Source organism: Pseudophryne corroboree, chromosome 3, assembly GCF_028390025.1.
Source record: "Pseudophryne corroboree isolate aPseCor3 chromosome 3, aPseCor3.hap2, whole genome shotgun sequence".
In the NCBI taxonomy this organism is placed as follows: domain Eukaryota; kingdom Metazoa; phylum Chordata; class Amphibia; order Anura; family Myobatrachidae; genus Pseudophryne; species Pseudophryne corroboree.
In genome coordinates, this window is record NC_086446.1 from 151957120 (window position 1) to 152029208 (window position 72089).

The window sequence follows — 72089 nt, forward strand, 5'->3', positions numbered from 1 at the left end:
TTCCTACTAAATTTACAAGACATAAGCATTCAATATTTGAGTAAACAAAGAGAAAATAAAGCTATCTATTGGGTTTCACTAAAAAGTCCAATGGGAGACTTGACTATTGTTGTTAAAAGACATAGGCATTCATATTATAGAGCCACAAACCACACTAGTAAAATAAAAACATAAGCATTCAATATTTGAGTAAACAAAGAGAAAATAAAGCTATCTATTGGGTTTCACTAAAAAGTCCATTGGGAGACTTGACTATTGTTGTTAAAAGACATAGGCATTCATATTATAGAGCCACAAACCACAATAGTAAAATAAAAACATGATAACATGGGATTCGAACCAATGACAGTCTTAATTTGATAGTGCAAACCCAACACCTTACTAACTGTGCTAACCAGACTGTTCATACCAGACACACAATTTATCAGAGATTTAAGTGAATAAGCTGCAGTGTCCAAGATACTAAACATAATATAATCTATGGGGTGTCATAAGCAAGTCATTAGAATACTTTCCTACTAAATTTACAAGACATAAGCATTCAATATTTGAGTAAACAAAGAGAAAATAAAGCTATCTATTGGGTTTCACTAAAAAGTCCAATGGGAGACTTGACTGTTGTTGTTAAAAGACATAGGCATTCATATTATAGAGCCACAAACCACACTAGTAAAATAAAAACATTAGCATTCAATATTTGAGTAAACAAAGATAAAATAAAGCTATCTATTGGGTTTCACTAAAAAGTCCATTGGGAGACTTGACTATTGTTGTTAAAATACATAGGCATTCATATTATAGAGCCACAAACCACACTAGTAAAATAAAAACATGATAACATGGGATTCGAACCAATGACAGTCTTAATTTGATAGCGCAAGCACAACACCTTACGAACTGTGCTAACCAGACTGTGCATACCAGACACACAATTTATCAGAGATTTAAGTGAATAAGCTACAGTGTCCAAGGTACTAAACATAATATAATCTATGGGGTGTCATAAGCAAGTCATTAGAATACTTTCCTACTAAATTTACAAGACATAAGCATTCAATATTTGAGTAAACAAAGAGAAAATAAAGCTATCTATTGGGTTTCACTAAAAAGTCCAATGTGAGACTTGACTATTGTTGTTAAAAGACATAGGCATTCATATTATAGAGCCACAAACCACACTAGTAAAATAAAAACATAAGCATTCAATATTTGAGTAAACAAAGAGAAAATAAAGCTATCTATTGGGTTTCACTAAAAAGTCCATTGGGAGACTTGACTATTGTTGTTAAAAGACATAGGCATTCATATTATAGAGCCACAAACCACACTAGTAAAATAAAAACATGATAACATGGGATTCGAACCAATGACAGTCTTAATTTGATAGTGCAAACCCAACACCTTACTAACTGTGCTAACCAGACCGTGCATACCAGACACACAATTTATCAGAGATTTAAGTGAATAAGCTACAGTGTCCAAGGTTCTTAACGTAATATAATCTATGGGGTGTCATAAGCACGTCATTAGAATACTTTTCTACAAAATTTACAAGACATAAGCATTCAATATTTGAGTAAACAAAGAGAAAATAAAGCTATCTATTGGGTTTCACTAAAAAGTCCATTGGGAGACTTGATTATTGTTGTTAAAATACATAGGCATTCATATTATAGAGCCACAAACCACACTAGTAAAATAAAAACATGATAACATGGGATTCGAACCAATGACAGTCTTAATTTGATAGCGCAAGCCCAACACCTTACAAACTGTGCTAACCAGACTGTGCATACCAGACACACAATTTATCAGAGATTTAAGTGAATAAGCTACAGTGTCCAAGGTACTAAACATAATATAATCTGTGGGGTGTCATAAGCACGTCATTAGAATACTTTCCTACTAAATTTACAAGACATAAGCATTCAATATTTGAGTAAACAAAGAGAAAATAAAGCTATCTATTGGGTTTCACTAAAAAGTCCAATGGGAGACTTGACTATTGTTGTTAAAAGACATAGGCATTCATATTATAGAGCCACAAACCACACTAGTAAAATAAAAACATAAGCATTCAATATTTGAGTAAACAAAGAGAAAATAAAGCTATCTATTGGGTTTCACTAAAAAGTCCATTGGGAGACTTGACTATTGTTGTTAAAAGACATAGGCATTCATATTATAGAGCCACAAACCACAATAGTAAAATAAAAACATGATAACATGGGATTCGAACCAATGACAGTCTTAATTTGATAGTGCAAACCCAACACCTTACTAACTGTGCTAACCAGACTGTTCATACCAGACACACAATTTATCAGAGATTTAAGTGAATAAGCTGCAGTGTCCAAGATACTAAACATAATATAATCTATGGGGTGTCATAAGCAAGTCATTAGAATACTTTCCTACTAAATTTACAAGACATAAGCATTCAATATTTGAGTAAACAAAGAGAAAATAAAGCTATCTATTGGGTTTCACTAAAAAGTCCAATGGGAGACTTGACTGTTGTTGTTAAAAGACATAGGCATTCATATTATAGAGCCACAAACCACACTAGTAAAATAAAAACATTAGCATTCAATATTTGAGTAAACAAAGATAAAATAAAGCTATCTATTGGGTTTCACTAAAAAGTCCATTGGGAGACTTGATTATTGTTGTTAAAATACATAGGCATTCATATTATAGAGCCACAAACCACACTAGTAAAATAAAAACATGATAACATGGGATTCGAACCAATGACAGTCTTAATTTGATAGCGCAAGCCCAACACCTTACGAACTGTGCTAACCAGACTGTGCATACCAGACACACAATTTATCAGAGATTTAAGTGAATAAGCTACAGTGTCCAAGGTACTAAACATAATATAATCTGTAGGGTGTCATAAGCACGTCATTAGAATACTTTCCTACTAAATTTACAAGACATAAGCATTCAATATTTGAGTAAACAAAGAGAAAATAAAGCTATCTATTGGGTTTCACTAAAAAGTCCAATGGGAGACTTGACTATTGTTGTTAAAAGACATAGGCATTCATATTATAGAGCCACAAACCACACTAGTAAAATAAAAACATAAGCATTCAATATTTGAGTAAACAAAGAGAAAATAAAGCTATCTATTGGGTTTCACTAAAAAGTCCATTGGGAGACTTGACTATTGTTGTTAAAATACATAGGCATTCATATTATAGAGCCACAAACCACACTAGTAAAATAAAAACATGATAACATGGGATTCGAACCAATGACAGTCTTAACTTGATAGCGCAAGCACAACACCTTACGAACTGTGCTAACCATACTGTGCATACCAGGCACACAATTTATCAGAGATTTAAGTGAATAAGCTACAGTGTCCAAGGTACTTAACATAATATTATCTATGGGGTGTCATAAGCAAGTCATTAGAATACTTTCCTACTAAATTTACAAGACATAAGCATTCAATATTTGAGTAAACAAAGAGAAAATAAAGCTATCTATTGGGTTTCACTAAAAAGTCCATTGGGAGACTTGACTATTGTTGTTAAAAGACATAGGCATTCATATTATAGAGCCACAAACCACAATAGTAAAATAAAAACATGATAACATGGGATTCGAACCAATGACAGTCTTAATTTGATAGTGCAAACCCAACACCTTACTAACTGTGCTAACCAGACTGTTCATACCAGACACACAATTTATCAGAGATTTAAGTGAATAAGCTGCAGTGTCCAAGATACTAAACATAATATAATCTATGGGGTGTCATAAGCAAGTCATTAGAATACTTTCCTACTAAATTTACAAGACATAAGCATTCAATATTTGAGTAAACAAAGAGAAAATAAAGCTATCTATTGGGTTTCACTAAAAAGTCCAATGGGAGACTTGACTGTTGCTGTTAAAAGACATAGGCATTCATATTATAGAGCCACAAACCACACTAGTAAAATAAAAACATTAGCATTCAATATTTGAGTAAACAAAGATAAAATAAAGCTATCTATTGGGTTTCACTAAAAAGTCCATTGGGAGACTTGATTATTGTTGTTAAAATACATAGGCATTCATATTATAGAGCCACAAACCACACTAGTAAAATAAAAACATGATAACATGGGATTCGAACCAATGACAGTCTTAATTTGATAGCGCAAGCCCAACACCTTACGAACTGTGCTAACCAGACTGTGCATACCAGACACACAATTTATCAGAGATTTAAGTGAATAAGCTACAGTGTCCAAGGTACTAAACATAATATAATCTGTGGGGTGTCATAAGCACGTCATTAGAATACTTTCCTACTAAATTTACAAGACATAAGCATTCAATATTTGAGTAAACAAAGAGAAAATAAAGCTATCTATTGGGTTTCACTAAAAAGTCCAATGGGAGACTTGACTATTGTTGTTAAAAGACATAGGCATTCATATTATAGAGCCACAAACCACACTAGTAAAATAAAAACATAAGCATTCAATATTTGAGTAAACAAAGAGAAAATAAAGCTATCTATTGGGTTTCACTAAAAAGTCCATTGGGAGACTTGACTATTGTTGTTAAAATACATAGGCATTCATATTATAGAGCCACAAACCACACTAGTAAAATAAAAACATGATAACATGGGATTCGAACCAATGACAGTCTTAACTTGATAGCGCAAGCACAACACCTTACGAACTGTGCTAACCATACTGTGCATACCAGGCACACAATTTATCAGAGATTTAAGTGAATAAGCTACAGTGTCCAAGGTACTTAACATAATATTATCTATGGGGTGTCATAAGCACGTCATTAGAATACTTTTCTACAAAATTTACAAGACATAAGCATTCAATATTTGAGTAAACAAAGAGAAAATAAAGCTATCTATTGGGTTTCACTAAAAAGTCCATTGGGAGACTTGACTATTGTTGTTAAAAGACATAGGCATTCATATTATAGAGCCACAAACCACACTTGTAAAATAAAAACATGATAACATGGGATTAGAACCAATGACAGTCTTAATTTGATAATGCAAACCCAACACCTTACTAACTGTGCTAACCAGACTGTGCATACCAGGCACACAATTTATCAGAGATTTAAGTGAATAAGCTACAGTGTCCAAGGTACTAAACATAATATAATCTATGGGGTGTCATAAGCACGTCATTAGAATACTTTTCTACAAAATTAACAAGACATAAGCATTCAATATTTGAGTAAACAAAGAGAAAATAAAGCTATCTATTGGGTTTCACTAAAAAGTCCATTGGAAGACTTGACTATTGTTGTTAAAAGACATAGGCATTCATATTATAGAGCCACAAACCACAATAGTAAAATAAAAACATGATAACATGGGTTTCGAACCAATGACAGTCTTAATTTGATAGTGCAAACCCAACACCTTACTAACTGTGCTAACCAGACTGTGCATACCAGACACACAATTTATCAGAGATTTAAGTGAATTAGCTACAGTGTCCAAGGTACTAAACATAATATAATCTATGGGGTGTCACAAGCACGTCATTAGAATACTTTCCTACTAAATTTACAAGACTTAAGCATTCATTATTTGAGAAAACAAAGAGAAAATAAAGCTATCTATTGGGTTTCACTAAAAAGTCCATTGGAAGACTTGACTATTGTTGTTAAAAGACATAGGCATTCATATTATAGAGCCACAAACCACAATAGTAAAATAAAAACATGATACTCGAACCAATGACAGTCTTAATTTGATAGTGCAAACCCAACACCTTACTAACTGTGCAAACCAGACTGTGCATACCAGACACACAATTTATCAGAGATTTAAGTGAATAAGCTACAGTGTCCAAGGTACTAAACATAATGTAATCTATGGGGTGTCATAAGCAAGTCATTAGAATACTTTCCTACTAAATTTACAAGACATAAGCATTCAATATTTGAGTAAACAAAGAGAAAATAAAGCTATCTATTGGGTTTCACTAAAAAGTCCAATGGGAGACTTGACTATTGTTGTTAAAAGACATAGGCATTCATATTATAGAGCCACAAACCACACTAGTAAAATAAAAACATAAGCATTCAATATTTGAGTAAACAAAGAGAAAATAAAGCTATCTATTGGGTTTCACTAAAAAGTCCATTGGGAGACTTGACTATTGTTGTTAAAAGACATAGGCATTCATATTATAGAGCCACAAACCACACTAGTAAAATAAAAACATGATAACATAGGATTCGAACCAATAACAGTCTTAATTTGATAGCGCAAGCACAACACCTTACGAACTGTGCTAACCAGACTGTGCATACCAGACACCCAATTTATCAGAGATTTAAGTGAATAATCTACAGTGTCCAAGGTACTAAACATAATTTAATCTATGGGGTGTCATAAGCAAGTCAGAATACTTTCCTACTAAATTTACAAGACATAAGCATTCAATATTTGAGTAAACAAAGAGAAAATAAAGCTATCTATTGGGTTTCACTAAAAATTCCATTGGGAGACTTGACTATTGTTGTTAAAAGACATAGGCATTCATATTATAGAGCCACAAACCACACTTGTAAAATAAAAACATGATAACATGGGATTAGAACCAATGACAGTCTTAATTTGATAATGCAAACCCAACACCTTACTAACTGTGCTAACCAGACTGTGCATACCAGACACACAATTTATCAGAGATTTAAGTGAATAAACTACAGTGTCCAAGGTACTAAACATAATATAATCTATGGGGTGTCATAAGCACGTCATTAGAATACTTTTCTACAAAATTAACAAGACATAAGCATTCAATATTTGAGTAAACAAAGAGAAAATAAAGCTATCTATTGGGTTTCACTAAAAAGTCCATTGGAAGACTTGACTATTGTTGTTAAAAGACATAGGCATTCATATTATAGAACCACAAACCACACTAGTAAAATAAAAAAGGATAACATGGGATTCGAACCAATGACAGTCTTAATTTTATAGTGCAAGCCCAACACCTTACGAACTGTGCTAACCAGACTGTGCATACCAGACACACAATTTATCAGAGATTTAAGTGAATAAGCTACAGTGTCCAAGGTACTAAACATAATATAATCTATGGGGTGTCATAAGCAAGTCATTAGAATACTTTCCTACTAAATTTACAAGACATAAGCATTCAATATTTGAGTAAACAAAGAGAAAATAAAGCTATCTATTGGGTTTCACTAAAAATTCCATTGGGAGACTTGACTATTGTTGTTAAAAGACATAGGCATTCATATTATAGAGCCACAAACCACAATAGTAAAATAAAAACATGATAACATGGGATTCGAACCAATGACAGTCTTAATTTGATAGTGCAAACCCAACACCTTACTAACTGTGCTAACCAGACTGTGCATACCAGACACACAATTTATCAGAGATTTAAGTGAATAAGCTACAGTGTCCAAGGTACTAAACATAATATAATCTATGGGGTGTCATAAGCAAGTCATTAGAATACTTTCCTACTAAATTTACAAGACATAAGCATTCAATATTTGAGTAAACAAAGAGAAAATAAAGCTATCTATTGGGTTTCACTAAAAAGTCCAATGGGAGACTTGACTGTTGTTGTTAAAAGACATAGGCATTCATATTATAGAGCCACAAACCACACTAGTAAAATAAAAACATAAGCATTCAATATTTGAGTAAACAAAGAGAAAATAAAGCTATCTATTGGGTTTCACTAAAAAGTCCATTGGGAGACTTGACTATTGTTGTTAAAATACATAGGCATTCATATTATAGAGCCACAAACCACACTAGTAAAATAAAAACATGATAACATGGGATTTGAACCAATGACAGTATTAATTTGATAGTGCAAGCCCAACACCTTACGAACTGTGCTAGCCAGACTGTGCATACCAGACACACAATTTATCAGAGATTTAAGTGAATAAGCTACAGTGTCCAAGGTACTAAACATAATTTAATCTATGGGGTGTCATAAGCAAGTCATTAGAATACTTTCCTACTAAATTTACAAGACATAAGCATTCAATATTTGAGTAAACAAAGAGAAAACAAAGCTATCTATTGGGTTTTACTAAAAATTCCATTGGGAGACTTGACTATTGTTGTTAAAAGACATAGGCATTCATATTATAGAGCCACAAACCACACTAGTAAAATAAAAACATAAGCATTCAATATTTGAGTAAACAAAGAGAAAATAAAGCTATCTATTGGGTTTCACTAAAAAGTCCATTGGGAGACTTGACTATTGTTGTTAAAATACATAGGCATTCATATTATAGAGCCACAAACCACACTAGTAAAATAAAAACATGATAACATGGGATTCGAACCAATGACAGACTTAATTTGATAGCGCAAGCCCAACACCTTACGAACTGTGCTAACCAGACTGTGCATACCAGACACACAATTTATCAGAGATTTAAGTGAATAAGCTACAGTGTCCAAGGTACTAAACATAATATAATCTATGGGGTGTCATAAGCAAGTCATTAGAATACTTTCCTACTAAATTTACAAGACATAAGCATTCAATATTTGAGTAAACAAAGAGAAAATAAAGCTATCTATTGGGTTTCACTAAAAAGTCCATTGGGAGACTTGACTATTGTTGTTAAAAGACATAGGCATTCATATTATAGAGCCACAAACCACAATAGTAAAATAAAAACATGATAACATGGGATTCGAACCAATGACAGTCTTAATTTGATAGTGCAAACCCAACACCTTACTAACTGTGCTAACCAGACTGTTCATACCAGACACACAATTTATCAGAGATTTAAGTGAATAAGCTGCAGTGTCCAAGATACTAAACATAATATAATCTATGGGGTGTCATAAGCAAGTCATTAGAATACTTTCCTACTAAATTTACAAGACATAAGCATTCAATATTTGAGTAAACAAAGAGAAAATAAAGCTATCTATTGGGTTTCACTAAAAAGTCCAATGGGAGACTTGACTGTTGTTGTTAAAAGACATAGGCATTCATATTATAGAGCCACAAACCACACTAGTAAAATAAAAACATTAGCATTCAATATTTGAGTAAACAAAGATAAAATAAAGCTATCTATTGGGTTTCACTAAAAAGTCCATTGGGAGACTTGATTATTGTTGTTAAAATACATAGGCATTCATATTATAGAGCCACAAACCACAATAGTAAAATAAAAACATGATAACATGGGATTCGAACCAATGACAGTCTTAATTTGATAGTGCAAACCCAACACCTTACTAACTGTGCTAACCAGACTGTGCATACCAGACACACAATTTATCAGAGATTTAAGTGAATAAGCTACAGTGTCCAAGGTACTTAACATAATATAATCTATGGGGTGTCATAAGCACGTCATTAGAATACTTTTCTACAAAATTTACAAGACATAAGCATTCAATATTTGAGTAAACAAAGAGAAAATAAAGCTATCTATTGGGTTTCACTAAAAAGTCCATTGGGAGACTTGACTATTGTTGTTAAAAGACATAGGCATTCATATTATAGAGCCACAAACCACAATAGTAAAATAAAAACATGATAACATGGGATTCGAACCAATGACAGTCTTAATTTGATAGTGCAAACCCAACACCTTACTAACTGTGCTAACCAGACTGTGCATACCAGACACACAATTTATCAGAGATTTAAGTGAATAAGCTACAGTGTCCAAGGTACTAATCATAATATAATCTATGGAGTGTCATAAGCAAGTCATTAGAATACTTTCCTACTAAATTTACAAGACATAAGCATTCAATATTTGAGTAAACAAAGAGAAAATAAAGCTATCTATTGGGTTTCACTAAAAAGTCCAATGGGAGACTTGACTGTTGTTGTTAAAAGACATAGGCATTCATATTATAGAGCCACAAACCACACTAGTAAAATAAAAACATAAGCATTCAATATTTGAGTAAACAAAGAGAAAATAAAGCTATCTATTGGGTTTCACTAAAAAGTCCATTGGGAGACTTGACTATTGTTGTTAAAATACATAGGCATTCATATTATAGAGCCACAAACCACACTAGTAAAATAAAAACATGATAACATGGGATTTGAACCAATGACAGTATTAATTTGATAGTGCAAGCCCAACACCTTACGAACTGTGCTAGCCAGACTGTGCATACCAGACACACAATTTATCAGAGATTTAAGTGAATAAGCTACAGTGTCCAAGGTACTAAACATAATTTAATCTATGGGGTGTCATAAGCAAGTCATTAGAATACTTTCCTACTAAATTTACAAGACATAAGCATTCAATATTTGAGTAAACAAAGAGAAAACAAAGCTATCTATTGGGTTTCACTAAAAATTCCATTGGGAGACTTGACTATTGTTGTTAAAAGACATAGGCATTCATATTATAGAGCCACAAACCACACTAGTAAAATAATAACATAAGCATTCAATATTTGAGTAAACAAAGAGAAAATAAAGCTATCTATTGGGTTTCACTAAAAAGTCCATTGGGAGACTTGACTATTGTTGTTAAAATACATAGGCATTCATATTATAGAGCCACAAACCACACTAGTAAAATAAAAACATGATAACATGGGATTCGAACCAATGACAGACTTAATTTGATAGCGCAAGCCCAACACCTTACGAACTGTGCTAACCAGACTGTGCATACCAGACACACAATTTATCAGAGATTTAAGTGAATAAGCTACAGTGTCCAAGGTGCTAAACATAATATAATCTATGGGGTGTCATAAGCAAGTCATTAGAATACTTTCCTACTAAATTTACAAGACATAAGCATTCAATATTTGAGTAAACAAAGAGAAAATAAAGCTATCTATTGGGTTTCACTAAAAAGTCCATTGGGAGACTTGACTATTGTTGTTAAAAGACATAGGCATTCATATTATAGAGCCACAAACCACAATAGTAAAATAAAAACATGATAACATGGGATTCGAACCAATGACAGTCTTAATTTGATAGTGCAAACCCAACACCTTACTAACTGTGCTAACCAGACTGTTCATACCAGACACACAATTTATCAGAGATTTAAGTGAATAAGCTGCAGTGTCCAAGATACTAAACATAATATAATCTATGGGGTGTCATAAGCAAGTCATTAGAATACTTTCCTACTAAATTTACAAGACATAAGCATTCAATATTTGAGTAAACAAAGAGAAAATAAAGCTATCTATTGGGTTTCACTAAAAAGTCCATTGGAAGACTTGACTATTGTTGTTAAAAGACATAGGCATTCATATTATAGAGCCACAAACCACACTAGTAAAATAAAAAAGGATAACATGGGATTCGAACCAATGACAGTCTTAATTTTATAGTGCAAGCCCAACACCTTACGAACTGTGCTAACCAGACTGTGCATACCAGACACACAATTTATCAGAGATTTAAGTGAATAAGCTACAGTGTCCAAGGTACTAAACATAATATAATCTATGGGGTGTCATAAGCAAGTCATTAGAATACTTTCCTACTAAATTTACAAGACATAAGCATTCAATATTTGAGTAAACAAAGAGAAAATAAAGCTATCTATTGGGTTTCACTAAAAATTCCATTGGGAGACTTGACTATTGTTGTTAAAAGACATAGGCATTCATATTATAGAGCCACAAACCACAATAGTAAAATAAAAACATGATAACATGGGATTCGAACCAATGACAGTCTTAATTTGATAGTGCAAACCCAACACCTTACTAACTGTGCTAACCAGACTGTGCATACCAGACACACAATTTATCAGAGATTTAAGTGAATAAGCTACAGTGTCCAAGGTACTAAACATAATATAATCTATGGGGTGTCATAAGCAAGTCATTAGAATACTTTCCTACTAAATTTACAAGACATAAGCATTCAATATTTGAGTAAACAAAGAGAAAATAAAGCTATCTATTGGGTTTCACTAAAAAGTCCAATGGGAGACTTGACTGTTGTTGTTAAAAGACATAGGCATTCATATTATAGAGCCACAAACCACACTAGTAAAATAAAAACATAAGCATTCAATATTTGAGTAAACAAAGAGAAAATAAAGCTATCTATTGGGTTTCACTAAAAAGTCCATTGGGAGACTTGACTATTGTTGTTAAAATACATAGGCATTCATATTATAGAGCCACAAACCACACTAGTAAAATAAAAACATGATAACATGGGATTTGAACCAATGACAGTATTAATTTGATAGTGCAAGCCCAACACCTTACGAACTGTGCTAGCCAGACTGTGCATACCAGACACTCAATTTATCAGAGATTTAAGTGAATAAGCTACAGTGTCCAAGGTACTAAACATAATTTAATCTATGGGGTGTCATAAGCAAGTCATTAGAATACTTTCCTACTAAATTTACAAGACATAAGCATTCAATATTTGAGTAAACAAAGAGAAAACAAAGCTATCTATTGGGTTTCACTAAAAATTCCATTGGGAGACTTGACTATTGTTGTTAAAAGACATAGGCATTCATATTATAGAGCCACAAACCACACTAGTAAAATAAAAACATAAGCATTCAATATTTGAGTAAACAAAGAGAAAATAAAGCTATCTATTGGGTTTCACTAAAAAGTCCATTGGGAGACTTGACTATTGTTGTTAAAATACATAGGCATTCATATTATAGAGCCACAAACCACACTAGTAAAATAAAAACATGATAACATGGGATTCGAACCAATGACAGACTTAATTTGATAGCGCAAGCCCAACACCTTACGAACTGTGCTAACCAGACTGTGCATACCAGACACACAATTTATCAGAGATTTAAGTGAATAAGCTACAGTGTCCAAGGTACTAAACATAATATAATCTATGGGGTGTCATAAGCAAGTCATTAGAATACTTTCCTACTAAATTTACAAGACATAAGCATTCAATATTTGAGTAAACAAAGAGAAAATAAAGCTATCTATTGGGTTTCACTAAAAAGTCCATTGGGAGACTTGACTATTGTTGTTAAAAGACATAGGCATTCATATTATAGAGCCACAAACCACAATAGTAAAATAAAAACATGATAACATGGGATTCGAACCAATGACAGTCTTAATTTGATAGTGCAAACCCAACACCTTACTAACTGTGCTAACCAGACTGTTCATACCAGACACACAATTTATCAGAGATTTAAGTGAATAAGCTGCAGTGTCCAAGATACTAAACATAATATAATCTATGGGGTGTCATAAGCAAGTCATTAGAATACTTTCCTACTAAATTTACAAGACATAAGCATTCAATATTTGAGTAAACAAAGAGAAAATAAAGCTATCTATTGGGTTTCACTAAAAAGTCCAATGGGAGACTTGACTGTTGTTGTTAAAAGACATAGGCATTCATATTATAGAGCCACAAACCACACTAGTAAAATAAAAACATTAGCATTCAATATTTGAGTAAACAAAGATAAAATAAAGCTATCTATTGGGTTTCACTAAAAAGTCCATTGGGAGACTTGATTATTGTTGTTAAAATACATAGGCATTCATATTATAGAGCCACAAACCACAATAGTAAAATAAAAACATGATAACATGGGATTCGAACCAATGACAGTCTTAATTTGATAGTGCAAACCCAACACCTTACTAACTGTGCTAACCAGACTGTGCATACCAGACACACAATTTATCAGAGATTTAAGTGAATAAGCTACAGTGTCCAAGGTACTTAACATAATATAATCTATGGGGTGTCATAAGCACGTCATTAGAATACTTTTCTACAAAATTTACAAGACATAAGCATTCAATATTTGAGTAAACAAAGAGAAAATAAAGCTATCTATTGGGTTTCACTAAAAAGTCCATTGGGAGACTTGACTATTGTTGTTAAAAGACATAGGCATTCATATTATAGAGCCACAAACCACACTAGTAAAATAAAAACATGATAACATGGGATTCGAACCAATGACAGTATTAATTTGATAGTGCAAGCCCAACACCTTACGAACTGTGCTAGCCAGACTGTGCATACCAGACACACAATTTATCAGAGATTTAAGTGAATAAGCTACAGTGTCCAAGGTACTAAACATAATTTAATCTATGGGGTGTCATAAGCAAGTCATTAGAATACTTTCCTACTAAATTTACAAGACATAAGCATTCAATATTTGAGTAAACAAAGAGAAAACAAAGCTATCTATTGGGTTTCACTAAAAATTCCATTGGGAGACTTGACTATTGTTGTTAAAAGACATAGGCATTCATATTATAGAGCCACAAACCACACTAGTAAAATAATAACATAAGCATTCAATATTTGAGTAAACAAAGAGAAAATAAAGCTATCTATTGGGTTTCACTAAAAAGTCCATTGGGAGACTTGACTATTGTTGTTAAAATACATAGGCATTCATATTATAGAGCCACAAACCACACTAGTAAAATAAAAACATGATAACATGGGATTCGAACCAATGACAGACTTAATTTGATAGCGCAAGCCCAACACCTTACGAACTGTGCTAACCAGACTGTGCATACCAGACACACAATTTATCAGAGATTTAAGTGAATAAGCTACAGTGTCCAAGGTACTAAACATAATATAATCTATGGGGTGTCATAAGCAAGTCATTAGAATACTTTCCTACTAAATTTACAAGACATAAGCATTCAATATTTGAGTAAACAAAGAGAAAATAAAGCTATCTATTGGGTTTCACTAAAAAGTCCATTGGGAGACTTGACTATTGTTGTTAAAAGACATAGGCATTCATATTATAGAGCCACAAACCACAATAGTAAAATAAAAACATGATAACATGGGATTCGAACCAATGACAGTCTTAATTTGATAGTGCAAACCCAACACCTTACTAACTGTGCTAACCAGACTGTTCATACCAGACACACAATTTATCAGAGATTTAAGTGAATAAGCTGCAGTGTCCAAGATACTAAACATAATATAATCTATGGGGTGTCATAAGCAAGTCATTAGAATACTTTCCTACTAAATTTACAAGACATAAGCATTCAATATTTGAGTAAACAAAGAGAAAATAAAGCTATCTATTGGGTTTCACTAAAAAGTCCAATGGGAGACTTGACTGTTGTTGTTAAAAGACATAGGCATTCATATTATAGAGCCACAAACCACACTAGTAAAATAAAAACATTAGCATTCAATATTTGAGTAAACAAAGATAAAATAAAGCTATCTATTGGGTTTCACTAAAAAGTCCATTGGGAGACTTGATTATTGTTGTTAAAATACATAGGCATTCATATTATAGAGCCACAAACCACAATAGTAAAATAAAAACATGATAACATGGGATTCGAACCAATGACAGTCTTAATTTGATAGTGCAAACCCAACACCTTACTAACTGTGCTAACCAGACTGTGCATACCAGACACACAATTTATCAGAGATTTAAGTGAATAAGCTACAGTGTCCAAGGTACTTAACATAATATAATCTATGGGGTGTCATAAGCACGTCATTAGAATACTTTTCTACAAAATTTACAAGACATAAGCATTCAATATTTGAGTAAACAAAGAGAAAATAAAGCTATCTATTGGGTTTCACTAAAAAGTCCATTGGGAGACTTGACTATTGTTGTTAAAAGACATAGGCATTCATATTATAGAGCCACAAACCACAATAGTAAAATAAAAACATGATAACATGGGATTCGAACCAATGACAGTCTTAATTTGATAGTGCAAACCCAACACCTTACTAACTGTGCTAACCAGACTGTTCATACCAGATACACAATTTATCAGAGATTTAAGTGAATAAGCTGCAGTGTCCAAGATACTAAACATAATATAATCTATGGGGTGTCATAAGCAAGTCATTAGAATACTTTCCTACTAAATTTACAAGACATAAGCATTCAATATTTGAGTAAACAAAGAGAAAATAAAGCTATCTATTGGGTTTCACTAAAAAGTCCAATGGGAGACTTGACTGTTGTTGTTAAAAGACATAGGCATTCATATTATAGAGCCACAAACCACACTAGTAAAATAAAAACATTAGCATTCAATATTTGAGTAAACAAAGATAAAATAAAGCTATCTATTGGGTTTCACTAAAAAGTCCATTGGGAGACTTGATTATTGTTGTTAAAATACATAGGCATTCATATTATAGAGCCACAAACCACACTAGTAAAATAAAAACATGATAACATGGGATTCGAACCAATGACAGTCTTAATTTGATAGCGCAAGCCCAACACCTTACGAACTGTGCTAACCAGACTATGCATACCAGACACACAATTTATCAGAGATTTAAGTGAATAAGCTACAGTGTCCAAGGTACTAAACATAATATAATCTGTGGGGTGTCATAAGCACGTCATTAGAATACTTTCCTACTAAATTTACAAGACATAAGCATTCAATATTTGAGTAAACAAAGAGAAAATAAAGCTATCTATTGGGTTTCACTAAAAAGTCCAATGGGAGACTTGACTATTGTTGTTAAAAGACATAGGCATTCATATTATAGAGCCACAAACCACACTAGTAAAATAAAAACATGATAACATGGGATTCGAACCAATGACAGTCTTAACTTGATAGCGCAAGCACAACACCTTACGAACTGTGCTAACCATACTGTGCATACCAGGCACACAATTTATCAGAGATTTAAGTGAATAAGCTACAGTGTCCAAGGTACTAAACATAATATAATCTATTGGGTGTCATAAGCAAGTCATTAGAATACTTTCCTACTAAATTTACAAGACATAAGCATTCAATATTTGAGTAAACAAAGAGAAAATAAAGCTATCTATTGGGTTTCACTAAAAAGTCCATTGGGAGACTTGACTATTGTCGTTAAAAGACATAGGCATTCATATTATAGAGCCACAAACCACACTAGTAAAATAAAAACATAAGCATTCAATATTTGAGTAAACAAAGAGAAAATAAAGCTATCTATTGGGTTTCACTAAAAAGTCCATTGGGAGACTTGACTATTGTTGTTAAAATACATAGGCATTCATATTATAGAGCCACAAACCACACTAGTAAAATAAAAACATGATAACATAGGATTCAAACCAATAACAGTCTTAATTTGATAGCGCAAGCACAACACCTTACGAACTGTGCTAACCAGACTGTGCATACCAGACACACAATTTATCAGAGATTTAAGTGAATAATCTACAGTGTCCAAGGTACTAAACATAATTTAATCTATGGGGTGTCATAAGCAAGTCAGAATACTTTCCTACTAAATTTACAAGACATAAGCATTCAATATTTGAGTAAACAAAGAGAAAATAAAGCTATCTATTGGGTTTCACTAAAAATTCCATTGGGAGACTTGACTATTGTTGTTAAAAGACATAGGCATTCATATTATAGAGCCACAAACCACACTTGTAAAATAAAAACATGATAACATGGGATTAGAACCAATGACAGTCTTAATTTGATAATGCAAACCCAACACCTTACTAACTGTGCTAACCAGACTGTGCATACCAGGCACACAATTTATCAGAGATTTAAGTGAATAAGCTACAGTGTCCAAGGTACTAAACATAATATAATCTATGGGGTGTCATAAGCACGTCATTAGAATACTTTTCTACAAAATTAACAAGACATAAGCATTCAATATTTGAGTAAACAAAGAGAAAATAAAGCTATCTATTGGGTTTCACTAAAAAGTCCATTGGAAGACTTGACTATTGTTGTTAAAAGACATAGGCATTCATATTATAGAGCCACAAACCACAATAGTAAAATAAAAACATGATAACATGGGTTTCGAACCAATGACAGTCTTAATTTGATAGTGAAACCCAACACCTTACTAACTGTGCTAACCAGACTGTGCATACCAGACACACAATTTATCAGAGATTTAAGTGAATTAGCTACAGTGTCCAAGGTACTAAACATAATATAATCTATGGGGTGTCATAAGCACGTCATTAGAATACTTTCCTACTAAATTTACAAGACTTAAGCATTCATTATTTGAGAAAACAAAGAGAAAATAAAGCTATCTATTGGGTTTCACTAAAAAGTCCATTGGAAGACTTGACTATTGTTGTTAAAAGACATAGGCATTCATATTATAGAGCCACAAACCACAATAGTAAAATAAAAACATGATACTCGAACCAATGACAGTCTTAATTTGATAGTGCAAACCCAACACCTTACTAACTGTGCAAACCAGACTGTGCATACCAGACACACAATTTATCAGAGATTTAAGTGAATAAGCTACAGTGTCCAAGGTACTAAACATAATATAATCTATGGGGTGTCATAAGCAAGTCATTAGAATACTTTCCTACTAAATTTACAAGACATAAGCATTCAATATTTGAGTAAACAAAGAGAAAATAAAGCTATCTATTGGGTTTCACTAAAAAGTCCAATGGGAGACTTGACTATTGTTGTTAAAAGACATAGGCATTCATATTATAGAGCCACAAACCACACTAGTAAAATAAAAACATAAGCATTCAATATTTGAGTAAACAAAGAGAAAATAAAGCTATCTATTGGGTTTCACTAAAAAGTCCATTGGGAGACTTGACTATTGTTGTTAAAAGACATAGGCATTCATATTATAGAGCCACAAACCACACTAGTAAAATAAAAACATGATACCATAGGATTCGAACCAATAACAGTCTTAATTTGATAGCGCAAGCACAACACCTTACGAACTGTGCTAACCAGACTGTGCATACCAGACACCCAATTTATCAGAGATTTAAGTGAATAATCTACAGTGTCCAAGGTACTAAACATAATTTAATCTATGGGGTGTCATAAGCAAGTCAGAATACTTTCCTACTAAATTTACAAGACATAAGCATTCAATATTTGAGTAAACAAAGAGAAAATAAAGCTATCTATTGGGTTTCACTAAAAATTCCATTGGGAGACTTGACTATTGTTGTTAAAAGACATAGGCATTCATATTATAGAGCCACAAACCACACTTGTAAAATAAAAACATGATAACATGGGATTAGAACCAATGACAGTCTTAATTTGATAATGCAAACCCAACACCTTACTAACTGTGCTAACCAGACTGTGCATACCAGACACACAATTTATCAGAGATTTAAGTGAATAAGCTACAGTGTCCAAGGTACTAAACATAATATAATCTATGGGGTGTCATAAGCACGTCATTAGAATACTTTTCTACAAAATTAACAAGACATAAGCATTCAATATTTGAGTAAACAAAGAGAAAATAAAGCTATCTATTGGGTTTCACTAAAAAGTCCATTGGAAGACTTGACTATTGTTGTTAAAAGACATAGGCATTCATATTATAGAGCCACAAACCACACTTGTAAAATAAAAACATGATAACATGGGATTAGAACCAATGACAGTCTTAATTTTATAGTGCAAACCCAACACCTTACTAACTGTGCTAACCACACTGTGCATAGCAGATGCCCAATTTATCAGAGATTTAAGTGAATAAGCTACAGTGTCCAAGGTACTAAACATAATATAATCTATGGGGTGTCATAAGCAAGTCATTAGAATACTTTCCTACTAAATTTACAAGACATAAGCATTCAATATTTGAGTAAACAAAGAGAAAACAAAGCTATCTATTGGGTTTCACTAAAAATTCCATTGGGAGACTTGACTATTGTTGTTAAAAGACATAGGCATTTATATTATAGAGCCACAAACCACACTAGTAACATAAAAACATAAGCATTCAATATTTGAGTAAACAAAGAGAAAATAAAGCTATCTATTGGGTTTCGCTAAAAAGTCCATTGGGAGACTTGACTATTGTTGTTAAAAGACATAGGCATTCATATTATAGAGCCACAAACCACACTAGTAAAATAAAAACATGATAACATGGGATTCAAACCAATGACAGTCTTAATTTGATAGTGCAAACTCAACACCTTACTAACTGTGCTAACCAGACTGTGCATACCAGACACACAATTTATCAGAGATTTAAGTGAATAAGCTATAGTGTCCAAGGTACTAAACATAATATAATCTATGGGGTGTCATAAGCAAGTCATTAGAATACTTTCCTACTAAATTTACAAGACATAAGCATTCAATATTTGAGTAAACAAAGAGAAAATAAAGCTATCTATTGGGTTTCACTAAAAAGTCAATTGGGAGACTTGACTATTGTTGTTAAAAGACATAGGCATTCATATTATAGAGCCACAAACCACACTAGTAAAATAAAAACATAAGCATTCAATATTTGAGCAAACAAAGAGAAAATAAAGCTATTGGGTTTCACTAAAAAGTCCATTGGGAGACTTGACTATTGTTGTTAAAAGACATAGGCATTCATATTATAGAGCCACAAACCACACTAGTGAAATAAAGACATGATGACATGGGATTCGAACCAATGACAGTCTTAATTTGATAGTGCAAACCCAACACCTTATTAAATGTGCTAACCAGACTGTGCATACCAGACACACAATTTATCAGAGATTTAAGTGAATAAGCTACAGTGTCCAAGGTACTAAACATAATATAATCTATGGGGTGTCATAAGCAAGTCATTAGAATACTTTCCTACTAAATTTACAAGACATAAGCATTCAATATTTGAGTAAACAAAGAGAAAATAAAGCTATCTATTGGGTTTCACTAAAAAGTCCATTGGGAGACTTGACTATTGTTGTTAAAAGACATAGGCATTCATATTATAGTGCCACAAACCACACTTGTAAAAATAAAAACATGATAACATGGGATTAGAACTAATGACAGTCTTAATTTGATAGTGCAAACCCAACACCTTACTAACTGTGCTAACCAGACTGTGCATACCAGATACACAATTTATCAGAGATTTAAGTGAATAAGCTACAGTGTCCAAGGTACTAAACATAATATAATCTATGGGGTGTCATAAGCACGTCATTAGAATACTTTTCTACAAAATTTACAAGACATAAGCTTTCAATATTTGAGTAAACAAAGAGAAAATAAAGCTATCTATTGGGTTTCACTAAAAAGTCCATTGGGAGACTTGACTATTGTTGTTAAAAGACATAGGCATTCATATTATAGAGCCACAAACCACAATAGTAAAATAAAAACATGATAACATGGGATTCGAACCAATGACAGTCTTAATTTGATAGCGCAAGCCCAACACCTTACGAACTGTGCTAACCAGACTGTGCATACCAGAAGCACAATTTATCAGAGATTTAAGTGAATAAGCTACAGTGTCCAAGGTACTAAACATAATATAATCTATGGGGTGTCATAAGCAAGTCATTAGAATACTTTCCTACTAAATTTACAAGACATAAGCATTCAATATTTGAGTAAACAAAGAGAAAATAAAGCTATCTATTGGGTTTCACTAAAAATTCCATTGGGAGACTTGACTATTGTTGTTAAAAGACATAGGCATTCATATTATAGAGCCACAAACCACACTAGTAAAATAAAAACATAAGCATTCAATATTTGAGTAAACAAAAGAGAAAATAAAGCTATCTATTGGGTTTCACTAAAAAGTCCATTGGGAGACTTGACTATTGTTGTTAAAAGACATAGGCATTCATATTATAGAGCCACAAACCACACTAGTAAAAAAAAAACATGATAACATGGGATTCGAACCAATGACAGTATTAATTTGATAGTGCAAGCCCAACACCTTACGAACTGTGCTAACCAGACAGTGCATACCAGACACACAATTTATCAGAGATTTAAGTGAATAAGCTACAGTGTCCAAGGTACTAAACATAATTTAATCTATGGGGTGTCATAAGCAAGTCATTAGAATACTTTCCTACTAAATTTACAAGACATAAGCATTCAATATTTGAGTAAACAAAGAGAAAACAAAGCTATCTATTGGGTTTCACTAAAAAGTCCATTGGGAGACTTGACTATTGTTGTTAAAAGACATAGGCATTCATATTATAGAGCCACAAACCACACTAGTAAAATAAAAACATAAGCATTCAATATTTGAGTAAACAAAGAGAAAATAAAGCTATCTATTGGGTTTCACTAAAAAGTCCATTGGGAGACTTGACTATTGTTGTTAAAATACATAGGCATTCATATTATAGAGCCACAAACCACACTAGTAAAATAAAAACATGATAACATGGGATTCGAACCAATGACAGTCTTAATTTGATAGTGCAAACCCAACACCTTACTAACTGTGCTAACCAGACTGTGCATACCAGACACACAATTTATCAGAGATTTAAGTGAATAAGCTACAGTGTCCAAGGTACTTAACATAATATAATCTATGGGGTGTCATAAGCACGTCATTAGAATACTTTTCTACAAAATTTACAAGACATAAGCATTCAATATTTGAGTAAACAAAGAGAAAATAAAGCTATCTATTGGGTTTCACTAAAAAGTCCATTGGGAGACTTGACTATTGTTGTTAAAAGACATAGGCATTCATATTATAGAGCCACAAACCACACTAGTAAAATAAAAACATGATAACATGGGATTCGAACCAATGACAGTATTAATTTGATAGTGCAAGCCCAACACCTTACGAACTGTGCTAGCCAGACTGTGCATACCAGACACACAATTTATCAGAGATTTAAGTGAATAAGCTACAGTGTCCAAGGTACTAAACATAATTTAATCTATGGGGTGTCATAAGCAAGTCATTAGAATACTTTCCTACTAAATTTACAAGACATAAGCATTCAATATTTGAGTAAACAAAGAGAAAACAAAGCTATCTATTGGGTTTCACTAAAAATTCCATTGGGAGACTTGACTATTGTTGTTAAAAGACATAGGCATTCATATTATAGAGCCACAAACCACACTAGTAAAATAATAACATAAGCATTCAATATTTGAGTAAACAAAGAGAAAATAAAGCTATCTATTGGGTTTCACTAAAAAGTCCATTGGGAGACTTGACTATTGTTGTTAAAATACATAGGCATTCATATTATAGAGCCACAAACCACACTAGTAAAATAAAAACATGATAACATGGGATTCGAACCAATGACAGACTTAATTTGATAGCGCAAGCCCAACACCTTACGAACTGTGCTAACCAGACTGTGCATACCAGACACACAATTTATCAGAGATTTAAGTGAATAAGCTACAGTGTCCAAGGTACTAAACATAATATAATCTATGGGGTGTCATAAGCAAGTCATTAGAATACTTTCCTACTAAATTTACAAGACATAAGCATTCAATATTTGAGTAAACAAAGAGAAAATAAAGCTATCTATTGGGTTTCACTAAAAAGTCCATTGGGAGACTTGACTATTGTTGTTAAAAGACATAGGCATTCATATTATAGAGCCACAAACCACAATAGTAAAATAAAAACATGATAACATGGGATTCGAACCAATGACAGTCTTAATTTGATAGTGCAAACCCAACACCTTACTAACTGTGCTAACCAGACTGTTCATACCAGACACACAATTTATCAGAGATTTAAGTGAATAAGCTGCAGTGTCCAAGATACTAAACATAATATAATCTATGGGGTGTCATAAGCAAGTCATTAGAATACTTTCCTACTAAATTTACAAGACATAAGCATTCAATATTTGAGTAAACAAAGAGAAAATAAAGCTATCTATTGGGTTTCACTAAAAAGTCCAATGGGAGACTTGACTGTTGTTGTTAAAAGACATAGGCATTCATATTATAGAGCCACAAACCACACTAGTAAAATAAAAACATTAGCATTCAATATTTGAGTAAACAAAGATAAAATAAAGCTATCTATTGGGTTTCACTAAAAAGTCCATTGGGAGACTTGATTATTGTTGTTAAAATACATAGGCATTCATATTATAGAGCCACAAACCACAATAGTAAAATAAAAACATGATAACATGGGATTCGAACCAATGACAGTCTTAATTTGATAGTGCAAACCCAACACCTTACTAACTGTGCTAACCAGACTGTGCATACCAGACACACAATTTATCAGAGATTTAAGTGAATAAGCTACAGTGTCCAAGGTACTTAACATAATATAATCTATGGGGTGTCATAAGCACGTCATTAGAATACTTTTCTACAAAATTTACAAGACATAAGCATTCAATATTTGAGTAAACAAAGAGAAAATAAAGCTATCTATTGGGTTTCACTAAAAAGTCCATTGGGAGACTTGACTATTGTTGTTAAAAGACATAGGCATTCATATTATAGAGCCACAAACCACAATAGTAAAATAAAAACATGATAACATGGGATTCGAACCAATGACAGTCTTAATTTGATAGTGCAAACCCAACACCTTACTAACTGTGCTAACCAGACTGTTCATACCAGATACACAATTTATCAGAGATTTAAGTGAATAAGCTGCAGTGTCCAAGATACTAAACATAATATAATCTATGGGGTGTCATAAGCAAGTCATTAGAATACTTTCCTACTAAATTTACAAGACATAAGCATTCAATATTTGAGTAAACAAAGAGAAAATAAAGCTATCTATTGGGTTTCACTAAAAAGTCCAATGGGAGACTTGACTGTTGTTGTTAAAAGACATAGGCATTCATATTATAGAGCCACAAACCACACTAGTAAAATAAAAACATTAGCATTCAATATTTGAGTAAACAAAGATAAAATAAAGCTATCTATTGGGTTTCACTAAAAAGTCCATTGGGAGACTTGATTATTGTTGTTAAAATACATAGGCATTCATATTATAGAGCCACAAACCACACTAGTAAAATAAAAACATGATAACATGGGATTCGAACCAATGACAGTCTTAATTTGATAGCGCAAGCCCAACACCTTACGAACTGTGCTAACCAGACTATGCATACCAGACACACAATTTATCAGAGATTTAAGTGAATAAGCTACAGTGTCCAAGGTACTAAACATAATATAATCTGTGGGGTGTCATAAGCACGTCATTAGAATACTTTCCTACTAAATTTACAAGACATAAGCATTCAATATTTGAGTAAACAAAGAGAAAATAAAGCTATCTATTGGGTTTCACTAAAAAGTCCAATGGGAGACTTGACTATTGTTGTTAAAAGACATAGGCATTCATATTATAGAGCCACAAACCACACTAGTAAAATAAAAACATGATAACATGGGATTCGAACCAATGACAGTCTTAACTTGATAGCGCAAGCACAACACCTTACGAACTGTGCTAACCATACTGTGCATACCAGGCACACAATTTATCAGAGATTTAAGTGAATAAGCTACAGTGTCCAAGGTACTAAACATAATATAATCTATTGGGTGTCATAAGCAAGTCATTAGAATACTTTCCTACTAAATTTACAAGACATAAGCATTCAATATTTGAGTAAACAAAGAGAAAATAAAGCTATCTATTGGGTTTCACTAAAAAGTCCATTGGGAGACTTGACTATTGTCGTTAAAAGACATAGGCATTCATATTATAGAGCCACAAACCACACTAGTAAAATAAAAACATAAGCATTCAATATTTGAGTAAACAAAGAGAAAATAAAGCTATCTATTGGGTTTCACTAAAAAGTCCATTGGGAGACTTGACTATTGTTGTTAAAATACATAGGCATTCATATTATAGAGCCACAAACCACACTAGTAAAATAAAAACATGATAACATAGGATTCAAACCAATAACAGTCTTAATTTGATAGCGCAAGCACAACACCTTACGAACTGTGCTAACCAGACTGTGCATACCAGACACACAATTTATCAGAGATTTAAGTGAATAATCTACAGTGTCCAAGGTACTAAACATAATTTAATCTATGGGGTGTCATAAGCAAGTCAGAATACTTTCCTACTAAATTTACAAGACATAAGCATTCAATATTTGAGTAAACAAAGAGAAAATAAAGCTATCTATTGGGTTTCACTAAAAATTCCATTGGGAGACTTGACTATTGTTGTTAAAAGACATAGGCATTCATATTATAGAGCCACAAACCACACTTGTAAAATAAAAACATGATAACATGGGATTAGAACCAATGACAGTCTTAATTTGATAATGCAAACCCAACACCTTACTAACTGTGCTAACCAGACTGTGCATACCAGGCACACAATTTATCAGAGATTTAAGTGAATAAGCTACAGTGTCCAAGGTACTAAACATAATATAATCTATGGGGTGTCATAAGCACGTCATTAGAATACTTTTCTACAAAATTAACAAGACATAAGCATTCAATATTTGAGTAAACAAAGAGAAAATAAAGCTATCTATTGGGTTTCACTAAAAAGTCCATTGGAAGACTTGACTATTGTTGTTAAAAGACATAGGCATTCATATTATAGAGCCACAAACCACAATAGTAAAATAAAAACATGATAACATGGGTTTCGAACCAATGACAGTCTTAATTTGATAGTGAAACCCAACACCTTACTAACTGTGCTAACCAGACTGTGCATACCAGACACACAATTTATCAGAGATTTAAGTGAATTAGCTACAGTGTCCAAGGTACTAAACATAATATAATCTATGGGGTGTCATAAGCACGTCATTAGAATACTTTCCTACTAAATTTACAAGACTTAAGCATTCATTATTTGAGAAAACAAAGAGAAAATAAAGCTATCTATTGGGTTTCACTAAAAAGTCCATTGGAAGACTTGACTATTGTTGTTAAAAGACATAGGCATTCATATTATAGAGCCACAAACCACAATAGTAAAATAAAAACATGATACTCGAACCAATGACAGTCTTAATTTGATAGTGCAAACCCAACACCTTACTAACTGTGCAAACCAGACTGTGCATACCAGACACACAATTTATCAGAGATTTAAGTGAATAAGCTACAGTGTCCAAGGTACTAAACATAATATAATCTATGGGGTGTCATAAGCAAGTCATTAGAATACTTTCCTACTAAATTTACAAGACATAAGCATTCAATATTTGAGTAAACAAAGAGAAAATAAAGCTATCTATTGGGTTTCACTAAAAAGTCCAATGGGAGACTTGACTATTGTTGTTAAAAGACATAGGCATTCATATTATAGAGCCACAAACCACACTAGTAAAATAAAAACATAAGCATTCAATATTTGAGTAAACAAAGAGAAAATAAAGCTATCTATTGGGTTTCACTAAAAAGTCCATTGGGAGACTTGACTATTGTTGTTAAAAGACATAGGCATTCATATTATAGAGCCACAAACCACACTAGTAAAATAAAAACATGATACCATAGGATTCGAACCAATAACAGTCTTAATTTGATAGCGCAAGCACAACACCTTACGAACTGTGCTAACCAGACTGTGCATACCAGACACCCAATTTATCAGAGATTTAAGTGAATAATCTACAGTGTCCAAGGTACTAAACATAATTTAATCTATGGGGTGTCATAAGCAAGTCAGAATACTTTCCTACTAAATTTACAAGACATAAGCATTCAATATTTGAGTAAACAAAGAGAAAATAAAGCTATCTATTGGGTTTCACTAAAAATTCCATTGGGAGACTTGACTATTGTTGTTAAAAGACATAGGCATTCATATTATAGAGCCACAAACCACACTTGTAAAATAAAAACATGATAACATGGGATTAGAACCAATGACAGTCTTAATTTGATAATGCAAACCCAACACCTTACTAACTGTGCTAACCAGACTGTGCATACCAGACACACAATTTATCAGAGATTTAAGTGAATAAGCTACAGTGTCCAAGGTACTAAACATAATATAATCTATGGGGTGTCATAAGCACGTCATTAGAATACTTTTCTACAAAATTAACAAGACATAAGCATTCAATATTTGAGTAAACAAAGAGAAAATAAAGCTATCTATTGGGTTTCACTAAAAAGTCCATTGGAAGACTTGACTATTGTTGTTAAAAGACATAGGCATTCATATTATAGAGCCACAAACCACACTTGTAAAATAAAAACATGATAACATGGGATTAGAACCAATGACAGTCTTAATTTTATAGTGCAAACCCAACACCTTACTAACTGTGCTAACCACACTGTGCATAGCAGATGCCCAATTTATCAGAGATTTAAGTGAATAAGCTACAGTGTCCAAGGTACTAAACATAATATAATCTATGGGGTGTCATAAGCAAGTCATTAGAATACTTTCCTACTAAATTTACAAGACATAAGCATTCAATATTTGAGTAAACAAAGAGAAAACAAAGCTATCTATTGGGTTTCACTAAAAATTCCATTGGGAGACTTGACTATTGTTGTTAAAAGACATAGGCATTTATATTATAGAGCCACAAACCACACTAGTAACATAAAAACATAAGCATTCAATATTTGAGTAAACAAAGAGAAAATAAAGCTATCTATTGGGTTTCGCTAAAAAGTCCATTGGGAGACTTGACTATTGTTGTTAAAAGACATAGGCATTCATATTATAGAGCCACAAACCACACTAGTAAAATAAAAACATGATAACATGGGATTCAAACCAATGACAGTCTTAATTTGATAGTGCAAACTCAACACCTTACTAACTGTGCTAACCAGACTGTGCATACCAGACACACAATTTATCAGAGATTTAAGTGAATAAGCTATAGTGTCCAAGGTACTAAACATAATATAATCTATGGGGTGTCATAAGCAAGTCATTAGAATACTTTCCTACTAAATTTACAAGACATAAGCATTCAATATTTGAGTAAACAAAGAGAAAATAAAGCTATCTATTGGGTTTCACTAAAAAGTCAATTGGGAGACTTGACTATTGTTGTTAAAAGACATAGGCATTCATATTATAGAGCCACAAACCACACTAGTAAAATAAAAACATAAGCATTCAATATTTGAGCAAACAAAGAGAAAATAAAGCTATTGGGTTTCACTAAAAAGTCCATTGGGAGACTTGACTATTGTTGTTAAAAGACATAGGCATTCATATTATAGAGCCACAAACCACACTAGTGAAATAAAGACATGATGACATGGGATTCGAACCAATGACAGTCTTAATTTGATAGTGCAAACCCAACACCTTATTAAATGTGCTAACCAGACTGTGCATACCAGACACACAATTTATCAGAGATTTAAGTGAATAAGCTACAGTGTCCAAGGTACTAAACATAATATAATCTATGGGGTGTCATAAGCAAGTCATTAGAATACTTTCCTACTAAATTTACAAGACATAAGCATTCAATATTTGAGTAAACAAAGAGAAAATAAAGCTATCTATTGGGTTTCACTAAAAAGTCCATTGGGAGACTTGACTATTGTTGTTAAAAGACATAGGCATTCATATTATAGTGCCACAAACCACACTTGTAAAAATAAAAACATGATAACATGGGATTAGAACTAATGACAGTCTTAATTTGATAGTGCAAACCCAACACCTTACTAACTGTGCTAACCAGACTGTGCATACCAGATACACAATTTATCAGAGATTTAAGTGAATAAGCTACAGTGTCCAAGGTACTAAACATAATATAATCTATGGGGTGTCATAAGCACGTCATTAGAATACTTTTCTACAAAATTTACAAGACATAAGCTTTCAATATTTGAGTAAACAAAGAGAAAATAAAGCTATCTATTGGGTTTCACTAAAAAGTCCATTGGGAGACTTGACTATTGTTGTTAAAAGACATAGGCATTCATATTATAGAGCCACAAACCACAATAGTAAAATAAAAACATGATAACATGGGATTCGAACCAATGACAGTCTTAATTTGATAGCGCAAGCCCAACACCTTACGAACTGTGCTAACCAGACTGTGCATACCAGAAGCACAATTTATCAGAGATTTAAGTGAATAAGCTACAGTGTCCAAGGTACTAAACATAATATAATCTATGGGGTGTCATAAGCAAGTCATTAGAATACTTTCCTACTAAATTTACAAGACATAAGCATTCAATATTTGAGTAAACAAAGAGAAAATAAAGCTATCTATTGGGTTTCACTAAAAATTCCATTGGGAGACTTGACTATTGTTGTTAAAAGACATAGGCATTCATATTATAGAGCCACAAACCACACTAGTAAAATAAAAACATAAGCATTCAATATTTGAGTAAACAAAAGAGAAAATAAAGCTATCTATTGGGTTTCACTAAAAAGTCCATTGGGAGACTTGACTATTGTTGTTAAAAGACATAGGCATTCATATTATAGAGCCACAAACCACACTAGTAAAAAAAAAACATGATAACATGGGATTCGAACCAATGACAGTATTAATTTGATAGTGCAAGCCCAACACCTTACGAACTGTGCTAACCAGACAGTGCATACCAGACACACAATTTATCAGAGATTTAAGTGAATAAGCTACAGTGTCCAAGGTACTAAACATAATTTAATCTATGGGGTGTCATAAGCAAGTCATTAGAATACTTTCCTACTAAATTTACAAGACATAAGCATTCAATATTTGAGTAAACAAAGAGAAAACAAAGCTATCTATTGGGTTTCACTAAAAAGTCCATTGGGAGACTTGACTATTGTTGTTAAAAGACATAGGCATTCATATTATAGAGCCACAAACCACACTAGTAAAATAAAAACATAAGCATTCAATATTTGAGTAAACAAAGAGAAAATAAAGCTATCTATTGGGTTTCACTAAAAAGTCCATTGGGAGACTTGACTATTGTTGTTAAAATACATAGGCATTCATATTATAGAGCCACAAACCACACTAGTAAAATAAAAACATGATAACATGGGATTCGAACCAATGACAGTCTTAATTTGATAGCGCAAGCCCAACACCTTACGAACTGTGCTAACCAGCCTGTGCATACCAGACACACAATTTATCAGAGATTTAAGTGAATAAGCTACAGTGTCCAAGGTACTAAACATAATATAATCTGTGGGGTGTCATAAGCACGTCATTAGAATACTTTCCTACTAAATTTACAAGACATAAGCATTCAATATTTGAGTAAACAAAGAGAAAATAAAGCTATCTATTGGGTTTCACTAAAAAGTCCAATGGGAGACTTGACTATTGTTGTTAAAAGACATAGGCATTCATATTATAGAGCCACAAACCACACTAGTAAAATAAAAACATAAGCATTCAATATTTGAGTAAACAAAGAGAAAATAAAGCTATCTATTGGGTTTCACTAAAAAGTCCATTGGGAGACTTGACTATTGTTGTTAAAATACATAGGCATTCATATTATAGAGCCACAAACCACACTAGTAAAATAAAAACATGATAACATGGGATTCGAACCAATGACAGTCTTAATTTGATAGCGCAAGCACAACACCTTACGAACTGTGCTAACCAGACTGTGCATACCAGGCACACAATTTATCAGAGATTTAAGTGAATAAGCTACAGTGTCCAAGGTACTAAACATAATATAATCTATGGGGTGTCATAAGCAAGTCATTAGAATACTTTCCTACTAAATTTACAAGACATAAGCATTCAATATTTGAGTAAACAAAGAGAAAACAAAGCTATCTATTGGGTTTCACTAAAAATTCCATTGGGAGACTTGACTATTGTTGTTAAAAGACATAGGCATTTATATTATAGAGCCACAAACCACACTAGTAAAATAAAAACATAAGCATTCAATATTTGAGTAAACAAAGAGAAAATAAAGCTATCTATTGGGTTTCACTAAAAAGTCCATTGGGAGACTTGACTATTGTTGTTAAAAGACATAGGCATTCATATTATAGAGCCACAAACCACACTAGTAAAATAAAAACATAAGCATTCAATATTTGAGTAAACAAAGAGAAAATAAAGCTATCTATTGGGTTTCACTAAAAAGTCCATTGGGAGACTTGACTATTGTTGTTAAAAGACATAGGCATTCATATTATAGAGCCACAAACCACACTAGTAAAATAAAAACATGATAACATGGGATTCAAACCAATGACAGTCTTAATTTGATAGTGCAAACTCAACACCTTACTAACTGTGCTAACCAGACTGTGCATACCAGACACACAATTTATCAGAGATTTAAGTGAATAAGCTATAGTGTCCAAGGTACTAAACATAATATAATCTATGGGGTGTCATAAGCAAGTCATTAGAATACTTTCCTACTAAATTTACAAGACATAAGCATTCAATATTTGAGTAAACAAAGAGAAAATAAAGCTATCTATTGGGTTTCACTAAAAAGTCAATTGGGAGACTTGACTATTGTTGTTAAAAGATATAGGCATTCATATTATAGAGCCACAAACCACACTAGTAAAATAAAAACATAAGCATTCAATATTTGAGCAAACAAAGAGAAAATAAAGCTATTGGGTTTCACTAAAAAGTCCATTGGGAGACTTGACTATTGTTGTTAAAAGACATAGGCATTCATATTATAGAGCCACAAACCACACTAGTAAAATAAAGACATGATGACATGGGATTCGAACCAATGACAGTCTTAATTTGATAGTGCAAACCCAACACCTTATTAAATGTGCTAACCAGACTGTGCATACCAGACACACAATTTATCAGAGATTTAAGTGAATAAGCTACAGTGTCCAAGGTACTAAACATAATATAATCTATGGGGTGTCATAAGCAAGTCATTAGAATACTTTCCTACTAAATTTACAAGACATAAGCATTCAATATTTGAGTAAACAAAGAGAAAATAAAGCTATCTATTGGGTTTCACTAAAAAGTCCATTGGGAGACTTGACTATTGTTGTTAAAAGACATAGGCATTCATATTATAGAGCCACAAACCACACTTGTAAAAATAAAAACATGATAACATGGGATTCTAACTAATGACAGTCTTAATTTGATAGTGCAAACCCAACACCTTACTAACTGTGCTAACCAGACTGTGCATACCAGATACACAATTTATCAGAGATTTAAGTGAATAAGCTACAGTGTCCAAGGTACTAAACATAATATAATCTATGGGGTGTCATAAGCACGTCATTAGAATACTTTTCTACAAAATTTACAAGACATAAGCATTCAATATTTGAGTAAACAAAGAGAAAATAAAGCTATCTATTGGGTTTCACTAAAAAGTCCATTGGGAGACTTGACTATTGTTGTTAAAAGACATAGGCATTCATATTATAGAGCCACAAACCACAATAGTAAAATAAAAACATGATAACATGGGATTCGAACCAATGACAGTCTTAATTTGATAGCGCAAGCCCAACACCTTACGAACTGTGCTAACCAGACTGTGCATACCAGAAACACAATTTATCAGAGATTTAAGTGAATAAGCTACAGTGTCCAAGGTACTAAACATAATATAATCTATGGGGTGTCATAAGCAAGTCATTAGAATACTTTCCTACTAAATTTACAAGACATAAGCATTCAATATTTGAGTAAACAAAGAGAAAACAAAGCTATCTATTGGGTTTCACTAAAAAGTCCATTGGGAGACTTGACTATTGTTGTTAAAAGACATAGGCATTCATATTATAGAGCCACAAACCACACTAGTAAAATAAAAACATAAGCATTCAATATTTGAGTAAACAAAGAGAAAATAAAGCTATCTATTGGGTTTCACTAAAAAGTCCATTGGGAGACTTGACTATTGTTGTTAAAATACATAGGCATTCATATTATAGAGCCACAAACCACACTAGTAAAATAAAAACATGATAACATGGGATTCGAACCAATGACAGTCTTAATTTGATAGCGCAAGCCCAACACCTTACGAACTGTGCTAACCAGCCTGTGCATACCAGACACACAATTTATCAGAGATTTAAGTGAATAAGCTACAGTGTCCAAGGTACTAAACATAATATAATCTGTGGGGTGTCATAAGCACGTCATTAGAATACTTTCCTACTAAATTTACAAGACATAAGCATTCAATATTTGAGTAAACAAAGAGAAAATAAAGCTATCTATTGGGTTTCACTAAAAAGTCCAATGGGAGACTTGACTATTGTTGTTAAAAGACATAGGCATTCATATTATAGAGCCACAAACCACACTAGTAAAATAAAAACATAAGCATTCAATATTTGAGTAAACAAAGAGAAAATAAAGCTATCTATTGGGTTTCACTAAAAAGTCCATTGGGAGACTTGACTATTGTTGTTAAAATACATAGGCATTCATATTATAGAGCCACAAACCACACTAGTAAAATAAAAACATGATAACATGGGATTCGAACCAATGACAGTCTTAATTTGATAGCGCAAGCACAACACCTTACGAACTGTGCTAACCAGACTGTGCATACCAGGCACACAATTTATCAGAGATTTAAGTGAATAAGCTACAGTGTCCAAGGTACTAAACATAATATAATCTATGGGGTGTCATAAGCAAGTCATTAGAATACTTTCCTACTAAATTTACAAGACATAAGCATTCAATATTTGAGTAAACAAAGAGAAAACAAAGCTATCTATTGGGTTTCACTAAAAATTCCATTGGGAGACTTGACTATTGTTGTTAAAAGACATAGGCATTTATATTATAGAGCCACAAACCACACTAGTAAAATAAAAACATAAGCATTCAATATTTGAGTAAACAAAGAGAAAATAAAGCTATCTATTGGGTTTCACTAAAAAGTCCATTGGGAGACTTGACTATTGTTGTTAAAAGACATAGGCATTCATATTATAGAGCCACAAACCACACTAGTAAAATAAAAACATAAGCATTCAATATTTGAGTAAACAAAGAGAAAATAAAGCTATCTATTGGGTTTCACTAAAAAGTCCATTGGGAGACTTGACTATTGTTGTTAAAAGACATAGGCATTCATATTATAGAGCCACAAACCACACTAGTAAAATAAAAACATGATAACATGGGATTCAAACCAATGACAGTCTTAATTTGATAGTGCAAACTCAACACCTTACTAACTGTGCTAACCAGACTGTGCATACCAGACACACAATTTATCAGAGATTTAAGTGAATAAGCTATAGTGTCCAAGGTACTAAACATAATATAATCTATGGGGTGTCATAAGCAAGTCATTAGAATACTTTCCTACTAAATTTACAAGACATAAGCATTCAATATTTGAGTAAACAAAGAGAAAATAAAGCTATTGGGTTTCACTAAAAAGTCCATTGGGAGACTTGACTATTGTTGTTAAAAGACATAGGCATTCATATTATAGAGCCACAAACCACACTAGTAAAATAAAGACATGATGACATGGGATTCGAACCAATGACAGTCTTAATTTGATAGTGCAAACCCAACACCTTATTAAATGTGCTAACCAGACTGTGCATACCAGACACACAATTTATCAGAGATTTAAGTGAATAAGCTACAGTGTCCAAGGTACTAAACATAATATAATCTATGGGGTGTCATAAGCAAGTCATTAGAATACTTTCCTACTAAATTTACAAGACATAAGCATTCAATATTTGAGTAAACAAAGAGAAAATAAAGCTATCTATTGGGTTTCACTAAAAAGTCCATTGGGAGACTTGACTATTGTTGTTAAAAGACATAGGCATTCATATTATAGAGCCACAAACCACACTTGTAAAAATAAAAACATGATAACATGGGATTCTAACTAATGACAGTCTTAATTTGATAGTGCAAACCCAACACCTTACTAACTGTGCTAACCAGACTGTGCATACCAGATACACAATTTATCAGAGATTTAAGTGAATAAGCTACAGTGTCCAAGGTACTAAACATAATATAATCTATGGGGTGTCATAAGCACGTCATTAGAATACTTTTCTACAAAATTTACAAGACATAAGCATTCAATATTTGAGTAAACAAAGAGAAAATAAAGCTATCTATTGGGTTTCACTAAAAAGTCCATTGGGAGACTTGACTATTGTTGTTAAAAGACATAGGCATTCATATTATAGAGCCACAAACCACAATAGTAAAATAAAAACATGATAACATGGGATTCGAACCAATGACAGTCTTAATTTGATAGCGCAAGCCCAACACCTTACGAACTGTGCTAACCAGACTGTGCATACCAGAAACACAATTTATCAGAGATTTAAGTGAATAAGCTACAGTGTCCAAGGTACTAAACATAATATAATCTATGGGGTGTCATAAGCAAGTCATTAGAATACTTTCCTACTAAATTTACAAGACATAAGCATTCAATATTTGAGTAAACAAAGAGAAAATAAAGCTATCTATTGGGTTTCACTAAAAAGTCCATTGGGAGACTTGACTATTGTTGTTAAAAGACATAGGCATTCATATTATAGAGCCACAAACCACACTAGTAAAATAAAAACATAAGCATTCAATATTTGAGTAAACAAAGAGAAAATAAAGCTATCTATTGGGTTTCACTAAAAAGTCCATTGGGAGACTTGACTATTGTTGTTAAAATACATAGGCATTCATATTATAGAGCCACAAACCACACTAGTAAAATAAAAACATAAGCATTCAATATTTGAGTAAACAAAGAGAAAATAAAGCTATCTATTGGGTTTCACTAAAAAGTCCATTGGGAGACTTGACTATTGTTGTTAAAATACATAGGCATTCATATTATAGAGCCACAAACCACACTAGTAAAATAAAAACATGATAACATGGGATTCGAACCAATGACAGTCTTAATTTGATAGCGCAAGCACAACACCTTACGAACTGTGCTAACCAGACTGTGCATACCAGGCACACAATTTATCAGAGATTTAAGTGAATAAGCTACAGTGTCCAAGGTACTAAACATAATATAATCTATGGGGTGTCATAAGCAAGTCATTAGAATACTTTCCTACTAAATTTACAAGACATAAGCATTCAATATTTGAGTAAACACAGAGAAAATAAAGCTATCTATTGGGTTTCACTAAAAAGTCAATTGGGAGACTTGACTATTGTTGTTAAAATACATAGGCATTCATATTATAGAGCCACAAACCACACTAGTAAAATAAAAACATAAGCATTCAATATTTGAGTAAACAAAGAGAAAATAAAGCTATCTATTGGGTTTCACTAAAAAGTCCATTGGGAGACTTGACTATTGTTGTTAAAATACATAGGCATTCATATTATAGAGCCACAAACCACACTAGTAAAATAAAAACATGATAACATGGGATTCGAACCAATGACAGTCTTAATTTGATAGCGCAAGCACAACACCTTACGAACTGTGCTAACCAGACTGTGCATACCAGGCACACAATTTATCAGAGATTTAAGTGAATAAGCTACAGTGTCCAAGGTACTAAACATAATATAATCTATGGGGTGTCATAAGCAAGTCATTAGAATACTTTCCTACTAAATTTACAAGACATAAGCATTCAATATTTGAGTAAACAAAGAGAAAACAAAGCTATCTATTGGGTTTCACTAAAAATTCCATTGGGAGACTTGACTATTGTTGTTAAAAGACATAGGCATTTATATTATAGAGCCACAAACCACACTAGTAAAATAAAAACATAAGCATTCAATATTTGAGTAAACAAAGAGAAAATAAAGCTATCTATTGGGTTTCACTAAAAAGTCCATTGGGAGACTTGACTATTGTTGTTAAAAGACATAGGCATTCATATTATAGAGCCACAAACCACACTAGTAAAATAAAAACATAAGCATTCAATATTTGAGTAAACAAAGAGAAAATAAAGCTATCTATTGGGTTTCACTAAAAAGTCCATTGGGAGACTTGACTATTGTTGTTAAAAGACATAGGCATTCATATTATAGAGCCACAAACCACACTAGTAAAATAAAAACATGATAACATGGGATTCAAACCAATGACAGTCTTAATTTGATAGTGCAAACTCAACACCTTACTAACTGTGCTAACCAGACTGTGCATACCAGACACACAATTTATCAGAGATTTAAGTGAATAAGCTATAGTGTCCAAGGTACTAAACATAATATAATCTATGGGGTGTCATAAGCAAGTCATTAGAATACTTTCCTACTAAATTTACAAGACATAAGCATTCAATATTTGAGTAAACAAAGAGAAAATAAAGCTATCTATTGGGTTTCACTAAAAAGTCAATTGGGAGACTTGACTATTGTTGTTAAAAGATATAGGCATTCATATTATAGAGCCACAAACCACACTAGTAAAATAAAAACATAAGCATTCAATATTTGAGCAAACAAAGAGAAAATAAAGCTATTGGGTTTCACTAAAAAGTCCATTGGGAGACTTGACTATTGTTGTTAAAAGACATAGGCATTCATATTATAGAGCCACAAACCACACTAGTAAAATAAAGACATGATGACATGGGATTCGAACCAATGACAGTCTTAATTTGATAGTGCAAACCCAACACCTTATTAAATGTGCTAACCAGACTGTACATACCAGACACACAATTTATCAGAGATTTAAGTGAATAAGCTACAGTGTCCAAGGTACTAAACATAATATAATCTATGGGGTGTCATAAGCAAGTCATTAGAATACTTTCCTACTAAATTTACAAGACATAAGCATTCAATATTTGAGTAAACAAAGAGAAAATAAAGCTATCTATTGGGTTTCACTAAAAAGTCCATTGGGAGACTTGACTATTGTTGTTAAAAGACATAGGCATTCATATTATAGAGCCACAAACCACACTTGTAAAAATAAAAACATGATAACATGGGATTCTAACTAATGACAGTCTTAATTTGATAGTGCAAACCCAACACCTTACTAACTGTGCTAACCAGACTGTGCATACCAGATACACAATTTATCAGAGATTTAAGTGAATAAGCTACAGTGTCCAAGGTACTAAACATAATATAATCTATGGGGTGTCATAAGCACGTCATTAGAATACTTTTCTACAAAATTTACAAGACATAAGCATTCAATATTTGAGTAAACAAAGAGAAAATAAAGCTATCTATTGGGTTTCACTAAAAAGTCCATTGGGAGACTTGACTATTGTTGTTAAAAGACATAGGCATTCATATTATAGAGCCACAAACCACAATAGTAAAATAAAAACATGATAACATGGGATTCGAACCAATGACAGTCTTAATTTGATAGCGCAAGCCCAACACCTTACGAACTGTGCTAACCAGACTGTGCATACCAGAAACACAATTTATCAGAGATTTAAGTGAATAAGCTACAGTGTCCAAGGTACTAAACATAATATAATCTATGGGGTGTCATAAGCAAGTCATTAGAATACTTTCCTACTAAATTTACAAGACATAAGCATTCAATATTTGAGTAAACAAAGAGAAAATAAAGCTATCTATTGGGTTTCACTAAAAAGTCCATTGGGAGACTTGACTATTGTTGTTAAAAGACATAGGCATTCATATTATAGAGCCACAAACCACACTAGTAAAATAAAAACATAAGCATTCAATATTTGAGTAAACAAAGAGAAAATAAAGCTATCTATTGGGTTTCACTAAAAATTCCATGGGGAGACTTGACTATTGTTGTTAAAAGACATAGGCATTCATATTATAGAGCCACAAACCACACTAGTAAAATAAAAACATAAGCATTCAATATTTGAGTAAACAAAAGAGAAAATAAAGCTATCTATTGGGTTTCACTAAAAAGTCCATTGGGAGACTTGACTATTGTTGTTAAAAGACATAGGCATTCATATTATAGAGCCACAAACCACACTAGTAAAAAAAAAACATGATAACATGGGATTCGAACCAATGACAGTATTAATTTGATAGTGCAAGCCCAACACCTTACGAACTGTGCTAACCAGACTGTGCATACCAGACACACAATTTATCAGAGATTTAAGTGAATAAGCTACAGTGTCCAAGGTACTAAACATAATTTAATCTATGGGGTGTCATAAGCAAGTCATTAGAATACTTTCCTACTAAATTTACAAGACATAAGCATTCAATATTTGAGTAAACAAAGAGAAAACAAAGCTATCTATTGGGTTTCACTAAAAATTCCATTGGGAGACTTGACTATTGTTGTTAAAAGACATAGGCATTCATATTATAGAGCCACAAACCACACTAGTAAAATAAAAACATAAGCATTCAATATTTGAGTAAACAAAGAGAAAATAAAGCTATCTATTGGGTTTCACTAAAAAGTCCATTGGGAGACTTGACTATTGTTGTTAAAAGACATAGGCATTCATATTATAGAGCCACAAACCACAATAGTAAAATAAAAACATGATAACATGGGATTTGAACCAATGACATTCTTAATTTGATAGTGCAAACCCAAAACCTTACTAACTGTGCTAACCAGACTGTGCATACCAGATACACAATTTATCAGAGATTTAAGTGAATAAGCTACAGTGTCCAAGGTACTAAACATAATATAATCTATGGGGTGTCATAAGCACGTCATTAGAATACTTTTCTACAAAATTTACAAGACATAAGCATTCAATATTTGAGTAAACAAAGAGAAAATAAAGCTATCTATTGGGTTTCACTAAAAAGTCCATTGGGAGACTTGACTATTGTTGTTAAAAGACATAGGCATTCATATTATAGAGCCACAAACCACAATAGTAAAATAAAAACATGATAACATGGGATTCGAACCAATGACAGTCTTAATTTGATAGCGCAAGCCCAACACCTTACGAACTGTGCTAACCAGACTGTGCATACCAGAAACACAATTTATCAGAGATTTAAGTGAATAAGCTACAGTGTCCAAGGTACTAAACATAATATAATCTATGGGGTGTCATAAGCAAGTCATTAGAATACTTTCCTACTAAATTTACAAGACATAAGCATTCAATATTTGAGTAAACAAAGAGAAAATAAAGCTATCTATTGGGTTTCACTAAAAAGTCCATTGGGAGACTTGACTATTGTTGTTAAAAGACATAGGCATTCATATTATAGAGCCACAAACCACACTAGTAAAATAAAAACATAAGCATTCAATATTTGAGTAAACAAAGAGAAAATAAAGCTATCTATTGGGTTTCACTAAAAAGTCCATTGGGAGACTTGACTATTGTTGTTAAAATACATAGGCATTCATATTATAGAGCCACAAACCACACTAGTAAAATAAAAACATGATAACATGGGATTCGAACCAATGACAGTCTTAATTTGATAGCGCAAGCCCAACACCTTACGAACTGTGCTAACCAGACTGTGCATACCAGACACACAATTTATCAGAGATTTAAGTGAATAAGCTACAGTGTCCAAGGTACTAAACATAATATAATCTGTGGGGTGTCATAAGCACGTCATTAGAATACTTTCCTACTAAATTTACAAGACATAAGCATTCAATATTTGAGTAAACAAAGAGAAAATAAAGCTATCTATTGGGTTTCACTAAAAAGTCCAATGGGAGACTTGACTATTGTTGTTAAAAGACATAGGCATTCATATTATAGAGCCACAAACCACACTAGTAAAATAAAAACATAAGCATTCAATATTTGAGTAAACAAAGAGAAAATAAAGCTATCTATTGGGTTTCACTAAAAAGTCCATTGGGAGACTTGACTATTGTTGTTAAAATACATAGGCATTCATATTATAGAGCCACAAACCACACTAGTAAAATAAAAACATGATAACATGGGATTCGAACCAATGACAGTCTTAATTTGATAGCGCAAGCACAACACCTTACGAACTGTGCTAACCAGACTGTGCATACCAGGCACACAATTTATCAGAGATTTAAGTGAATAAGCTACAGTGTCCAAGGTACTAAACATAATATAATCTATGGGGTGTCATAAGCAAGTCATTAGAATACTTTCCTACTAAATTTACAAGACATAAGCATTCAATATTTGAGTAAACAAAGAGAAAACATAGCTATCTATTGGGTTTCACTAAAAATTCCATTGGGAGACTTGACTATTGTTGTTAAAAGACATAGGCATTTATATTATAGAGCCACAAACCACACTAGTAACATAAAAACATAAGCATTCAATATTTGAGTAAACAAAGAGAAAATAAAGCTATCTATTGGGTTTCACTAAAAAGTCCATTGGGAGACTTGACTATTGTTGTTAAAAGACATAGGCATTCATATTATAGAGCCACAAACCACACTAGTAAAATAAAAACATAAGCATTCAATATTTGAGTAAACAAAGAGAAAATAAAGCTATCTATTGGGTTTCACTAAAAAGTCCATTTGGAGACTTGACTATTGTTGTTAAAAGACATAGGCATTCATATTATAGAGCCACAAACCACACTAGTAAAATAAAAACATGATAACATGGGATTCAAACCAATGACAGTCTTAATTTGATAGTGCAAACTCAACACCTTACTAACTGTGCTAACCAGACTGTGCATACCAGACACACAATTTATCAGAGATTTAAGTGAATAAGCTATAGTGTCCAAGGTACTAAACATAATATAATCTATGGGGTGTCATAAGCAAGTCATTAGAATACTTTCCTACTAAATTTACAAGACATAAGCATTCAATATTTGAGTAAACAAAGAGAAAATAAAGCTATCTATTGGGTTTCACTAAAAAGTCAATTGGGAGACTTGACTATTGTTGTTAAAAGACATAGGCATTCATATTATAGAGCCACAAACCACACTAGTAAAATAAAAACATAAGCATTCAATATTTGAGCAAACAAAGAGAAAATAAAGCTATTGGGTTTCACTAAAAAGTCCATTGGGAGACTTGACTATTGTTGTTAAAAGACATAGGCATTCATATTATAGAGCCACAAACCACACTAGTAAAATAAAGACATGATGACATGGGATTCGAACCAATGACAGTCTTAATTTGATAGTGCAAACCCAACACCTTATTAAATGTGCTAACCAGACTGTGCATACCAGACACACAATTTATCAGAGATTTAAGTGAATAAGCTACAGTGTCCAAGGTACTAAACATAATATAATCTATGGGGTGTCATAAGCAAGTCATTAGAATACTTTCCTACTAAATTTACAAGACATAAGCATTCAATATTTGAGTAAACAAAGAGAAAATAAAGCTATCTATTGGGTTTCACTAAAAAGTCCATTGGGAGACTTGACTATTGTTGTTAAAAGACATAGGCATTCATATTATAGAGCCACAAACCACACTTGTAAAAATAAAAACATGATAACATGGGATTAGAACTAATGACAGTCTTAATTTGATAGTGCAAACCCAACACCTTACTAACTGTGCTAACCAGACTGTGCATACCAGATACACAATTTATCAGAGATTTAAGTGAATAAGCTACAGTGTCCAAGGTACTAAACATAATATAATCTATGGGGTGTCATAAGCACGTCATTAGAATACTTTTCTACAAAATTTACAAGACATAAGCATTCAATATTTGAGTAAACAAAGAGAAAATAAAGCTATCTATTGGGTTTCACTAAAAACTCCATTGGGAGACTTGACTATTGTTGTTAAAAGACATAGGCATTCATATTATAGAGCCACAAACCACAATAGTAAAATAAAAACATGATAACATGGGATTCGAACCAATGACAGTCTTAATTTGATAGCGCAAGCCCAACACCTTACGAACTGTGCTAACCAGACTGTGCATACCAGAAACACAATTTATCAGAGATTTAAATGAATAAGCTACAGTGTCCAAGGTACTAAACATAATATAATCTATGGGGTGTCATAAGCAAGTCATTAGAATACTTTCCTACTAAATTTACAAGACATAAGCATTCAATATTTGAGTAAACAAAGAGAAAATAAAGCTATCTATTGGGTTTCACTAAAAATTCCATTGGGAGACTTGACTATTGTTGTTAAAAGACATAGGCATTCATATTATAGAGCCACAAACCACACTAGTAAAATAAAAACATAAGCATTCAATATTTGAGTAAACAAAAGAGAAAATAAAGCTATCTATTGGGTTTCACTAAAAAGTCCATTGGGAGACTTGACTATTGTTGTTAAAAGACATAGGCATTCATATTATAGAGCCACAAACCACACTAGTAAAAAAAAAACATGATAACATGGGATTCGAACCAATGACAGTATTAATTTGATAGTGCAAGCCCAACACCTTACGAACTGTGCTAACCAGACTGTGCATACCAGACACACAATTTATCAGAGATTTAAGTGAATAAGCTACAGTGTCCAAGGTACTAAACATAATTTAATCTATGGGGTGTCATAAGCAAGTCATTAGAATACTTTCCTACTAAATTTACAAGACATAAGCATTCAATATTTGAGTAAACAAAGAGAAAACAAAGCTATCTATTGGGTTTCACTAAAAAGTCCATTGGGAGACTTGACTATTGTTGTTAAAAGACATAGGCATTCATATTATAGAGCCACAAACCACACTAGTAAAATAAAAACATAAGCATTCAATATTTGAGTAAACAAAGAGAAAATAAAGCTATCTATTGGGTTTCACTAAAAAGTCCATTGGGAGACTTGACTATTGTTGTTAAAATACATAGGCATTCATATTATAGAGCCACAAACCACACTAGTAAAATAAAAACATGATAACATGGGATTCGAACCAATGACAGTCTTAATTTAATAGCGCAAGCCCAACACCTTACGAACTGTGCTAACCAGACTGTGCATACCAGACACACAATTTATCAGAGATTGAAGTGAATAAGCTACAGTGTCCAAGGTACTAAACATAATATAATCTATGGGGTGTCATAAGCAAGTCATTAGAATACTTTCCTACTAAATTTACAAGACATAAGCATTCAATATTTGAGTAAACAAAGAGAAAATAAAGCTATCTATTGGGTTTCACTAAAAAGTCCAATGGGAGACTTGACTATTGTTGTTAAAAGACATAGGCATTCATATTATAGAGCCACAAACCACACTAGTAAAATAAAAACATAAGCATTCAATATTTGAGTAAACAAAGAGAAAATAAAGCTATCTATTGGGTTTCACTAAAAAGTCCATTGGGAGACTTGACTATTGTTGTTAAAATACATAGGCATTCATATTATAGAGCCACAAACCACACTAGTAAAATAAAAACATGATAACATGGGATTCGAACCAATGACAGTCTTAATTTGATAGCGCAAGCACAACACCTTACGAACTGTGCTAACCAGACTGTGCATACCAGGCACACAATTTATCAGAGATTTAAGTGAATAAGCTACAGTGTCCAAGGTACTAAACATAATATAATCTATGGGGTGTCATAAGCAAGTCATTAGAATACTTTCCTACTAAATTTACAAGACATAAGCATTCAATATTTGAGTAAACAAAGAGAAAACAAAGCTATCTATTGGGTTTCACTAAAAATTCCATTGGGAGACTTGACTATTGTTGTTAAAAGACATAGGCATTTATATTATAGAGCCACAAACCACACTAGTAACATAAAAACATAAGCATTCAATATTTGAGTAAACAAAGAGAAAATAAAGCTATCTATTGGGTTTCACTAAAAAGTCCATTGGGAAACTTGACTATTGTTGTTAAAAGACATAGGCATTCATATTATAGAGCCACAAACCACACTAGTAAAATAAAAACATAAGCATTCAATATTTGAGTAAACAAAGAGAAAATAAAGCTATCTATTGGGTTTCACTAAAAAGTCCATTGGGAGACTTGACTATTGTTGTTAAAAGACATAGGCATTCATATTATAGAGCCACAAACCACACTAGTAAAATAAAAACATGATAACATGGGATTCAAACCAATGACAGTCTTAATTTGATAGTGCAAACTCAACACCTTACTAACTGTGCTAACCAGACTGTGCATACCAGACACACAATTTATCAGAGATTTAAGTGAATAAGCTATAGTGTCCAAGGTACTAAACATAATATAATCTATGGGGTGTCATAAGCAAGTCATTAGAATACTTTCCTACTAAATTTACAAGACATAAGCATTCAATATTTGAGTAAACAAAGAGAAAATAAAGCTATCTATTGGGTTTCACTAAAAAGTCCATTGGGAGACTTGACTATTGTTGTTAAAAGACATAGGCATTCATATTATAGAGCCACAAACCACAATAGTAAAATAAAAACATGATAACATGGGATTCGAATCAATGACAGTCTTAATTTGATAGCGCAAGCCCAACACCTTACGAACTGTGCTAACCAGACTGTGCATACCAGAAACACAATTTATCAGAGATTTAAGTGAATAAGCTACAGTGTCCATGGTACTAAACATAATATAATCTATGGGGTGTCATAAGCAAGTCATTAGAATACTTTCCTACTAAATTTACAAGACATAAGCATTCAATATTTGAGTAAACAAAGAGAAAATAAAGCTATCTATTGGGTTTCACTAAAAATTCCATGGGGAGACTTGACTATTGTTGTTAAAAGACATAGGCATTCATATTATAGAGCCACAAACCACACTAGTAAAATAAAAACATAAGCATTCAATATTTGAGTAAACAAAGAGAAAATAAAGCTATCTATTGGGTTTCACTAAAAAGTCCATTGGGAGACTTGACTATTGTTGTTAAAAGACATAGGCATTCATATTATAGAGCCACAAACCACACTAGTAAAAAAAAAACATGATAACATGGGATTCGAACTAATGACAGTATTAATTTGATAGTGCAAGCCCAACACCTTACGAACTGTGCTAACCAGACTGTGCATACCAAACATACAATTTATCAGAGATTTAAGTGAATAAGCTACAGTGTCCAAGGTACTAAACATAATTTAATCTATGGGGTGTCATAAGCAAGTCATTAGAATACTTTCCTACTAAATTTACAAGACATAAGCATTCAATATTTGAGTAAACAAAGAGAAAACAAAGCTATCTATTGGGTTTCACTAAAAAGTCCATTGGGAGACTTGACTATTGTTGTTAAAAGACATAGGCATTCATATTATAGAGCCACAAACCACACTAGTAAAATAAAAACATAAGCATTCAATATTTGAGTAAACAAAGAGAAAATAAAGCTATCTATTGGGTTTCACTAAAAAGTCCATTGGGAGACTTGACTATTGTTGTTAAAATACATAGGCATTCATATTATAGAGCCACAAACCACACTAGTAAAATAAAAACATGATAACATGGGATTCGAACCAATGACAGTCTTAATTTGATAGCGCAAGCCCAACACCTTACGAACTGTGCTAACCAGACTGTGCATACCAGACACACAATTTATCAGAGATTTAAGTGAATAAGCTACAGTGTCCAAGGTACTAAACATAATATAATCTATGGGGTGTCAAAAGCAAGTCATTAGAATACTTTCCTACTAAATTTACAAGACATAAGCATTCAATATTTGAGTAAACAAAGAGAAAATAAAGCTATCTATTGGGTTTCACTAAAAAGTCCATTGGGAGACTTGACTATTGTTGTTAAAAGACATAGGCATTCATATTATAGAGCCACAAACCACACAAGTAAAATAAAAACATAAGCATTCAATATTTGAGTAAACAAAGAGAAAATAAAGCTATCTATTGGGTTTCACTAAAAAGTCCATTGGGAGACTTGACTATTGTTGTTAAAATACATAGGCATTCATATTATAGAGCCACAAACCACACTAGTAAAATAAAAACATGATAACATGGGATTCGAACCAATGACAGTATTAATTTGATAGCGCAAGCCCAACACCTTACGAACTGTGCTAACCAGACTGTGCATACCAGACACCAAATTTATCAGAGATTTAAGTGAATAAGCTACAGTGTCCAAGGTACTAAACATAATTTAATCTATGGGGTGTCATAAGCACGTCATTAGAATACTTTCCTACTAAATTTACAAGACATAAGCATTCAATATTTGAGTAAACAAAGAGAAAATAAAGCTATCTATTGGGTTTCACTAAAAAGTCCAATGGGAGACTTGACTGTTGTTGTTAAAAGACATAGGCATTCATATTATAGAGCCACAAACCACACTAGTAAAATAAAAACATAAGCATTCAATATTTGAGTAAACAAAGAGAAAATAAAGCTATCTATTGGGTTTCACTAAAAAGTCCATTGGGAGACTTGACTATTGTTGTTAAAATACATAGGCATTCATATTATAGAGCCACAAACCACACTAGTAAAATAAAAACATGATAACATGGGATTCTAACCAATGACAGTATTAATTTGATAGCGCAAGCCCAACACCTTACGAACTGTGCTAACCAGACTGTGCATACCAGACACACAATTTATCAGAGATTTAAGTGAATAAGCTACAGTGTCCAAGGTACTAAACATAATATAATCTATGGGGTGTCATAAGCAAGTCATTAGAATACTTTCCTACTAAATTTACAAGACATAAGCATTCAATATTTGAGTAAACAAAGAGAAAATAAAGCTATCTATTGGGTTTCACTAAAAAGTCCATTGGGAGACTTGACTATTGTTGTTAAAAGACATAGGCATTCATATTATAGAGCCACAAACCACGCTAGTAAAATAAAAACATAAGCATTCAATATTTGAGTAAACAAAGAGAAAATAAAGCTATCTATTGGGTTTCACTAAAAAGTCCATTGGGAGACTTGACTATTGTTGTTAAAAGACATAGGCATTCATATTATAGAGCCACAAACCACAATAGTAAAATAAAAACATGATAACATGGGATTTGAACCAATGACATTCTTAATTTGATAGTGCAAACCCAAAACCTTACTAACTGTGCTAACCAGACTGTGCATACCAGACACCAAATTTATCAGAGATTTAAATGAATAAGCTACAGTGTCCAAGGTACTAAACATATTTTAATCTATGGGGTGTCATAAGCACGTCATTAGAATACTTTCCTACTAAATTTACAAGACATAAGCATTCAATATTTGAGTAAACAAAGAGAAAATAAAGCTATCTATTGGGTTTCACTAAAAAGTCCAATGGGAGACTTGATTATTGTTGTTAAAAGACATAGGCATTCATATTATAGAGCCACAAACCACACTAGTAAAATAAAAACATAAGCATTCAATATTTGAGTAAACAAAGAGAAAATAAAGCTATCTATTGGGTTTCACTAAAAATTCCATTGGGAGACTTGACTATTGTTGTTAAAATACATAGGCATTCATATTATAGAGCCACAAACCACACTAGTAAAATAAAAACATGATAACATGGGATTCGAACCAATGACAGTCTTAATTTAATAGCGCAAGCCCAACACCTTATGAACTGTGCTAACCAGACTGTGCATACCAGACACACAATTTATCAGATATTTAAGTGAATAAGCTACAGTGTCCAAGGTACTAAACATAATATAATCTATGGGGTGTCATAAGCAAGTCATTAGAATACTTTCCTACTAAATTTACAAGACATAAGCATTCAATATTTGAGTAAACAAAGAGAAAATAAAGCTATCTATTGGGTTTCACTAAAAATTCCATTGGGAGACTTGACTATTGTTGTTAAAAGACATAGGCATTCATATTATAGAGCCACAAACCACAATAGTAAAATAAAAACATGATAACATGGGATTCGAACCAATGACAGTCTTAATTTGATAGTGCAAACCCAACACCTTACTAACTGTGCTAACCAGACTGTGCATACCAGACACACAATTTATCAGAGATTTAAGTGAATAAGCTACAGTGTCCAAGGTACTAAACATAATATAATCTATGGGGTGTCATAAGCAAGTCATTAGAATACTTTCCTACTAAATTTACAAGACATAAGCATTCAATATTTGAGTAAACAAAGAGAAAATAAAGCTATCTATTGGGTTTCACTAAAAAGTCCAATGGGAGACTTGACTGTTGTTGTTAAAAGACATAGGCATTCATATTATAGAGCCACAAACCACACTAGTAAAATAAAAACATAAGCATTCAATATTTGAGTAAACAAAGAGAAAATAAAGCTATCTATTGGGTTTCACTAAAAAGTCCATTGGGAGACTTGACTATTGTTGTTAAAATACATAGGCATTCATATTATAGAGCCACAAACCACACTAGTAAAATAAAAACATGATAACATGGGATTCGAACCAATGACAGTATTAATTTGATAGTGCAAGCCCAACACCTTACGAACTGTGCTAACCAGACTGTGCATACCAGACCCACAATTTATCAGAGATTTAAGTGAATAAGCTACAGTGTCCAAGGTACTAAACATAATTTAATCTATGGGGTGTCATAAGCAAGTCATTAGAATACTTTCCTACTAAATTTACAAGACATAAGCATTCAATATTTGAGTAAACAAAGAGAAAACAAAGCTATCTATTGGGTTTCACTAAAAATTCATTTGGGAGACTTGACTATTGTTGTTAAAAGACATAGGCATTCATATTATAGAGCCACAAACCACACTAGTAAAATAAAAACATGATAACATGGGATTCGAACCAATGACAGTATTAATTTGATAGTGCAAGCCCAACACCTTACGAACTGTGCTAACCAGACTGTGCATACCAGACCCACAATTTATCAGAGATTTAAGTGAATAAGCTACAGTGTCCAAGGTACTAAACATAATATAATCTATGGGGTGTCATAAGCAAGTCATTAGAATACTTTCCTACTAAATTTACAAGACATAAGCATTCAATATTTGAGTAAACAAAGAGAAAATAAAGCTATCTATTGGGTTTCACTAAAAAGTCCAATGGGAGACTTGACTATTGTTGTTAAAAGACATAGGCATTCATATTATAGAGCCACAAACCACACTAGTAAAATAAAAACATAAGCATTCAATATTTGAGTAAACAAAGAGAAAATAAAGCTATCTATTGGGTTTCACTAAAAAGTCCATTGGGAGACTTGACTATTGTTGTTAAAATACATAGGCATTCATATTATAGAGCCACAAACCACACTAGTAAAATAAAAACATGATAACATGGGATTCGAACCAATGACAGTCTTAATTTGATAGCGCAAGCACAACACCTTACGAACTGTGCTAACCAGACTGTGCATACCAGGCACACAATTTATCAGAGATTTAAGTGAATAAGCTACAGTGTCCAAGGTACTAAACATAATATAATCTATGGGGTGTCATAAGCAAGTCATTAGAATACTTTCCTACTAAATTTACAAGACATAAGCATTCAATATTTGAGTAAACAAAGAGAAAACAAAGCTATCTATTGGGTTTCACTAAAAATTCCATTGGGAGACTTGACTATTGTTGTTAAAAGACATAGGCATTTATATTATAGAGCCACAAACCACACTAGTAACATAAAAACATAAGCATTCAATATTTGAGTAAACAAAGAGAAAATAAAGCTATCTATTGGGTTTCACTAAAAAGTCCATTGGGAAACTTGACTATTGTTGTTAAAAGACATAGGCATTCATATTATAGAGCCACAAACCACACTAGTAAAATAAAAACATAAGCATTCAATATTTGAGTAAACAAAGAGAAAATAAAGCTATCTATTGGGTTTCACTAAAAAGTCCATTGGGAGACTTGACTATTGTTGTTAAAAGACATAGGCATTCATATTATAGAGCCACAAACCACACTAGTAAAATAAAAACATGATAACATGGGATTCAAACCAATGACAGTCTTAATTTGATAGTGCAAACTCAACACCTTACTAACTGTGCTAACCAGACTGTGCATACCAGACACACAATTTATCAGAGATTTAAGTGAATAAGCTATAGTGTCCAAGGTACTAAACATAATATAATCTATGGGGTGTCATAAGCAAGTCATTAGAATACTTTCCTACTAAATTTACAAGACATAAGCATTCAATATTTGAGTAAACAAAGAGAAAATAAAGCTATCTATTGGGTTTCACTAAAAAGTCCATTGGGAGACTTGACTATTGTTGTTAAAAGACATAGGCATTCATATTATAGAGCCACAAACCACAATAGTAAAATAAAAACATGATAACATGGGATTCGAATCAATGACAGTCTTAATTTGATAGCGCAAGCCCAACACCTTACGAACTGTGCTAACCAGACTGTGCATACCAGAAACACAATTTATCAGAGATTTAAGTGAATAAGCTACAGTGTCCATGGTACTAAACATAATATAATCTATGGGGTGTCATAAGCAAGTCATTAGAATACTTTCCTACTAAATTTACAAGACATAAGCATTCAATATTTGAGTAAACAAAGAGAAAATAAAGCTATCTATTGGGTTTCACTAAAAATTCCATGGGGAGACTTGACTATTGTTGTTAAAAGACATAGGCATTCATATTATAGAGCCACAAACCACACTAGTAAAATAAAAACATAAGCATTCAATATTTGAGTAAACAAAGAGAAAATAAAGCTATCTATTGGGTTTCACTAAAAAGTCCATTGGGAGACTTGACTATTGTTGTTAAAAGACATAGGCATTCATATTATAGAGCCACAAACCACACTAGTAAAAAAAAAACATGATAACATGGGATTCGAACTAATGACAGTATTAATTTGATAGTGCAAGCCCAACACCTTACGAACTGTGCTAACCAGACTGTGCATACCAAACATACAATTTATCAGAGATTTAAGTGAATAAGCTACAGTGTCCAAGGTACTAAACATAATTTAATCTATGGGGTGTCATAAGCAAGTCATTAGAATACTTTCCTACTAAATTTACAAGACATAAGCATTCAATATTTGAGTAAACAAAGAGAAAACAAAGCTATCTATTGGGTTTCACTAAAAAGTCCATTGGGAGACTTGACTATTGTTGTTAAAAGACATAGGCATTCATATTATAGAGCCACAAACCACACTAGTAAAATAAAAACATAAGCATTCAATATTTGAGTAAACAAAGAGAAAATAAAGCTATCTATTGGGTTTCACTAAAAAGTCCATTGGGAGACTTGACTATTGTTGTTAAAATACATAGGCATTCATATTATAGAGCCACAAACCACACTAGTAAAATAAAAACATGATAACATGGGATTCGAACCAATGACAGTCTTAATTTGATAGCGCAAGCCCAACACCTTACGAACTGTGCTAACCAGACTGTGCATACCAGACACACAATTTATCAGAGATTTAAGTGAATAAGCTACAGTGTCCAAGGTACTAAACATAATTTAATCTATGGGGTGTCATAAGCAAGTCATTAGAATACTTTCCTACTAAATTTACAAGACATAAGCATTCAATATTTGAGTAAACAAAGAGAAAACAAAGCTATCTATTGGGTTTCACTAAAAATTCATTTGGGAGACTTGACTATTGTTGTTAAAAGACATAGGCATTCATATTATAGAGCCACAAACCACACTAGTAAAATAAAAACATGATAACATGGGATTCGAACCAATGACAGTATTAATTTGATAGTGCAAGCCCAACACCTTACGAACTGTGCTAACCAGACTGTGCATACCAGACCCACAATTTATCAGAGATTTAAGTGAATAAGCTACAGTGTCCAAGGTACTAAACATAATATAATCTATGGGGTGTCATAAGCAAGTCATTAGAATACTTTCCTACTAAATTTACAAGACATAAGCATTCAATATTTGAGTAAACAAAGAGAAAATAAAGCTATCTATTGGGTTTCACTAAAAAGTCCAATGGGAGACTTGACTATTGTTGTTAAAAGACATAGGCATTCATATTATAGAGCCACAAACCACACTAGTAAAATAAAAACATAAGCATTCAATATTTGAGTAAACAAAGAGAAAATAAAGCTATCTATTGGGTTTCACTAAAAAGTCCATTGGGAGACTTGACTATTGTTGTTAAAATACATAGGCATTCATATTATAGAGCCACAAACCACACTAGTAAAATAAAAACATGATAACATGGGATTCGAACCAATGACAGTCTTAATTTGATAGCGCAAGCACAACACCTTACGAACTGTGCTAACCAGACTGTGCATACCAGGCACACAATTTATCAGAGATTTAAGTGAATAAGCTACAGTGTCCAAGGTACTAAACATAATATAATCTATGGGGTGTCATAAGCAAGTCATTAGAATACTTTCCTACTAAATTTACAAGACATAAGCATTCAATATTTGAGTAAACAAAGAGAAAACAAAGCTATCTATTGGGTTTCACTAAAAATTCCATTGGGAGACTTGACTATTGTTGTTAAAAGACATAGGCATTTATATTATAGAGCCACAAACCACACTAGTAACATAAAAACATAAGCATTCAATATTTGAGTAAACAAAGAGAAAATAAAGCTATCTATTGGGTTTCACTAAAAAGTCCATTGGGAAACTTGACTATTGTTGTTAAAAGACATAGGCATTCATATTATAGAGCCACAAACCACACTAGTAAAATAAAAACATAAGCATTCAATATTTGAGTAAACAAAGAGAAAATAAAGCTATCTATTGGGTTTCACTAAAAAGTCCATTGGGAGACTTGACTATTGTTGTTAAAAGACATAGGCATTCATATTATAGAGCCACAAACCACACTAGTAAAATAAAAACATGATAACATGGGATTCAAACCAATGACAGTCTTAATTCGATAGTGCAAACTCAACACCTTACTAACTGTGCTAACCAGACTGTGCATACCAGACACACAATTTATCAGAGATTTAAGTGAATAAGCTATAGTGTCCAAGGTACTAAACATAATATAATCTATGGGGTGTCATAAGCAAGTCATTAGAATACTTTCCTACTAAATTTACAAGACATAAGCATTCAATATTTGAGTAAACAAAGAGAAAATAAAGCTATCTATTGGGTTTCACTAAAAAGTCCATTGGGAGACTTGACTATTGTTGTTAAAAGACATAGGCATTCATATTATAGAGCCACAAACCACAATAGTAAAATAAAAACATGATAACATGGGATTCGAATCAATGACAGTCTTAATTTGATAGCGCAAGCCCAACACCTTACGAACTGTGCTAACCAGACTGTGCATACCAGAAACACAATTTATCAGAGATTTAAGTGAATAAGCTACAGTGTCCATGGTACTAAACATAATATAATCTATGGGGTGTCATAAGCAAGTCATTAGAATACTTTCCTACTAAATTTACAAGACATAAGCATTCAATATTTGAGTAAACAAAGAGAAAATAAAGCTATCTATTGGGTTTCACTAAAAATTCCATGGGGAGACTTGACTATTGTTGTTAAAAGACATAGGCATTCATATTATAGAGCCACAAACCACACTAGTAAAATAAAAACATAAGCATTCAATATTTGAGTAAACAAAGAGAAAATAAAGCTATCTATTGGGTTTCACTAAAAAGTCCATTGGGAGACTTGACTATTGTTGTTAAAAGACATAGGCATTCATATTATAGAGCCACAAACCACACTAGTAAAAAAAAAACATGATAACATGGGATTCGAACTAATGACAGTATTAATTTGATAGTGCAAGCCCAACACCTTACGAACTGTGCTAACCAGACTGTGCATACCAAACATACAATTTATCAGAGATTTAAGTGAATAAGCTACAGTGTCCAAGGTACTAAACATAATTTAATCTATGGGGTGTCATAAGCAAGTCATTAGAATACTTTCCTACTAAATTTACAAGACATAAGCATTCAATATTTGAGTAAACAAAGAGAAAACAAAGCTATCTATTGGGTTTCACTAAAAAGTCCATTGGGAGACTTGACTATTGTTGTTAAAAGACATAGGCATTCATATTATAGAGCCACAAACCACACTAGTAAAATAAAAACATAAGCATTCAATATTTGAGTAAACAAAGAGAAAATAAAGCTATCTATTGGGTTTCACTAAAAAGTCCATTGGGAGACTTGACTATTGTTGTTAAAATACATAGGCATTCATATTATAGAGCCACAAACCACACTAGTAAAATAAAAACATGATAACATGGGATTCGAACCAATGACAGTCTTAATTTGATAGCGCAAGCCCAACACCTTACGAACTGTGCTAACCAGACTGTGCATACCAGACACACAATTTATCAGAGATTTAAGTGAATAAGCTACAGTGTCCAAGGTACTAAACATAATATAATCTATGGGGTGTCAAAAGCAAGTCATTAGAATACTTTCCTACTAAATTTACAAGACATAAGCATTCAATATTTGAGTAAACAAAGAGAAAATAAAGCTATCTATTGGGTTTCACTAAAAAGTCCATTGGGAGACTTGACTATTGTTGTTAAAAGACATAGGCATTCATATTATAGAGCCACAAACCACACAAGTAAAATAAAAACATAAGCATTCAATATTTGAGTAAACAAAGAGAAAATAAAGCTATCTATTGGGTTTCACTAAAAAGTCCATTGGGAGACTTGACTATTGTTGTTAAAATACATAGGCATTCATATTATAGAGCCACAAACCACACTAGTAAAATAAAAACATGATAACATGGGATTCGAACCAATGACAGTATTAATTTGATAGCGCAAGCCCAACACCTTACGAACTGTGCTAACCAGACTGTGCATACCAGACACCAAATTTATCAGAGATTTAAGTGAATAAGCTACAGTGTCCAAGGTACTAAACATAATTTAATCTATGGGGTGTCATAAGCACGTCATTAGAATACTTTCCTACTAAATTTACAAGACATAAGCATTCAATATTTGAGTAAACAAAGAGAAAATAAAGCTATCTATTGGGTTTCACTAAAAAGTCCAATGGGAGACTTGACTGTTGTTGTTAAAAGACATAGGCATTCATATTATAGAGCCACAAACCACACTAGTAAAATAAAAACATAAGCATTCAATATTTGAGTAAACAAAGAGAAAATAAAGCTATCTATTGGGTTTCACTAAAAAGTCCATTGGGAGACTTGACTATTGTTGTTAAAATACATAGGCATTCATATTATAGAGCCACAAACCACACTAGTAAAATAAAAACATGATAACATGGGATTCTAACCAATGACAGTATTAATTTGATAGCGCAAGCCCAACACCTTACGAACTGTGCTAACCAGACTGTGCATACCAGACACACAATTTATCAGAGATTTAAGTGAATAAGCTACAGTGTCCAAGGTACTAAACATAATATAATCTATGGGGTGTCATAAGCAAGTCATTAGAATACTTTCCTACTAAATTTACAAGACATAAGCATTCAATATTTGAGTAAACAAAGAGAAAATAAAGCTATCTATTGGGTTTCACTAAAAAGTCCATTGGGAGACTTGACTATTGTTGTTAAAAGACATAGGCATTCATATTATAGAGCCACAAACCACGCTAGTAAAATAAAAACATAAGCATTCAATATTTGAGTAAACAAAGAGAAAATAAAGCTATCTATTGGGTTTCACTAAAAAGTCCATTGGGAGACTTGACTATTGTTGTTAAAAGACATAGGCATTCATATTATAGAGCCACAAACCACAATAGTAAAATAAAAACATGATAACATGGGATTTGAACCAATGACATTCTTAATTTGATAGTGCAAACCCAAAACCTTACTAACTGTGCTAACCAGACTGTGCATACCAGACACCAAATTTATCAGAGATTTAAATGAATAAGCTACAGTGTCCAAGGTACTAAACATATTTTAATCTATGGGGTGTCATAAGCACGTCATTAGAATACTTTCCTACTAAATTTACAAGACATAAGCATTCAATATTTGAGTAAACAAAGAGAAAATAAAGCTATCTATTGGGTTTCACTAAAAAGTCCAATGGGAGACTTGATTATTGTTGTTAAAAGACATAGGCATTCATATTATAGAGCCACAAACCACACTAGTAAAATAAAAACATAAGCATTCAATATTTGAGTAAACAAAGAGAAAATAAAGCTATCTATTGGGTTTCACTAAAAATTCCATTGGGAGACTTGACTATTGTTGTTAAAATACATAGGCATTCATATTATAGAGCCACAAACCACACTAGTAAAATAAAAACATGATAACATGGGATTCGAACCAATGACAGTCTTAATTTAATAGCGCAAGCCCAACACCTTATGAACTGTGCTAACCAGACTGTGCATACCAGACACACAATTTATCAGATATTTAAGTGAATAAGCTACAGTGTCCAAGGTACTAAACATAATATAATCTATGGGGTGTCATAAGCAAGTCATTAGAATACTTTCCTACTAAATTTACAAGACATAAGCATTCAATATTTGAGTAAACAAAGAGAAAATAAAGCTATCTATTGGGTTTCACTAAAAATTCCATTGGGAGACTTGACTATTGTTGTTAAAAGACATAGGCATTCATATTATAGAGCCACAAACCACAATAGTAAAATAAAAACATGATAACATGGGATTCGAACCAATGACAGTCTTAATTTGATAGTGCAAACCCAACACCTTACTAACTGTGCTAACCAGACTGTGCATACCAGACACACAATTTATCAGAGATTTAAGTGAATAAGCTACAGTGTCCAAGGTACTAAACATAATATAATCTATGGGGTGTCATAAGCAAGTCATTAGAATACTTTCCTACTAAATTTACAAGACATAAGCATTCAATATTTGAGTAAACAAAGAGAAAATAAAGCTATCTATTGGGTTTCACTAAAAAGTCCAATGGGAGACTTGACTGTTGTTGTTAAAAGACATAGGCATTCATATTATAGAGCCACAAACCACACTAGTAAAATAAAAACATAAGCATTCAATATTTGAGTAAACAAAGAGAAAATAAAGCTATCTATTGGGTTTCACTAAAAAGTCCATTGGGAGACTTGACTATTGTTGTTAAAATACATAGGCATTCATATTATAGAGCCACAAACCACACTAGTAAAATAAAAACATGATAACATGGGATTCGAACCAATGACAGTATTAATTTGATAGTGCAAGCCCAACACCTTACGAACTGTGCTAACCAGACTGTGCATACCAGACCCACAATTTATCAGAGATTTAAGTGAATAAGCTACAGTGTCCAAGGTACTAAACATAATTTAATCTATGGGGTGTCATAAGCAAGTCATTAGAATACTTTCCTACTAAATTTACAAGACATAAGCATTCAATATTTGAGTAAACAAAGAGAAAACAAAGCTATCTATTGGGTTTCACTAAAAATTCATTTGGGAGACTTGACTATTGTTGTTAAAAGACATAGGCATTCATATTATAGAGCCACAAACCACACTAGTAAAATAAAAACATAAGCATTCAATATTTGAGTAAACAAAGAGAAAATAAAGCTATCTATTGGGTTTCACTAAAAAGTCCATTGGGAGACTTGACTATTGTTGTTAAAATACATAGGCATTCATATTATAGAGCCACAAACCACACTAGTAAAATAAAAACATGATAACATGGGATTCGAACCAATGACAGTCTTAATTTGATAGCGCAAGCCCAACACCTTACGAACTGTGCTAACCAGACTGTGCATACCAGACACACAATTTATCAGAGATTTAAGTGAATAAGCTACAGTGTCCAAGGTACTAAACATAATATAATCTATGGGGTGTCATAAGCAAGTCATTAGAATACTTTTCTACTAAATTTACAAGACATAAGCATTCAATATTTGAGTAAACAAAGAGAAAATAAAGCTATCTATTGGGTTTCACTAAAAAGTCCATTGGGAGACTTGACTATTGTTGTTAAAAGACATAGGCATTCATATTATAGAGCCACAAACCACAATAGTAAAATAAAAACATGATAACATGGGATTCAAACCAATGACAGTCTTAATTTGATAGTGCAAACCCAACACCTTACTAACTGTGCTAACCAGACTGTGCATACCAGACACACAATTTATCAGAGATTTAAGTGAATAAGCTACAGTGTCCAAGGTACTTAACATAATATAATCTATGGGGTGTCATAAGCACGTCATTAGAATACTTTTCTACAAAATTTTCAAGACATAAGCATTCAATATTTGAGTAAACAAAGAGAAAATAAAGCTATCTATTGGGTTTCACTAAAAAGTCCATTGGGAGACTTGACTATTGTTGTTAAAAGACATAGGCATTCATATTATAGAGCCACAAACCACAATAGTAAAATAAAAACATGATAACATGGGATTCAAACCAATGACAGTCTTAATTTGATAGTGCAAACCCAACACCTTACTAACTGTGCTAACCAGACTGTTCATATCAGACACACAATTTATCAGAGATTTAAGTGAATAAGCTGCAGTGTCCAAGATACTAAACATAATATAATCTATGGGGTGTCATAAGCAAGTCATTAGAATACTTTCCTACTAAATTTACAAGACATAAGCATTCAATATTTGAGTAAACAAAGAGAAAATAAAGCTATCTATTGGGTTTCACTAAAAAGTCCAATGGGAGACTTGACTGTTGTTGTTAAAAGACATAGGCATTCATATTATAGAGCCACAAACCACACTAGTAAAATAAAAACATTAGCATTCAATATTTGAGTAAACAAAGAGAAAATAAAGCTATCTATTGGGTTTCACTAAAAAGTCCATTGGGAGACTTGATTATTGTTGTTAAAATACATAGGCATTCATATTATAGAGCCACAAACCACACTAGTAAAATAAAAACATGATAACATGGGATTCGAACCAATGACAGTCTTAATTTGATAGCGCAAGCCCAACACCTTACGAACTGTGCTAACCAGACTGTGCATACCAGACACACAATTTATCAGAGATTTAAGTGAATAAGCTACAGTGTCCAAGGTACTTAACATAATATAATCTATGGGGTGTCATAAGCACGTCATTAGAATACTTTTCTACAAAATTTACAAGACATAAGCATTCAATATTTGAGTAAACAAAGAGAAAATAAAGCTATCTATTGGGTTTCACTAAAAAGTCCATTGGGAGACTTGACTATTGTTGTTAAAAGACATAGGCATTCATATTATAGAGCCACAAACCACAATAGTAAAATAAAAACATGATAACATGGGATTCGAACCAATGACAGTCTTAATTTGATAGTGCAAACCCAACACCTTACTAACTGTGCTAACCAGACTGTTCATACCAGACACACAATTTATCAGAGATTTAAGTGAATAAGCTGCAGTGTCCAAGATACTAAACATAATATAATCTATGGGGTGTCATAAGCAAGTCATTAGAATACTTTCCTACTAAATTTACAAGACATAAGCATTCAATATTTGAGTAAACAAAGAGAAAATAAAGCTATCTATTGGGTTTCACTAAAAAGTCCAATGGGAGACTTGACTGTTGTTGTTAAAAGACATAGGCATTCATATTATAGAGCCACAAACCACACTAGTAAAATAAAAACATTAGCATTCAATATTTGAGTAAACAAAGATAAAATAAAGCTATCTATTGGGTTTCACTAAAAAGTCCATTAGGAGACTTGATTATTGTTGTTAAAATACATAGGCATTCATATTATAGAGCCACAAACCACACTAGTAAAATAAAAACATGATAACATGGGATTCGAACCAATGACAGTCTTAATTTGATAGCGCAAGCCCAACACCTTACGAACTGTGCTAACCAGACTGTGCATACCAGACACACAATTTATCAGAGATTTAAGTGAATAAGCTACAGTGTCCAAGGTACTAAACATAATATAATCTGTGGGGTGTCATAAGCACGTCATTAGAATACTTTCCTACTAAATTTACAAGACATAAGCATTCAATATTTGAGTAAACAAAGAGAAAATAAAGCTATCTATTGGGTTTCACTAAAAAGTCCATTGGGAGACTTGATTATTGTTGTTAAAATACATAGGCATTCATATTATAGAGCCACAAACCACACTAGTAAAATAAAAACATGATAACATGGGATTCGAACCAATGACAGTCTTAATTTGATAGCGCAAGCCCAACACCTTACGAACTGTGCTAACCAGACTGTGCATACCAGACACACAATTTATCAGAGATTTAAGTGAATAAGCTACAGTGTCCAAGGTACTAAACATAATATAATCTGTGGGGTGTCATAAGCACGTCATTAGAATACTTTCCTACTAAATTTACAAGACATAAGCATTCAATATTTGAGTAAACAAAGAGAAAATAAAGCTATCTATTGGGTTTCACTAAAAAGTCCAATGGGAGACTTGACTATTGTTGTTAAAAGACATAGGCATTCATATTATAGAGCCACAAACCACACTAGTAAAATAAAAACATAAGCATTCAATATTTGAGTAAACAAAGAGAAAATAAAGCTATCTATTGGGTTTCACTAAAAAGTCCATTGGGAGACTTGACTATTGTTGTTAAAAGACATAGGCATTCATATTATAGAGCCACAAACCACACTAGTAAAATAAAAACATGATAACATGGGATTCAAACCAATGACAGTCTTAATTTGATAGTGCAAACTCAACACCTTACTAACTGTGCTAACCAGACTGTGCATACCAGACACACAATTTATCAGAGATTTAAGTGAATAAGCTATAGTGTCCAAGGTACTAAACATAATATAATCTATGGGGTGTCATAAGCAAGTCATTAGAATACTTTCCTACTAAATTTACAAGACATAAGCATTCAATATTTGAGTAAACAAAGAGAAAATAAAGCGATCTATTGGGTTTCACTAAAAAGTCCATTGGGAGACTTGACTATTGTTGTTAAAAGACATAGGCATTCATATTATAGAGCCACAAACCACACTTGTAAAAATAAAAACATGATAACATGGGATTCTAACTAATGACAGTCTTAATTTGATAGTGCAAACCCAACACCTTACTAACTGTGCTAACCAGACTGTGCATACCAGATACACAATTTATCAGAGATTTAAGTGAATAAGCTACAGTGTCCAAGGTACTAAACATAATATAATCTATGGGGTGTCATAAGCACGTCATTAGAATACTTTTCTACAAAATTTACAAGACATAAGCATTCAATATTTGAGTAAACAAAGAGAAAATAAAGCTATCTATTGGGTTTCACTAAAAAGTCCATTGGGAGACTTGACTATTGTTGTTAAAAGACATAGGCATTCATATTATAGAGCCACAAACCACAATAGTAAAATAAAAACATGATAACATGGGATTCGAATCAATGACAGTCTTAATTTGATAGCGCAAGCCCAACACCTTACGAACTGTGCTAACCAGACTGTGCATACCAGAAACACAATTTATCAGAGATTTAAGTGAATAAGCTACAGTGTCCATGGTACTAAACATAATATAATCTATGGGGTGTCATAAGCAAGTCATTAGAATACTTTCCTACTAAATTTACAAGACATAAGCATTCAATATTTGAGTAAACAAAGAGAAAATAAAGCTATCTATTGGGTTTCACTAAAAATTCCATGGGGAGACTTGACTATTGTTGTTAAAAGACATAGGCATTCATATTATAGAGCCACAAACCACACTAGTAAAATAAAAACATAAGCATTCAATATTTGAGTAAACAAAGAGAAAATAAAGCTATCTATTGGGTTTCACTAAAAAGTCCATTGGGAGACTTGACTATTGTTGTTAAAAGACATAGGCATTCATATTATAGAGCCACAAACCACACTAGTAAAAAAAAAACATGATAACATGGGATTCGAACTAATGACAGTATTAATTTGATAGTGCAAGCCCAACACCTTACGAACTGTGCTAACCAGACTGTGCATACCAAACATACAATTTATCAGAGATTTAAGTGAATAAGCTACAGTGTCCAAGGTACTAAACATAATTTAATCTATGGGGTGTCATAAGCAAGTCATTAGAATACTTTCCTACTAAATTTACAAGACATAAGCATTCAATATTTGAGTAAACAAAGAGAAAACAAAGCTATCTATTGGGTTTCACTAAAAAGTCCATTGGGAGACTTGACTATTGTTGTTAAAAGACATAGGCATTCATATTATAGAGCCACAAACCACACTAGTAAAATAAAAACATAAGCATTCAATATTTGAGTAAACAAAGAGAAAATAAAGCTATCTATTGGGTTTCACTAAAAAGTCCATTGGGAGACTTGACTATTGTTGTTAAAATACATAGGCATTCATATTATAGAGCCACAAACCACACTAGTAAAATAAAAACATGATAACATGGGATTCGAACCAATGACAGTCTTAATTTGATAGCGCAAGCCCAACACCTTACGAACTGTGCTAACCAGACTGTGCATACCAGACACACAATTTATCAGAGATTTAAGTGAATAAGCTACAGTGTCCAAGGTACTAAACATAATATAATCTATGGGGTGTCAAAAGCAAGTCATTAGAATACTTTCCTACTAAATTTACAAGACATAAGCATTCAATATTTGAGTAAACAAAGAGAAAATAAAGCTATCTATTGGGTTTCACTAAAAAGTCCATTGGGAGACTTGACTATTGTTGTTAAAAGACATAGGCATTCATATTATAGAGCCACAAACCACACAAGTAAAATAAAAACATAAGCATTCAATATTTGAGTAAACAAAGAGAAAATAAAGCTATCTATTGGGTTTCACTAAAAAGTCCATTGGGAGACTTGACTATTGTTGTTAAAATACATAGGCATTCATATTATAGAGCCACAAACCACACTAGTAAAATAAAAACATGATAACATGGGATTCGAACCAATGACAGTATTAATTTGATAGCGCAAGCCCAACACCTTACGAACTGTGCTAACCAGACTGTGCATACCAGACACCAAATTTATCAGAGATTTAAGTGAATAAGCTACAGTGTCCAAGGTACTAAACATAATTTAATCTATGGGGTGTCATAAGCACGTCATTAGAATACTTTCCTACTAAATTTACAAGACATAAGCATTCAATATTTGAGTAAACAAAGAGAAAATAAAGCTATCTATTGGGTTTCACTAAAAAGTCCAATGGGAGACTTGACTGTTGTTGTTAAAAGACATAGGCATTCATATTATAGAGCCACAAACCACACTAGTAAAATAAAAACATAAGCATTCAATATTTGAGTAAACAAAGAGAAAATAAAGCTATCTATTGGGTTTCACTAAAAAGTCCATTGGGAGACTTGACTATTGTTGTTAAAATACATAGGCATTCATATTATAGAGCCACAAACCACACTAGTAAAATAAAAACATGATAACATGGGATTCTAACCAATGACAGTATTAATTTGATAGCGCAAGCCCAACACCTTACGAACTGTGCTAACCAGACTGTGCATACCAGACACACAATTTATCAGAGATTTAAGTGAATAAGCTACAGTGTCCAAGGTACTAAACATAATATAATCTATGGGGTGTCATAAGCAAGTCATTAGAATACTTTCCTACTAAATTTACAAGACATAAGCATTCAATATTTGAGTAAACAAAGAGAAAATAAAACTATCTATTGGGTTTCACTAAAAAGTCCATTGGGAGACTTGACTATTGTTGTTAAAAGACATAGGCATTCATATTATAGAGCCACAAACCACACTAGTAAAATAAAAACATAAGCATTCAATATTTGAGTAAACAAAGAGAAAATAAAGCTATCTATTGGGTTTCACTAAAAAGTCCATTGGGAGACTTGACTATTGTTGTTAAAATACATAGGCATTCATATTATAGAGCCACAAACCACACTAGTAAAATAAAAACATGATAACATGGGATTCGAACCAATGACAGTCTTAATTTGATAGCGCAAGCCCAACACCTTACGAACTGTGCTAACCAGACTGTGCATACCAGACACACAATTTATCAGAGATTTAAGTGAATAAGCTACAGTGTCCAAGGTACTAAACATAATATAATCTATGGGGTGTCAAAAGCAAGTCATTAGAATACTTTCCTACTAAATTTACAAGACATAAGCATTCAATATTTGAGTAAACAAAGAGAAAATAAAGCTATCTATTGGGTTTCACTAAAAAGTCCATTGGGAGACTTGACTATTGTTGTTAAAAGACATAGGCATTCATATTATAGAGCCACAAACCACACAAGTAAAATAAAAACATAAGCATTCAATATTTGAGTAAACAAAGAGAAAATAAAGCTATCTATTGGGTTTCACTAAAAAGTCCATTGGGAGACTTGACTATTGTTGTTAAAATACATAGGCATTCATATTATAGAGCCACAAACCACACTAGTAAAATAAAAACATGATAACATGGGATTCGAACCAATGACAGTATTAATTTGATAGCGCAAGCCCAACACCTTACGAACTGTGCTAACCAGACTGTGCATACCAGACACCAAATTTATCAGAGATTTAAGTGAATAAGCTACAGTGTCCAAGGTACTAAACATAATTTAATCTATGGGGTGTCATAAGCACGTCATTAGAATACTTTCCTACTAAATTTACAAGACATAAGCATTCAATATTTGAGTAAACAAAGAGAAAATAAAGCTATCTATTGGGTTTCACTAAAAAGTCCAATGGGAGACTTGACTGTTGTTGTTAAAAGACATAGGCATTCATATTATAGAGCCACAAACCACACTAGTAAAATAAAAACATAAGCATTCAATATTTGAGTAAACAAAGAGAAAATAAAGCTATCTATTGGGTTTCACTAAAAAGTCCATTGGGAGACTTGACTATTGTTGTTAAAATACATAGGCATTCATATTATAGAGCCACAAACCACACTAGTAAAATAAAAACATGATAACATGGGATTCTAACCAATGACAGTATTAATTTGATAGCGCAAGCCCAACACCTTACGAACTGTGCTAACCAGACTGTGCATACCAGACACACAATTTATCAGAGATTTAAGTGAATAAGCTACAGTGTCCAAGGTACTAAACATAATATAATCTATGGGGTGTCATAAGCAAGTCATTAGAATACTTTCCTACTAAATTTACAAGACATAAGCATTCAATATTTGAGTAAACAAAGAGAAAATAAAGCTATCTATTGGGTTTCACTAAAAAGTCCATTGGGAGACTTGACTATTGTTGTTAAAAGACATAGGCATTCATATTATAGAGCCACAAACCACGCTAGTAAAATAAAAACATAAGCATTCAATATTTGAGTAAACAAAGAGAAAATAAAGCTATCTATTGGGTTTCACTAAAAAGTCCATTGGGAGACTTGACTATTGTTGTTAAAAGACATAGGCATTCATATTATAGAGCCACAAACCACAATAGTAAAATAAAAACATGATAACATGGGATTTGAACCAATGACATTCTTAATTTGATAGTGCAAACCCAAAACCTTACTAACTGTGCTAACCAGACTGTGCATACCAGACACCAAATTTATCAGAGATTTAAATGAATAAGCTACAGTGTCCAAGGTACTAAACATATTTTAATCTATGGGGTGTCATAAGCACGTCATTAGAATACTTTCCTACTAAATTTACAAGACATAAGCATTCAATATTTGAGTAAACAAAGAGAAAATAAAGCTATCTATTGGGTTTCACTAAAAAGTCCAATGGGAGACTTGATTATTGTTGTTAAAAGACATAGGCATTCATATTATAGAGCCACAAACCACACTAGTAAAATAAAAACATAAGCATTCAATATTTGAGTAAACAAAGAGAAAATAAAGCTATCTATTGGGTTTCACTAAAAATTCCATTGGGAGACTTGACTATTGTTGTTAAAATACATAGGCATTCATATTATAGAGCCACAAACCACACTAGTAAAATAAAAACATGATAACATGGGATTCGAACCAATGACAGTCTTAATTTAATAGCGCAAGCCCAACACCTTATGAACTGTGCTAACCAGACTGTGCATACCAGACACACAATTTATCAGATATTTAAGTGAATAAGCTACAGTGTCCAAGGTACTAAACATAATATAATCTATGGGGTGTCATAAGCAAGTCATTAGAATACTTTCCTACTAAATTTACAAGACATAAGCATTCAATATTTGAGTAAACAAAGAGAAAATAAAGCTATCTATTGGGTTTCACTAAAAATTCCATTGGGAGACTTGACTATTGTTGTTAAAAGACATAGGCATTCATATTATAGAGCCACAAACCACAATAGTAAAATAAAAACATGATAACATGGGATTCGAACCAATGACAGTCTTAATTTGATAGTGCAAACCCAACACCTTACTAACTGTGCTAACCAGACTGTGCATACCAGACACACAATTTATCAGAGATTTAAGTGAATAAGCTACAGTGTCCAAGGTACTAAACATAATATAATCTATGGGGTGTCATAAGCAAGTCATTAGAATACTTTCCTACTAAATTTACAAGACATAAGCATTCAATATTTGAGTAAACAAAGAGAAAATAAAGCTATCTATTGGGTTTCACTAAAAAGTCCAATGGGAGACTTGACTGTTGTTGTTAAAAGACATAGGCATTCATATTATAGAGCCACAAACCACACTAGTAAAATAAAAACATAAGCATTCAATATTTGAGTAAACAAAGAGAAAATAAAGCTATCTATTGGGTTTCACTAAAAAGTCCATTGGGAGACTTGACTATTGTTGTTAAAATACATAGGCATTCATATTATAGAGCCACAAACCACACTAGTAAAATAAAAACATGATAACATGGGATTCGAACCAATGACAGTATTAATTTGATAGTGCAAGCCCAACACCTTACGAACTGTGCTAACCAGACTGTGCATACCAGACCCACAATTTATCAGAGATTTAAGTGAATAAGCTACAGTGTCCAAGGTACTAAACATAATTTAATCTATGGGGTGTCATAAGCAAGTCATTAGAATACTTTCCTACTAAATTTACAAGACATAAGCATTCAATATTTGAGTAAACAAAGAGAAAACAAAGCTATCTATTGGGTTTCACTAAAAATTCATTTGGGAGACTTGACTATTGTTGTTAAAAGACATAGGCATTCATATTATAGAGCCACAAACCACACTAGTAAAATAAAAACATAAGCATTCAATATTTGAGTAAACAAAGAGAAAATAAAGCTATCTATTGGGTTTCACTAAAAAGTCCATTGGGAGACTTGACTATTGTTGTTAAAATACATAGGCATTCATATTATAGAGCCACAAACCACACTAGTAAAATAAAAACATGATAACATGGGATTCGAACCAATGACAGTCTTAATTTGATAGCGCAAGCCCAACACCTTACGAACTGTGCTAACCAGACTGTGCATACCAGACACACAATTTATCAGAGATTTAAGTGAATAAGCTACAGTGTCCAAGGTACTAAACATAATATAATCTATGGGGTGTCATAAGCAAGTCATTAGAATACTTTTCTACTAAATTTACAAGACATAAGCATTCAATATTTGAGTAAACAAAGAGAAAATAAAGCTATCTATTGGGTTTCACTAAAAAGTCCATTGGGAGACTTGACTATTGTTGTTAAAAGACATAGGCATTCATATTATAGAGCCACAAACCACAATAGTAAAATAAAAACATGATAACATGGGATTCAAACCAATGACAGTCTTAATTTGATAGTGCAAACCCAACACCTTACTAACTGTGCTAACCAGACTGTGCATACCAGACACACAATTTATCAGAGATTTAAGTGAATAAGCTACAGTGTCCAAGGTACTTAACATAATATAATCTATGGGGTGTCATAAGCACGTCATTAGAATACTTTTCTACAAAATTTTCAAGACATAAGCATTCAATATTTGAGTAAACAAAGAGAAAATAAAGCTATCTATTGGGTTTCACTAAAAAGTCCATTGGGAGACTTGACTATTGTTGTTAAAAGACATAGGCATTCATATTATAGAGCCACAAACCACAATAGTAAAATAAAAACATGATAACATGGGATTCAAACCAATGACAGTCTTAATTTGATAGTGCAAACCCAACACCTTACTAACTGTGCTAACCAGACTGTTCATATCAGACACACAATTTATCAGAGATTTAAGTGAATAAGCTGCAGTGTCCAAGATACTAAACATAATATAATCTATGGGGTGTCATAAGCAAGTCATTAGAATACTTTCCTACTAAATTTACAAGACATAAGCATTCAATATTTGAGTAAACAAAGAGAAAATAAAGCTATCTATTGGGTTTCACTAAAAAGTCCAATGGGAGACTTGACTGTTGTTGTTAAAAGACATAGGCATTCATATTATAGAGCCACAAACCACACTAGTAAAATAAAAACATTAGCATTCAATATTTGAGTAAACAAAGATAAAATAAAGCTATCTATTGGGTTTCACTAAAAAGTCCATTGGGAGACTTGATTATTGTTGTTAAAATACATAGGCATTCATATTATAGAGCCACAAACCACACTAGTAAAATAAAAACATGATAACATGGGATTCGAACCAATGACAGTCTTAATTTGATAGCGCAAGCCCAACACCTTACGAACTGTGCTAACCAGACTGTGCATACCAGACACACAATTTATCAGAGATTTAAGTGAATAAGCTACAGTGTCCAAGGTACTAAACATAATATAATCTGTGGGGTGTCATAAGCACGTCATTAGAATACTTTCCTACTAAATTTACAAGACATAAGCGTTCAATATTTGAGTAAACAAAGAGAAAATAAAGCTATCTATTGGGTTTCACTAAAAAGTCCAATGGGAGACTTGACTATTGTTGTTAAAAGACATAGGCATTCATATTATAGAGCCACAAACCACACTAGTAAAATAAAAACATAAGCATTCAATATTTGAGTAAACAAAGAGAAAATAAAGCTATCTATTGGGTTTCACTAAAAAGTCCATTGGGAGACTTGACTATTGTTGTTAAAAGACATAGGCATTCATATTATAGAGCCACAAACCACAATAGTAAAATAAAAACATGATAACATGGGATTCGAACCAATGACAGTCTTAATTTGATAGTGCAAACCCAACACCTTACTAACTGTGCTAACCAGACTGTGCATACCAAACACACAATTTATCAGAGATTTAAGTGAATAAGCTACAGTGTCCAAGGTACTTAACATAATATAATCTATGGGGTGTCATAAGCACGTCATTAGAATACTTTTCTACAAAATTTACAAGACATAAGCATTCAATATTTGAGTAAACAAAGAGAAAATAAAGCTATCTATTGGGTTTCACTAAAAAGTCCATTGGGAGACTTGACTATTGTTGTTAAAAGACATAGGCATTCATATTATAGAGCCACAAACCACAATAGTAAAATAAAAACATGATAACATGGGATTCGAACCAATGACAGTATTAATTTGATAGTGCAAACCCAACACCTTACTAACTGTGCTAACCAGACTGTTCATACCAGACACACAATTTATCAGAGATTTAAGTGAATAAGCTGCAGTGTCCAAGATACTAAACATAATATAATCTATGGGGTGTCATAAGCAAGTCATTAGAATACTTTCCTACTAAATTTACAAGACATAAGCATTCAATATTTGAGTAAACAAAGAGAAAATAAAGCTATCTATTGGGTTTCACTAAAAAGTCCAATGGGAGACTTGACTGTTGTTGTTAAAAGACATAGGCATTCATATTATAGAGCCACAAACCACACTAGTAAAATAAAAACATTAGCATTCAATATTTGAGTAAACAAAGATAAAATAAAGCTATCTATTGGGTTTCACTAAAAAGTCCATTAGGAGACTTGATTATTGTTGTTAAAATACATAGGCATTCATATTATAGAGCCACAAACCACACTAGTAAAATAAAAACATGATAACATGGGATTCGAACCAATGACAGTCTTAATTTGATAGCGCAAGCCCAACACCTTACGAACTGTGCTAACCAGACTGTGCATACCAGACACACAATTTATCAGAGATTTAAGTGAATAAGCTACAGTGTCCAAGGTACTAAACATAATATAATCTGTGGGGTGTCATAAGCACGTCATTAGAATACTTTCCTACTAAATTTACAAGACATAAGCATTCAATATTTGAGTAAACAAAGAGAAAATAAAGCTATCTATTGGGTTTCACTAAAAAGTCCAATGGGAGACTTGACTATTGTTGTTAAAAGACATAGGCATTCATATTATAGAGCCACAAACCACACTAGTAAAATAAAAACATAAGCATTCAATATTTGAGTAAACAAAGAGAAAATAAAGCTATCTATTGGGTTTCACTAAAAAGTCCATTGGGAGACTTGACTATTGTTGATAAAATACATAGGCATTCATATTATAGAGCCACAAACCACACTAGTAAAATAAAAAC